Raw genomic sequence first — 72,089 nt, forward strand, 5'->3', positions numbered from 1 at the left:
ATTTTGGCTAGAAAGATGGCAACATCAAGATATGTGCAAGGATTACTTAGGAAAATTGTTTTGCTTTGTTTAAATATTAACCTTTCTTTTTTAGCTCAACATATTCCTGGCCATTAGAATGTTTTAGCTGGTAGACTGTCCTGCTTTCAGTTTTCCAGGTTTTGTCAGCTAGCACCTGGAGTACAGGTAAGCTGCCCTAGTCTGCCTGAGATGGTGTGGATGATGTTTTAAGCATTCAGCTGGTTTGGCAGACATGGTCTTAGGCTATTAGGAAGGCATGCAGTAGCCTAAGCATTTAGACAGTTTTTTTAGCAGTTTGTCATTAAATATTTGCAAATGGTTAATTGATTTAGTGCTGCTATTTTCAGTGGAGAGGTGGAGGGTTGGTGAGGCAGTCAGGGTGGCCACGGTGTACCTTGCAGTGTTGAGTGCTATGGTAAAATTGTTTGCAGGATATTACTAAGGACTAAAAGGTAGTAAGGTTGTTGAAGGGTGGGAGCATGCATCCAAGTAAAGGACATAGAAGGTTACCATTAGGCAAGTATATGTAGCTCATTTGTTTTCCGGATTGCGCAAGGTAACTTGTTTTCATTATGATAATGTGCAGTGGGCCATTTAGACAGTTTTTGAGTATGTTGGGGCAGTTCAAGTTAGTGGATTGCTGTTATTTGTAGTGTGAAGCCATTGGGATTTCTGTGACAGTGGTAATGATTTGCCTTTGATGATCAAAAACTGATTAGAAGTGCTAGGGCAACTAAGTGGTATAGCCAAAGAGTGGATTGTATTTATTATGTTCAGTGGCCTGGGCTCAAGTATAGCAACAGGCATGTAGAAAGTGGCCAAAAGGTTTAATTTTTAGGGTTAGAGACTCCAAGAGGAAATGGGTGGACACTAGGAAGTTTATGTCTTGGGTGAGGATGGCTCTGAGAGTTCAAGTAGTGTCAGCTGATAATTATGTCACTTATTCATTCAGAGTAGGAAGGATGTCTGATTTGACTGAAGATGGTAAATCTGTCGAAGTGATAGACCAAGCAGGGAGATTGCAATCTAGGGCATTTATAAGTTACATTTCTGAAAATATAAAATATTAACTTATTTATTAATATAATAGTAAGCAGATGGATTACTGGGTATTTATTTTATATGTTTCTTTTGCAGGAAGGAAGCTTTTATTCATGTTTGGTCAATCTTTTATTCACTGGGTGGCTAGGATAGTCACAATTCAACCTGGCGCTGACAATTTTGACTGGTTCCACTGCAATCCTAAGTTCAGTGGCATGGTCACCTGGATAAACAGTTATGTCAATGGTTACCAGTACTGGAAGAGGTAAGACAGCAGTTTGGTGACCCCATTAGGTTAGTTTTTCATCTGGGAAATAACAATGTCGGAAGTATACCTAAAAGGACATTGCTTCCTTGTTTGATAAAGAATCTGTCATTAGTTTTGCAGAAAATGCCAGCGTTGAGGTAATTTGTTCAGCAATTGTTCTTAGTTTTGTTTGGAGAGGTGCTCATAAGGCAATAGTGGTGACTAGGATATTTCTTACCTATAAGGTCGCTAGGGCAAGTGGTGTTTTAGGCTTTTTTGAACTGGAGCACTGGGATTTTGTGGATATGGATCATGTCTGATTCCTTAGTGATGGTGTATATCTTATGGGTATTGGGTTAGACATGCTTAATGTGCAGCTGTCATTATTTTTCTGGATTAATTTGGGATATAGTTGCTAGGGTTGGCCTAGTGGGTGGAAGAAGGTCTCTTGTAGTTATTCAAGGCAGAGGGCTTTCTTTTCCCCCTCTTTTGGGTTGCAGTTGCCAACTGCTTCGGTTCTTGTGAGTGGTATTACTCTGCTTGGTGGAGTTAAGTTGTAGTTATGAGCAGTGGGATACTACTAATATGTGTGATGAGAGGTTTAACATGCTTCTAGGTTTGTAACGATGTGGTCTGCAAGTTATTATTAAAGTGTTTAAGAGAATACTGAGTACTTGATCATGCTGTCCCCAGTTGTTTTAAGATGTGGATGGAAGAGCTTTACTTGTTGGTAACAAAGCTGGAGGATATTAATGTAGCTGACATATTGTTAATAAAGCTCGTAGCAAAGTCATAAGATTAGTAATGTTTTATTGTTGGGATGAGGATAGTCCAGTGACAAAAGGAGTTTACCTGAAAGACTAATTTGTTGCTGGGCTGTTAAATAAGGCTGAGAGGGTTGGGGAGTAGAGGATTTGTCTGAAGTTACAAGAAAGGCCAGGGAGGGGAGGGAGGGAGGTTATATAAGATTAGGTTAAGGATAGGGGAGTCCACTTTGGCACTATCACTTGTGTTACCTGACCTCCCTTCCCTAATGATTTACATAATGTAGGGGCAGAAGAAAGTCCCTAGTAGTTGCTCAAGGAGTACTTCAGGTAAGGCTAACCTAGTTAGAAATACCATGCTTCAGAAAGGCAAAAATGAAGTGCATCAGACTATAAATCTTTCACCCATATTAGAGCATTATTGCATTGTACACTAAATGGTTACTCCTCGTTTCTTCACTAAGCCACTTTGCTGCTTGAAATATTCAAATACATCATTGCCTGACACTTAAGAACAAATGTTTAATAAGATCATCCCCATAAGATGTTCACAGAGACATGGAAAACTTACTCGCCATCCCAAAGAACAGTTTTGTAACATCAGCAGAGGCAAAAATTTCTAAAAATGACTGGAAACATTTACCATCTAATATCAATAAAGACATGTTATACCTTCATTTTAGAACCAAGGTACCTTCTCAGCTGAAGGATACCTCTGCCTTTATTTGTTTTATAGGCAATGGATAACAGAGATTTTATCCCACCACCTCTTTACCACATTCAATTTTAGCTTCTCAGCAGGATTCAAGAAACTCCTGTAGGGTTTGTATAGAGCTGACATGGAGTGTTTTCATGTACACAGAGTTGTGCCTGTGGCGGTGCCATGCGATACATATTAATGAAGTGCAGCATGCTTAAACAAGGCTTTGTGATGTGTAGCAGTGTTTCTATGGCTATGAAACCTCTTTGGAAATGTGGATATTATTTCTGTGTAAGATTGCTGTCTGCAGGATGGTAATCAGACCTCTCAACCTCTTACAGCAAGAAATCTGAACAAAGCTACAAATAATGAGGTGACAAAGGCCCAAAATTAGGGGCAATGTTTAAATATTGCTCTTACAAACTTAAAAAACATTGATAGACTAACAGGCTTTGCAGTAGCATGAATGTCCCGAAAGGTATGAAATCTGACTCTCAAATGTCTGTGATTATTTTCTGAATTCACTCCCCAATGATTTGTTAGTGATTTGCCAAAACCCCACAAATTTTATGAGAAACATACCAAAAATATGAAGCAGAAATCTGGGCATGAACATTTGAGAGGCATGACGGCAATTGCTTTCCCTTGTTTGAAATTTGGCAGGGTCCCAAACATATTTAAATAGAGAAAAATCATACAAGAGACCCTGCCATAGATATGTCATTCTGCATTTATTAATTTCATAAATTTTATTATTCTCATTTCTCTCTCTCTTTTTTTTGGCACATGTTTGTGCCATGCTTAGCTCGTTTGCACATTCTGCATTTTTTGTTTTCCCATGTTTGCACAATGCTTAGCTTGTTTGCATGACTGGACCATGTATCATATATGATCCAGGTAGACAAAAATAGAAACCAGATGCATTCATTTAATACTACTGGGCATTGTGCAAACACAGTAAGTGAGGCAGTACTGCACTAACATCATCAGCTTAACAATGAATACTAATATAGGAGACGTCATGTAACTAATCCTGTGGCAATAGTTGGTAAGTTTAGGTTTGGAGTGCAAATGGCTCTGGGTTCTAGTACAGGCCGAGCAAATGTTTCTTTTACTGTGTTGACATTGCAGATTGTACAAATGAGCTGCAACCTAGACAAGTGTTTTCTCAACCTTCTTGTAGCAAGAGCCATAAGTTTAGGACTATTATACACATGGTCCTGGGTTTGAAAACCGCATATGCCATACAGTTTTAATGTTGTTCCACATCACGTTATATTCACTTTCATTCATAGTACCTGACATAGTGTAGCTGATATTAATATTTACATGTATGAGAGCCATACCTTTCAACCTCTAATTGCAAGAAATCTGGACAAAGGCTGTCAAAATGGGGGTACAATGGTCCAAAAATAGGGACATATTTTAAATATTGCTCTTATAAACTTAACAAAGTTTGTTTCAGCATACATTTTCTGAAGCATATGACATCTGAAACTGAAATGTATGTCATTATTTACTGACATAAATCCACAGATCATCACAGTGATTTACCAGAATAATATAAATTTTATGTGGAACAGACCAAAAATATGAGCTAAAAATCTGGACATTCTGTAAATATCTGGGCAGTTGAGAGATATGATGAGAGCTGAGACATTAATATTGTGTCAGTTATTTTTACCTATTCATTTATATGGTTATTGTGCATATATTATGAAAAGAATGACTGTGAGTATAATGTGTACTAGGTTCATGCAAGTATATTTATGCAATCCCATTTGAATAACAGAGTTACATAAGCAGCTGTATATCAAATATACTTAAAACTGCATTGCTTTTTTTTATTGCCCACTGTTGCGCATCACTTACCATTGGGCAAACAGATGCACCCTGGCTTACCATGTTTGTGTAATGGCAAGTGGTTCACAGCTTTTTTAAATGTAACAATAAACAGACAGTGTGTACTCTCAGGAAGCACAATACATGCAATTGGTAGGAAAACATATTTAAAGTGGAATTGGAAGGAAATGCTCATTAGACATTGAGCTTGATCTATAGAGACATGGCTGGTGTTGGAGAGTGTAGAACAGAGTGTATGTGCTGTATCTTTAAGAAGCATTTCAAGGGCTGAACATGCATATTAATAGCAAGCACATGATAGCCTCATAGTGCCATTTTAAGAGTGCAGCCAGAGAGTGAGCCTGTATGAGTGTGATAGCTAGTTTATCTAAGTTAAAGTTAATAAGCCTCAATTCTGATGTGTTTATACATAATAAAGCTGCTTCAACAGAACACACAAAGACTCGTCTATTACATCCTGACTAGATGAGCGACATGGTATCTGAACTGGGATTCCAGAGACTGCTTTCCAGAGCTATGAGGTACAGAGTTAACAGTGAAGGTAAACTAAGAGAATCAATCATGTAAAAGAGCCAGAAAAGAACCAAAGGTAATGAAAACTTGCACAAACAGTTTATTTTACAAAAAAGATAAAATGGAGCATTACAAGGGCACAAAACACATTATTAAACAAGCGAGAGGCACAGAAGGTTTATTGAGTAAATGAAATGTTTAACATTAAGAGATTTGACCAATGAGCATCAGAAAGTTTAAAGCAAAACAGGCAAGTTTAGAGTAATATGAGCACAAGAAAAATATAATGGGCATGAAAAGAGATTAAACATGCAAAACAAATATAACAAGGGCAAATAACTACTACTTCATATTCAAAGTATCTCAAAGGGTGTGAAAGTGCTTACAGTGTGTGCTTATTGATATGCATGCATTCTGAAGAGTTTATTTGTGTTCAAAGTGCAGCTATTTCATGAAGTACAGCCAAATGTACAGCCATTTCAAAAAGTTTCTTGTGCTGGGTCTGTCTATTTGCAAAGTGTCACCATTACAGAGTATTTCTTGCACTGTAAAGAATTATCTAGCAAAGCACCACCATTTTGGAGAAGTTTCAGTGTGCTGTGTATTGTTTATTCACAAAGTGCAGTTACTTCAAAATGTTTCTTACTCTGAGCTTCTTCTGCCCAGTTCATTTGCACAGTGCAGTCATTTTGAAATGTTTCTTACACTGATAAGAGGTAATTTCTGCAGTACAGTAATTTCAGGAGTATTACAGTGCCTGAGAGACTTATTTTGCAAACTTCAGCTATTCAGAGGCTTGTTGTGCTACTGGGCATAGTTACAAATACTGGCATGAAGTTCTGGCATATGTATATGTGTGTGTGTGTTTGTACATATTTCCAAGCCCTTCACTGGTTTGTGTTAATATGGCAGATGGATTTCAAAAGCCCTCATCACTTGTATTTGATCAGAATTTTGCAGAGAATTGGAGAATAGTTGTGCAATAATAAGATATTTTTATGCAAGCATCTTATTCTGACAAATATGCACACACCAGGGCATTCATTTTGTTAAACCTAGCTGGGTCAGAGGCCATTGAAAGAGAGCATTCATTTGTGTCTGCACCAGTAGTATATGAGGGAGAAGGTGAAAACTGCCATATTGTTGTACAGGCTGAATCAAGGGAGGACCCCCAGTGTTTGAAGCACACATTCAGAGAAATGTGTAACCCCCAGACAAATATTAGATTAGAAAGGCATTTGTTTTATACAAGAGATCATAAACCAGGGGAAACGTTTGCAGCTTATATTACTGACCTAAGGAACAAAGCAAAAAATGTGTTGGTTTGGTGACTTAAGAGAAGAGTTGATAAAGGACAGGCTTGTGTGCAGTATTAACAGTGCTGCTGTGAGAAAAATGTTGCTTTGTGACAGTGATTTAATGCTAAGCAAAGCTAATAAGATTTGTCAAATCCATGAAGTTACAGAAGGGCACACAAGTATGCTTGCAAGTGACAAGAGCATGGTTTTGGCAGGCTCCAGAGCAAATGTAGACAGCATGCAACATATGACAAATGGAATCAGGCCTAAGCACATTGCAACCACAGCCCCTGAAAGTTCTCTGGAGAAACCACATAGCTTTCCAGCAAGTTCTAAGAAAGGAGCATGTTCAGTGCAGTATAAGCATGAATCAGCAAAACCCATATCTAGCTTTATAGTTAATTGGTGCCAATCATGAGTTTAAAAGAAAGAAATGCTTGGCATTTGGTCAGCAATGCCACAAGTGTAAAAAACTGAATCATTTTCAAAAGTTATGCAAATCAAATAAACCTCACACAGTTACAGAGAAGGGTCACTCAAAAAAGCAAGTTGATTATATAGAGAACTGCACTTCTACTTTCTATGTAGATGGTGCATCAGTAATTGGTGAAAAGGTTGATACAGTGAGTTTGTTGGCAAAGAGCGAAATAGTTTGTACTGTCCAAATCAATGGTAAATACACCAAGCTCAAAGTAGACACTGGTTCAAAGTGTAATGTTATGTCAACAGACACATTTGCTAAAGTAAGTGCTGGTGAAGTAGTGCAAAACATGTTGCTTACGGAGGTGAAGACATTCAAATTGGAAGCTCAGTTGTACTTTCATGTTATTTGGCTAGCAACTGTTACAGCTTGTTATTCTATACAGTCTGAAGACTTGTGCAGTCATTATTCAGTTTCAGAGAGTTTAAGAATTAATCTGTTTTTTTTTATTTTGTTTTGTTTTTTTATCAAAGAAGTTCGTCATATAAGCACAAATCCTAGTTCCAATTTTTCTGAAGCCATTTTCTCAGAGTATGCTGATGTTTTCGATAACTAGTTGGGCAAACTTCCAATTGTATATTCTATGAAGTTAGACCCAGAGGTCAGTCCAGTGGTCAGACCAGCAAGAAAAGTTTAAATAGCTGTGCAGGATAAAGTCAAAGCTCATTTGGATAAAATGGTGCAGCAAGATGTAATTTGTCCAGTTACAGAACCAACTGAATGGGTGTCGCCCATGGTAGCACCCCACAAGAAAGGCTCAGATGAAATCAGAATATGTAATGACTCAAGAGATTTGAACAAAGCATTAAAGAGACTACATCTTCCAATGCATACAGTTGAAGAAGTTGTATCCCTAATACTGAATGCCACTGTTTTTTCTGTCTTGGATGCAAAAAGTTCATTTTGGCAAGTGATGCTTGATCATAAATCCTCATTACCGACTACTTTCAGTACCCTGTTTGGCAGATACAGATTCCTAAGGATGCCATTTGGAATAAACTCTGCAAGCGAAGTATTTCAGTGTGTAATGGAGCAATTTTTTTCAGGTTATACTTGTGCCATAATAGATGATTTATTGGTTGGAGGCAATGGTGAAGCAGAGCATGAGAGAAACCTTAAGAGAGTTCTAGGAAAAAGCACATGAAGTGAACTTAAAACTCAGTCCTCTAAAGTGCAAATTCAGACTACCAGAAGTTACATATGTAGGTCATTTATTTACCAGTACTGACTTGAGACCAGACCCATCCAAGCAAGCAGGTATTCTTGAGATGCCAGCACTTGATAATGTTCAAGCTCTACAGCATTTTCTTGGCATGGTCAGCTATTTAGGAAAGTTTATACCAGATTTCAGTGAGCTGACAACACCTTTGAGAGAAGTGACGTGCAAAAATGTTACATGGTCTTTGTTGGAACAGCACCAGAGAGCATTTGAAGACTTTAAGCGGAAAATTGCCACCCCACCTACATTAAGATACTATGATGTCAACAAACCAGTAACTCTTTCCTGTGATGCTTCAAAATTTGATCTTGGTGCAGTTATTCTTCAAGAAGGCAGACCAATAGTCTATGCATCTAGAACTATTACCCAAATTGAATTGCAATATGCTCAGATTGAGAAAGAACTTTTGGCAATAGTATTTATATGTTCAAAGTTTCATGATTATATCTATCGTTGAGCTATTCAGATTGAAACTGATCATCAGCCTCTAGTTACTATTCCAAAGAATCATATGCATTCAGCTCCAGCAAGATTACAAAGAATAATGCTGAAATTGCAAAAGTACAACTTCAAAACAGTCTATACAAAAGGCAAACTTCTTTTTCTGTCTGATACCTTATCCAGATCACCCAGAAATACAACGGAACAGCTTGGCACAGAGAATTTTGACTTTGATGTAATGGAAGTGCATAATTTTTCTACCACGAGACTTCATGAGCTGAGAGATCATACAAAGACTGATCCAATTTTGCAAAAGCTGAACCACTACATTAATGTTCCATGGCTGTCCAAGCAATCTAGTGTACCACCTGAAGAACAAACACATTTTCCTTACAGAGATGAGATGTTGATGGAAGGTGGCATTATTTTCAAAGGTCCTAGAATTTTTGTTCCTGCTTCCTTACAACATGAATATATCTGGATTTTGCATTGTGATCATCCAGCTTCCAAATCAACCAAAAGAAGGGCAAGAGAACTAGTATTTTGGCTTTCTCTAGTAAAATACATCAGTAAAGTATTTTCTTCTTGCTCAGTATGCAATAGTACTAAACAGCATTTGCAAAGAGAACCACTTCAGCTAAGTCAAGTCCCTGAACTACCTTGGTCAACAGTAGCCACTGATATATTTGAGTGGAACAATCATTACTTAGTACTGGTAGACCCTTATGCAAACTGGTTTGAGACTGATTTACTAACTAACCTAACATCCACTGCTGTTATCACTAAGTTGAAACGTCACTTCAGTCCATAGTAGTCCACACAAAGTTGTTTCTGATAATGGTATTCAATTTACTAGTCAGCTGTTTCAGAAATTTGCAAGAGAATGGGACTTTATACATGTTACTAGCAGTCCTGAATATCCACAATCAAATGTACTAGCTGAAAATGCAGTACAGAGTGCAAAGCAATTACTAGAAAGGCCAAATCATGATAATACCAATATCTTTTTGAATTTACTTAATCTCAGAAACATACCCCATGATGATATACTTGGCTCACCTGCTCAGAGACTTCGATCCAGGCAAAACAGAACAGCATTGACTATTAGTTCTAGTTTGTTGAGGCCTAAAGCTAAGAACAACAGAACCATTAGAGTCCAATTATTCAGGAAGTGTTCTTTGCAGAAGTCCAACTATGATAAATAAAGCAGATTTCTTTGTCCATTGAAAGAAGGAGATACAGTGAGTATACAAATGGGAAAAGATTTCAACCAGATTGGTCAAGTAACAGGTATATGTACAAAGTCAAGATCCTGCTACATAGAATCTGAGGGTGTGGATTACAGGAGAAATTGCAGACATCTTCTTCATGTACCAGAATCGATATCACAGCATTGGTCCTGTGATACAGACTCTCGATCTCAAAGCAATCCAGACAATGTTCTTATTGCAGAACATGTCTTAACTTCTACTTCCATTCCTGGCAGTCCCAGTTGCTAAATCTGATTCTAAATTTTATGTCACACGTTTTGGTGGTATTTCCAGACCTAGGTGTGAAATACATAGTGACATGGACTTGATTGTATATATGTCTATCTAACTCTGCATAATTGCATGACAAAGAATTATTTGTATTGACTGCATGTCAACTGATATTGTTAATATTGCATAACCTATTTCTCAAAGAGGGAGGATGTAGAACAAAGGGTGTGTTCTGTATCTTTAACAAGGACTGAAAGTGCATATAAATAGCAAGCACGTGCTAGCTTCAGTGCCATTTTAAGAGTACAGCCAGAGAGTAAACATGTATGAGTGTAATAGCTAGTTTGCATATAAGTTTATGTACGTTAAAGTTATTAAGCCTCAATTCTGTTGTGTTTATATGTAATAAAGCTGCATGAACAGAATCCACAAAAAATCATCTATTACATCTTGACTAGACAAGTGACAGAGAGGGTGTGCTCTTTTGAGTGCAGCGTTAGAGTGTTCAGAAGTTCAAAGTCTTTGTTGGGTTCCTAGTTAAAGAGCATGGCCCACACCTATTGCAAAGGAACTACTCAGGTTCTCAGTATAAGTCTGAGGTCTGGACTAGTTTGGCTAGGACTTTGACCAGTGCGGCAATTATCCCACTGACAGGTGAGCAGTGTCGTCCTCATTATGACAATCTCCATAGGATGAAGAAGGATACCCTCGATCAGTGGTTCAGGGAATGTAGAGCAGGGAACACTCCACAGATGTGTAAGTATAAAATACATTGACCAACAGGGAATGTAGAGCAGGGAACGCTCAACAGATGTGTAAGTATAAAACGCATTGACCAATAGTAAAAGGTATAGCTGAATATAGTCATGATTGGTATTCATAATGACATTCTGTTTTGTTTTTCTTTTCCAAAGCTGCTAAAGAAAGGGCCTCAAATGTGAGGTCTCATGGAGTGCGCTTGGCAAGGATGAAGGAAGCATGTGATATGTATGCATACAAAAAGTACTGGTATGTATGTATTCATACAAAAGGTACTGTTATTGTAGCTTTAACTGTTAAAGATGGACTACTTGTTATTTCAGACAGTTGTATAAAATTGAGCATGCATATATCAACTGTAAAATAAATTATGCAGGGCTTACTCTCTAGCACAAAGCAACCATTTCACCTTCTCAAATAACAGTGAGCAGGCATGCATAAAGGGTAAAAGGAGATTTTGCATGCATTAGTCTGTAGTCAAAAAGAAAAGTAAAGTATTACAGTAGTCAGTGGTTTAGGTTGTAGGTTCAAAGACCACACTTCCCAAATATATAATAGTTTTATGTTGTCAGCATCATCATTATAGCAAGTTACTTTCAGATCTCAATACATCTGATATGACTGGCCTGCTGTCAAGTGTAAGCATGTGTATGTGCAATATATGCACACATGAATGATTGCTGGTTGCAATCTCATCAGTACTACAGTGTCCATCTCTTTTAGTTACTGGTTAGTCTTCAAAGTAATCAGAAATGTCTTAGGAGTCGATAGTGTTAAAAGTAAAAAATAACAGAATAGAGTGAAATAATTGTGGAAAGCTTTTGTATATTAACTACAAAGTTAATAATGTTTCCTTTTTTTTTCCTCTCACCTCACCCCATTTCTTTTTTTATTGTTTAATTTGTTTTCATTTTGTTGTTATTATGTATAATTTTGTATTTCTTTGTTTTAATTATTTGTGATTTTGTTTGTATTTGTTATATATATAATTTGGTTTTATTTTTGTTATTAATATGTTTAATTTTTATTTTTCTTTGTTCACCTATTTATTATTTATTTGTCTATTTTTTCATTGTTTTTTTTTATAATTGTATGTTCATGTTTTTGTTTTTTTTACTACAGCACAGCAGGGTATGAAGATCCCCCATTATCCTCCTACTCTTACTCCACCAGTTCTAGCACTGAAGCCCAGCATATCTGGGTTGTAGCCTGGCAACACTCTCTCTGCTCCTTCTGCACTACCTAGGCCCTCAGGTAGTTCTCCCTCAGTGGATAGTCCTGTGGTCCCCTCTAGAAGCAATGGTGGAGGGGGTGTATTTATCAGTTGGAATGAGTTGCCAGGTATGGTGCATAGGATTGTGCACTACACAGTGGACGCATGCCTATGCTAGATGTAAATCCTGCTCTCCATTCTGGTACAGAGTATCCACTGAAGATACACACACACTGGGCATTGATGCCACTATCAAAGTGAGGGGACAGTGCTGACAGTCCATTGGGTGAGGACATGACTCCTATTGTCAGCCATCTTGACGTCTATGAGACCTTGATTTCCCCACCCTCACTCCAATCATGGTGTTCATCCCCTTGTGTCTGTCATCATCTCTGCATCTTGTCTTGTATGTCCTGCCTGCCAGCAATTGCTTCCTTACCTTGCCAACTTATCTGCCCTAGACATGCTTATGCATCTTCCCCAACATTCCTCTCTTACCAAAAAAAAAAATCTTCCCATACATAACTCTCCATTTCACACACATCTACTTGACACATTTGATTTAGTCCAATTGGCTATATAACGCGATTATGTTGTTGTCACCTCAGTCTTTGGAGGTAAAAGTCCAGATTCCCCTAATATCGTATACATCTGATCAGTTTTTACTGTTAAAGAAATGGATAGCAATGGCTCTTTTCTAAACCCATCCTGCCCTCCTTTTATTTAGTTTTTTCCCCCTGCTTGCTCCCCATTTCACCACTTTCCTGTCTTCTCCATTTATTTTCTTTAAATAATCATTGCAGGTGTGCACCACCGCTAAGCAATGGTAAAAGGCAGTAGTATCAGTAGATGTATGTAAAATTAGCATACACACTTTCAGTTCAGGCCTACACCTCATTTTGAATCCAGTACCATCTGCCCTGACAACAATGCATTAACAGATATGGACACAGAGTCTGGTGTTTAGTAAGTATATTTTATACAATCAGTATTAACTGTCACATGTTATGTTCATATTTACCCTTTGTAATCCCCAGTGCTTGCTCCTTATATCACCAATGTCATATTTTCAACATTAACTGTGTATGAAGCATCACTGTACAACTGTACAATAGACATTAATGTTTTATAAAGCCTAAGTCCACAATCTCCATTTGTTTTTATAAAACATGTGTGCACCGTCCTGCACTTCACACAGCCTCACTAAGCAAGGCAGATAAAAATGTTAATAAATAAAAGGAATGAGAACAGTAGGGAATAGTATTAGCTATAACTTTATTTGGAATCAATTCTATGTGGCCAAAGAAAGGAACTTATCAATGGCTGAAGTCAAGTATTACTTGCAACCAAAGATTCAGTTAAGTAGCAGGCGTATGCAACAGCAGTGAAGTCTACAATTTTCTATTCAGTGTGTAAAACACACCAGCTACTAAACTGACTCGGTAGCATCATCTGTTAATGCATTGATCCAGCCTAGATTTAGTTCAGGTGGTACTGGGTTCAAATACAGGTGTATGTAATGGTTTCACATACTTTTAAGTGTAAAGAAATATTATAAATCGAGATTCTTATGAACCTCTGTCAACATTTTTGTGGAACATGGCAGTGGTTTTAAATACAGGTTTATATAATAGTTGGAATTGCTTTTCTCACAGGCATGCGTCATTTGGTGATGTGTACCATCACACACCATCGTGCACAGATTCTCTAAAGAAAAGAAATGTGGAGTACGGAAAAGTAGTCAAACGGGGAGCAAGAGGGGGAAAAACAAGTATCACAGGAACATCTGTTATTAGGGGTATACATTACTCATTTTAATAATAAACACAACCCTCATTATATATCAGCATCATTTACATGTTTTACATCTGTAGGTGCCCACTGTTCATTGGTCATCTACTGACCTGGACATGATAGGATAGCCAGATTCTTCTAATATATCTTTTTTGTCCTATCCCTATTTACCAATAAAGCAAGGGCATCTCACATTTTTATTTCCCATCACAGTATCCATAAAACAAACAAACAAAAAAAAAATTGTTATTTTTTTATGAACATGGTATGCTTACTATATGTTACAGCAAAAGATCTGTCAAAATCCTTACTGTTTTTATTACTTCCACCACAGCTAGTTGTACTGTGGACTTGTGCCTAATAATATAACTCTTTACGCTCAGTCTTAACTTCTTTAAATATATTACCTCACTACATCAGAGTGAGGCCTCCAGGTGCATCTGCAGTTAACTCCTACTGACACCTCTTGGTGTCAAATATTGCTTGTTCATATTTGCATCAATAATTCCTACACAATACTATGTACAAAATTTTAAAAGATTTCATCTTAAAGCTCACAAAATGGGAAACTCAACTGCATTAATATTTGGCTTCTGTCTAGTGCAGTTAAATAGATATCAACTGTTGTTTTTTATGATATTAATTTATATAGACATAATCTTCACATTTTTCTAAATATCTCAAAAACCAAGACAGACAAAACTACTTTGCCTCATATGAAAGCTCTCAACTAGATGAATAAAATGCTGCTTTTAGTATGTGTGTAACTTGAGTGGTTGCTGAGATATTGTGAGTTGTTTACAAAATATTACAAATGTAATAGCTACTATGTTTACTGTGACTTAAAAATGTCAGTTTGAGACCAAGAACCTAAAGAATACTACCAATATAAAACTAGCCTGCGCTGAAGAGTTTGTCATTTATACTTTTTTCATAACCCCTATGGTTCTAGAGGTATGAACATTTGTTTGAAATGTGAGGACATAATTTGATTCTGTGAAAAGACTTAGGCTTCGCCCATTGGAAGTTACAGTGCAAACTTTCTGAGCTCTATTGGACAGAATGAGATAATTATTTTAAAAAAATCTAAATGGTAACCTCATGTTACAAACAGAAATTAAATACTCAAGTTAGAGTATATAGTATTTTGGGTTTCCTATTAACATCATTCTTTGCCTGTTTTTTTTGCCTCCACTCAATTTGGAACTGGGAAAAAAACGCTCCGCCGCCCCGCCCTCGCGCTGGGGGGGCTCGCGCCCCGCCCTGCCCCCCCAATCCCCCACCCCCAGTTGTCCACCACCAACCCAGGCCCCACAAAAAAATCAACTCTAAAGATAACCAAGATATATAAGATACCTCTCCTCCATATCTAAAACTTAAATATTAGAAAACATCAACAAAAACATAACCTCCTCCCTCTAGCTACTAACCTCCCAGACCTTATATGTGTTTAACAGAAAAGAGAAAAACCAAAGGGACCAGGACCAATGACAATGAGATTATACCCATATAATAATACATGAGAACGAAAAAAAAAAAAAAAAGGGGCGGCATTGCAGTGCTCTACAAAAATAATCAATAGAAAATTAAATGTAATTGTAAATCCCCATCCCGGGAAAAAAACATTGAAATTGGAAAGCATTCTTAACTGGCTAACCACTATAACTACCCACGAAACTATAATCCCTTATTATTAACATTGACTGGCACTATGCTCCCTCTCGAGACTAACCCTACCCATATAAATCTTCATGTAGCTCCTCTCTTCAATGATATAATAAACAAAACCGGAATAAAAAAATATAAAAAACAGGCTTCTTTCTAGACTTATCAAATAACTTTTCCATAGAAACCAACGGCCTTCTCATGATATACCTAAGAACCCTCCACCTGGATAACACAACCCTATACTGGCAAACCTCTTCTGGCTCTCAGGTATCTCTCAATTTGTGTTTTGGCAAGGTTTACTCTCCAACCTCCTTCCAAATCCCTCCTCCCCATTGTTCCATTTCATAATTCTTGGGTCCACTTTCAGTCTTTATCTTCATTAATGACCTACTGACATTAATATGTTCTGGCCAATTGTATTCAACGTTCACTATATTCTTTAACATGTTCTGACAAAAATATCCAACAAGCAACCTCTCTCTAACACTAGCAGAGAGAAACAATGCTACCTGGGCAGCTAATCCTGAATCCACCAAAAACCAATCCAAAGACTTCCAAAAAACTTCCATCCCAATAAACTCCCAAAACCATACAATCAATAAATACACAAACCATAATTATCTCCCAAACTATAAGGATAAACTATTAATCTGACCATAAATAATAAACTCAAATTAAGTAACAACATTAAAACCATTATCAATATTATCAAAAAGTTTCTAAGAAATGAATCAAATAATACAATAAACAACTCTTAAAATGCAACCAAAATTTAGCCTCTTTTCCTCTGCTCCTCTCTACCACTCTACAGACCTAAATTTACTACAACCTTAACAAATAAAAACTAGACAGATTCAACAAATATATAACCTATTTGCAAACATATCAACATATTAACTCTTCAATATCTATAAACTTAACTAAATATCTTGGCTGGTTAGAACTCCCAAACCTTCTTCACCTTCTTCAACAAAATTAACTCATTCAAACATTCAAAATACTCAAAAAAAATCAAAGTCTACACCAATCTAAATAGTCTATACTCCAATAAATATAAACACCAATTCAAATAGAACCTCATTTCAACAACTCAAACAGTCATTCTTTCAGGACTGGATTTATTTGCTAACTCCATCACTAAGTTAGTTAACTCCCTCCTCCCACCTATTATTACCACCATTACCTCCCCTACCCCAAAAAGTCTTACCCACCCCAGTCAGTCTACTGGCTTTTGCCATGCTCATGCTCCAGATTAACATTTTTTTACTTTTGCTACTTTTTTTCTCATCTATCAACTAATCTCCTTCTGTTGTACTCTCCGGATCTTCTCTCTACCCTATAATCTAAATCTTGCAACCTTCTCTTCTTGCAACCTTAACTCCTTTCCCCCTCATTATCAAGTTAGACTATCTAGTAATAAGTAAATTCCTCTTTGCCTGTGTCCATCTTCCTAATCTTAATCTAATCTATGGATGCTATCTTATTGCTGCAACTATATTGGTTTATACATATAATATGTTATCTTACCCACCTACCCTGTGTATGTCTATTACTATAGTTTTTTTTCCCCCGGGGCCTCATGAAAATGGGACATATATCCAGTCGGATTCTCCCGGTCAACAAATGTAAAATAAAATAAATAAATAAATAAAGTTTTTGAAAAATTCATCATCCTCAATGGTTAATCTAGAAATCCTGATGGCTTGTGTTTAAACACATTTTACTTAATGTATAGTCGATGTCCACTGTATGTATAAAGCTCTTTACATAAGTTGGCTTCTGTATACAGTCGAGTTAAACCTCAATTCATTAACATCAAATGTGATATCTGCATCTAAAATTGAAGCATTGTGCTTATCTATCCAAGAAGTAAAATGCAGATCAAGACTGCTGATCAACACCTCCTCACATTTCATGATAAAATTATCAGGGATGTCTTGAAAAAGAAAATATTGTTGTTAAAGCAGACGTATCATTTAACAAACTTAAACAATTCAGATGTAAATAACCAGGTTGTCTCCCACTCATAAATCATCACATTTAATAAAGTGGATGTCTCATTTCTGCCCATCATGACTAGTTTCAACTGTTTAAGCACCTGCCCATTAAACATAAAAAAAGTATTTGCCAACACCACTTCCAATCAAATGCAATATGTATAAATCTCCAAGGTAGAACTCAGATATGCAGTGGGGTTAGAACAGAACTGATACACTAAGGCAAGAAAAAATAGAGGTGTCATGTTACGGAGAAGTCCTACCTATGTATGTTCAGTTTAAGATTGAAGCTACAGAAGGGTGTGTGACCAATGTGACTGGCATTATCACTAAGGCATACTAGCTAAAGCGAGTTCATGTGGACTCATGAATCAATGATGCACCAAGTAGCTGCTACTCATGGTCATCCAGAGAGGCCAGCGATGGTCAGCATAATAAGCACCTACCCCCTCATTGTATAAATGGAGAGAAAAGGAGGAGATAGGAAAGCAAGGGATGTATAGTATATACAGGGAAGTAATTGGGGTAACCATATAGTATGATAGGCTGGGAACTGAGGGTGTTTTTTTCAGTATAAATAAACAAAATTGTAGATGGAGAAGATAGCAAGGAACACTCGCAGAAGGGACAGAATGGGAAGAGAAGGTAGTAGAGGCAGACAAGCAAGCATAAAATACAGATATAGTCAGACAGAGGTTAAATACAGGCAAAGGGTGGGGATGACAGTGGATGGAAATAGAAATGCAGAAAGTGGGCAGCTGGTGATGGGGAAGGTTGAATAATGAAAAAGATATAGCTAATCACATGTTAGCAAGGGGAAACAACTAGATGGTAAGAGGGTAGGGGCCATGGACAGATGACAGGCCAGGTCAAAGGGCAACACCCAAAAATCAGTCACCTCTGGTGCAGATATCCTGACCCAACAGCACATGTGATGAACTGATTATTGAGATCTGATTTTTGAACAATCCATAGTAAGAAATATTCCCCAGTGCTATGGCACATATCTAGCTGTTGGCAGCTCTTGCAACTGATTCCTGTAGAAAACTGGAAAGTTTTCCAGGCCACTGTCTGAATATGAGTCTCCAAGTCCATGGTAGGGTCTGGATGGATGCACAGTAGCCACTGACATGCCAAAAAACACAGATTGCACAGACAGTGACTCACCTAATATTTTGGGTTTGTTTCCTCAGAAAACTGTGGTTTTCTGGCAAATCAATGACAAATAATTGCGGATTGAAGTCAGAAAATAATGGCAGACATTTGAGTTTCAAACATCATACCCTTCAGAAAACATATGCAAATGCAAAACCTGTCATTCTATCAACTTTCTGAGTTTGTAAGAGCAACATTTAAAATGTCCCCCTACTTTTGTCCTGTGTTCCCTCATTATTTAGGGCTTTGTCCAGATTTCTTGCTCTAAGAGGTTGAGAGGTATGAGCATCCCAGTTGATTTTGCAAGGCTGTGGATGCATCTTTTTGTTGTCCAAACATATTTGATGACACTCTGTGCTTTCAGTCAGTGTTGCTCACCATCTCTGCCACTGTCTGAAGGGTTGTGAATAGGAGTCGTTATCCATGGTTTCATGGTAAAAATTAAATGCCAAAAGTGCAGCATTGTCACATTCGGCAGGGTAAAAAAAAAAAAAAACATCCCACTGCCAAATAGCATTGACAATATTTATTTATTTATTTATTTGCTTTTTGTTTACTAGGAAAGTCCACCAGGCTAACAGAACCCATTTTCAGTGGAGGCACAGGGAGAAAAGCTCCACACTACAATAAATTAACAGTTTGAAATGACAAAGTTGAAGTGACAAATAAATTACAAAGCAATTACAAGGAATATGTATATGTAATGTGTTGATTAAAACCTGAAACAGAACTCTATTTTTAGCAATAGTACAATCTTAAACAATCAGCATGAAGTATCTACATAGCTTGCTGTGTCTATATTCTCTCTCTACAGTAGTATCTCAAACAAAAAACAGTGATGACAAGAAATAGGGTGTCATACATATTCTAGGGGGGCTTGGTGCAAGTACTCTTCTAGCATGAGGAAAGGTGGTTATGAAGGGAAGTTTTAAAATGGGGGAGACTTTGAGTTGTTCTAATGGATAGATTCAAATCAGTCAAGTTCTTTGCTATTGAGAATGAGTAAAGAAGTTGGCTGGGTGGGAGGTTAGGTTTGTGAACCTGTAAAAGCTTCTGATCCCCTGATCTAAGGACTCTGTTTGAGTGGTAGCAGTTAAATGTTGAGCTCAGGGCAGGACAGTCTTGGGGTTTGAAGAGTATTTTGTAGGCTGTGGTTAGTTGCAAGTAGGAGGGGTAGGTTAGTAGTTCTAACCATTTCATTAATTTAAGTGTAGTGCAATGATGGGTGGAGTATTTGGAGTTGGTTGCAAATCTGGTGATTTTATTGTAGCATGTCTCAAGTTTGAATTTAGAGGAGCTTTGCTAGTAAGTAGAGTGGCACCATAGATGAGAGTGGGTAGTAGGTATCTTGTGGCTAGGGTTATTCTTGTGGAGGGGCTTAGCAAGTGATTATGTTTATAACAAGTTCCAAGTTTAAAATGTGTTTGCAAATGTTGTGTTGTATATGAAGGTCGAATTTCATGTCTTTGTCAATAGTGACTCCTAGGAGTTTTGTGTCACTAGCGACTTCAGTTAATGACTTATTAAGAGAAAAGATGGTGAACTCAGTCTTATTTAAGGTGGTGAAAAGTATGGTTTTGGATCTTTTTGGGTTCAGAGCTAGGTGGTTGTTGTGCATCCAGGATTCAGTGGAGGAAAAGACCTTTTGAGTTAATATAAGTAAGTCAGAGATACAGTTAGCAGAGTAGAGAATAGTAGAGTCATCTGAATATTGAATGACAGATCCTTGAGATAGTGATGACTGGAAGTTGCTTATGAATATATTAAATAGGATTGTTCTAAATATGGAACCTTGGGGAATGCTGGTAGTGGTGTTGAGGAAAGGAGAGATGGAGTTTTGCCATCTAACAGCCTGTTGTCTTTCAGTTAAATAACTAGAGAACCAGTTTAGAGTAGGAGAGCAGACTGATCTTAGAAAGATGAGTGATGAGTAAAGGGTGGGAAACAGTGTTGAAGGCTTTGGATAGGTCAAGGAAGAGAGTGAAGACAATTTTGTCAGAATCATGGACTATGTTTACTGTATCCGTAGAGGAGAGAAGGGCAGTTGGAGTACTATGGCCAAGTCTGAAGCCATGTTGTGAGGGTGAGAGCATTTGGTTATACAGAAGATATCAGAGAAGTTGAGTACTGATGCATTTTTCTAGGATTTTGCAGATTAGAGACAGAATTGCAATGGGTTGGAAGTTAGTGATATCAGTATTATTGCCACCTTTATGGAGAAGGAGAATGAACTTCTTTTTCCAGGAATTGGGAACATAAAACTCCAGGATGGATCTGTTTATGAGTATGTTTATGAGTATGAGATACTGCCAGCAGTAAGTTTTAGGTATTCTGAAGGTAGATTATCTGGGGCATTGGAGCAAGGTTTTAGTTTTAGTAGTAATCATTTTATAGTTGAGGTTCAGGTGGGTTTTAGGGTAAAGGTACAAGAGGGGTGGGTATTGGGTTCTTGTGAAAGTGTGGATGTGTAGCAAGTGAAGTAATTTGTCTGAGAAAGTTTTGCTGTGATGTCAGCTATGGAGTTGATGAAGTAGGTATTTAAAAGTGAGGCTATTTCTTCAGGGCATTTGTCAGGATGAGGGCAGGGGTAATTTTTTCCCCCTGGTCTAAGTAATGAGGTAACAGAACTACAGAATTTCTTTGGGTTCTGCTGGTGGTTAAACTGAAGGTTTAGGTAATGTTCTTTTTTATTTCTTTTGACTAGTTTTTTTTTTTTACATTGTTGTGAAGTTCTTTGAATTTTAGTAGGTTTGGGGTGCTTCTGTGTGCCTGCCATAACTTCCATATTTTGTCTCTGACATGCATGAGAAGTCGGGTGGATTTGGATAGCCTAGGAGCATGGTTATTTTTGATCCTCTGTACATGTAGAGGTGCAAGGCTATTTAGAGTATTCACAAAGTTGGTGTTGAAGTAATCAACAGCTTTTTCCAGTGAGAGGGGTTTTAGTAAATGCAAATATGTTGATTTTGGAATATTGTTGAAGGATATAGGGTTGAATGAGGTTAAATTCCTTGTTTGTGTATATAGATGCTGCCTTTGACTGGAGGGAGAAGCTTGGTTAATAAAGACAGGGAGATGATTGCTGCGGGTATTTGGGAGTGTTCCAGCTGAGGATATTTTGTTGGGGTTTGTGACCAGAATCCAGTCTAAAACAGATCCGTTATCAGTCCCTTTGTTAGGTCTGGTGGGGGATTCATTGAGCTGGGTGAAGTTGAAGAGATTAATATTTGAGGATGGGTGGTTGGAGTTGAGTTCTAGCTAGTTGATATTTAAGCCACCTAGTATCATAGTCTCATTTTTAATACTGGCAGAAATCCAAGCTAGGATATCTTCTAATATGGGAATGTTGTTTCCATGGTGTATATAAAGGGTTACTGTACAAAGTTTTTCGCTGTTGTTCATATTTAAAAATAATATGAGAATTTCTGCATTAAAGAAGTATGGTATGGGGTTAGTAAATGGAAGAAGATTGTGGGAATTGGAAAATAGAAGGGTAACACCGCCTCCTTTTTTATGGATCCTGTCTAACTGTATTGTTTGAAAGCCTGGAGGAAGAAATTCAGTATCTTTAATAAGGGTTTTTAGCCAGGTATTGGTGGTTGCAATAATGTCTGGTTGTTGGTGAGTGACCCATGCATGAAAGTCAGAGATTGTATTCTGAAGACTTTTGAGATTTAGGTTTACTATATTATAACGACTTGTGGGAGTTTCTGTTGATGGGTGTGGTGGGAAGGTTGAGTGTAGTGGGTCCTGGACTGAGGTGTATATCACTGCAGAATCTATGATGGAGAGCATAGAGATATGATATGATTGTCTTAGGTTAGGGGGAGATTTGGAGAAACTTATTTGAAAATATAAATTAGGTTCAACTGTTTTTTAAAAGTTGAGGAGATAGTCTTCACTTTGTGATGAAGGAAGGGATTTAGTTATTAGAGACTTGGGTAGATATCTGTATAGCAGTTGGGTAGAATAGGTAAGGAGGTGGGAGGTAGAAGAGGTAGGAGAGAAGTTAGTAGAGAAGAATATGGGGTTTTGAACAGAGAATACTAATAGGGATATAAAGAGTGTGAAAAGAAATACTGTAGAGAATGACAGTGTAGTGGAAGAGGACATGTTAGTTGGCTTTGGAGAATTGTGATGTGAACAGTAGTAGGATTGAGAAGAGACATTATAGAGTTGTGGTTGGGTATTTAGAGAGAGTATAATTTATTGTAGTAGATCTGAGGAGCTGAGAGAGATGTTTAAGCTGAGTAGAGGGAGTATATATTGATTGAGAAGAGGAAAGGCTGTGAACAGGATCAGTACCTGAAAAAGAGGAGTTAATGTAGTAGTCTGGTGGGGTTAGGTAAGAGAGACAGTAGTATGAGGAGGAGTAAGTTTATATATAATAATTGACAATCATATACAGGTGGAGAAGGAAGAAGTAACAGGTAGGAGTGGTGAGGGGATGGACTATATGGGGGAGTGGCTGGGATTAACTTGAGTGACAGGAGGGATTACAGATGGTGATTGTTTGGAGTTAACAAGAGGAGGAGTTAGGTAGGTATAATTGTAAGGAAAGTAGGGGTGTGTGGGAATCAGGGTAGGGTAGGGGACCAGAGTGAGCCCAAGTGTAGTGAGGGTGAATGGAGCAAGATAAACGCCATGCAATATTGGCCAAGCAGACAAAAAACTATCTGTAAGAGATGTTCCCTGACATAGGTCAGTGCCTGGAATCATAGTTCTAGATTAAAATAATGAGGAGTCACAGGCCAGATCGAGTGGCAAGGTGTCCGTGCTTCAGTTTATAAATCATATATATCTTGTATATTATTGTTGACCTGCCCTAATTTCTAAAAAAATAAACTGCTAAAATATCCCACTTCAAACTGAAAATGAAACCTGGGTTGATAATTCCCTCTCCTTTTACTACCATATAGCAATAGGTGTCAGGAAATCCTTTCACCCGGAGATAGCTGATTGCCAAGGAATATCATCCAGATCAAAATAAGTTACTGATCCATTGTATTCAGCACTAAACAGACCAGTTATACAATTCAGTGCCCCCTTTGACATGAACTTCACTAGACATATCTAGTAATTGGAAACTAAACAACACCATTCTGCAGAGACTCTGACTGTGCACAGTTTAAACAGTAAATGGATACCACTTAAAAAGCTAAGTAACTCTGTATTAGAAGCAATCACATAGAGGCTTTCCGAAAAATAGGATTAGTGCTTTTGTTTTAATCATTTAAAACTTCATCCGATAAAATACATTACAAAAATCCGGTTTAAATAGTTACATCACATCACATGACCAACGCGCCCGATAGAATGATGCAAATTAAAAGCAACAACACCTTTTAAAAATGCTTTAAATAAATTTAAAAAGACAAACAGGAATGAAGTATTGTTAAAACAATATTAGAAACAGCCATAAAAATGGTATATCCTAGAAATCATGGCTCACATTTTTTAAGAAAAAAAACAAAAACAATACAAAGGTAAAATAAGTTACAAAATTATCTTTACAGTACTTTTAATTTAAGCAGGCAACTAATAGAGGTCTGCTTAGTAAGACCTGGCTAGGAAATAGTATTCAGTAATTGTTGCCAATATAATTCATGTTTTTCTAATATTATTGTCCAAAGGTCACTACGTTGACTGATATTAACTTTTTCAATTATTATAAATTGCCCTGTATATCCATTTACATGTTTGGCTAACGCGTTATTCTCTTTATTCTTTTTGATATCATAGGTGTACTCATATACATGATTCCTGAGTTTTCACTCAGTTTTGCCAATATACAGTGTGGGGCATAGTTGACACATGGAGGAATACACTGCAACAGATGTCTGGCAATTAAATGCACTTTGTACTTTAAACGTGATTTCCCTAATTTTAAAATGATTACGTATTAGAATACAGTTACAAGAAGAGCATTGAACACATTTATTCATTCTAGCTGTCCTAAGACTTTTATTTACATTGGATCCAAACCTTTCAACAGTATTCTTAAGGTTCTGACCTTTTATTGTACGCACTACGTGACCTTTTTCCAACTTTTATTGCAATGCTCTCATCAGTCAAGGTCACCCAGTTCTTTTCCACAATATCTTTTTTTACATGGCTATCAATGGCAATTCTTGTTATAAATGAGCTGCTGAAGTTGTTGTGTGAGCTGAATGACTACTGGTCAGCACAGATGAATTGATGTTGGTTAGTCCCAGAATTAACTCCCACTGATAAATCAAAATTGTTTAAATTTAAGGGAACAATAATAGTCCCAAAGTTGACTTCAGCCCTTTCTGAATATTTGTTCCCATTGTCTATGTTTATAGAATGGCATATAAAACATTCCTTTCTCTCTTATTAATAACCTTGTACATTTGTCTATCAACAAATTTATTAGGGTAGTTTCTAAATAGGAACATGGTTTTGATAATCTCATATTTATCTAGGAAGTGTTCAAAATTGGAAACCATGCAGGCACCTCTAACAAACTATCCTTTAACTACAGCCCACTTTTGTCCTAAGGGGTATAAACTAGTGAAGTGTAAAAAGGTGTTACTGTGTGTTGACTTTCTATATATTCTCAAAATTAACCATCTATTTATAGTATCATTTGTCAAACGGACATCCAAAAAAGGATATATCAGAAGAATTGTGTTTGTAAGTGAACTTAAAGGAGATGGTAATGTTATTAATATACTCAATGAAATCTATAATTTTATCTTAATTATCATCCCAGATGAAAAAAATGTTTAGGTATTGGGTATAAAGATTACAAAATTTCATATGTTCTAAATTAAGTACAATTTTTTTCTCCCATTGTAACATAATGATATCCATGAAATGTCCCCCACAAGGCGAGCTCATTGCCACCCCTGTGCACTGTAGGTAGCGTCTCCCTTCAAATATTAAAAAGTTGTTTTTCAACAGTCTCCAAAAGGGTTTCATATGTATTGATTTTATCTTGTGAAACACCTTTCATGAGGATATTCAGTAAACCTTTGAATACCTATATCAAGTGGGATAGATATATATAGATCTTTGACATCTATAGTTAAAAATATATAATTGTCATTATATTCCAAAGTATTTATTTTTTCAAGAAAATCTCATGAATCCTTACATATAGACACATCCTGTGCAACTAGACTTTTAAGTTTTTTTATCCAAAAAGTTGGCACAGGGGTGGGTGATGGAACCACAAGCATCTACAATAGTCTCATAGGTGGGTGGGATAAGATATTAAGGAAATTAAACTCTTCCAAGTCAGTTTGATGCTGTATAAACGGGTCTACTTTAAAAGCCCGAAACGCTACTTCGCCGACACAAAAATCACCGACGCCAGATAACAGACAACGCACAAAACCGACAACGCAAAACACCGAACACCATAACACCGACACACCGAACGTAAACAACACACCACACTACATAACATACCCACTAGCCCTAACCCAAACCCTAACCCTAAGGTCTGACACTATTGCACACTCACCCTACCTGCACCCTAACCCTAACTCACTTAACCCACCCCTAACCCCAAGGTCCGACACTATCGCACACTTCACCTACCTGCACCCTAACCCTAACTCACTTAACCCACCCCTAGCCCAAGGTCCGACACTATCGCACACTTCACCTACCTGCACCCTAACTCTAACTCACGTAACCCGTCCCTAAACTACAGTCCCTCACTATCACACACTTACCTTACACGAACCCTAACTCCGACACTTACACACACTCACCTTTCCCACAGCCTAACCCGAAATCCCACAATATCGCACACTTACCTCACCGCTCCTAACGCCGTCACTGTCGCACACTTACCGAGTCGCGATCGCACATTACCCTTGTCGGTCTTTCCACTGTCGGCAAATCACCCTGTCGGTAAACTTACCTGTCGGTCGTTTGGTCTTCGTTTTCCGCATGTCGGGGAATCGTCGGTTCGGTCTTTAGAAGTAGACCCGTATAAACATATCATTCAATATATGCTTAATTTTCCTATAAGCTACATTCAGTTCATTTAAAAAAACACATTGATTGGCATCATCAGGTAATAATTCAAATGTCTTATTAACATAATATGTTCTTGGAAAGAGCCCTGAGGTTCCAAACAAAGAAAATCACAGACTTAAAATACCTAAGCTACCACAAGAGACTAGAAGTACTGTTTCCTCTTTCCTGTGTCGTATAGGCTTCTCTGAGGAGTCCTATGCATTGCTTTTTGAATAATGATGGGACAGTAGTCCAGAACCTCTTGTAACTTAATAAATCAAACAGTCGTATAAATGCCAGTAAAAGATGTCTAAACACTATTCAGCAGATCAATAAACAGGGTGGAGAGAAGCAGATTCATTAAGTTAACTTTTTCACTACAACTTCATGGTACAGTGGGGATTGTGGAATTTGCCCTTTCCCTACTGTAGTGTGATCTCAGTAGTTGGAATATATAACTAACAAGGGTATGGAGCGTGCAGAGAGGCTTCCCCTTGGTAAAAAAATAAATGTTGTGTTCTTTTGATTCTTTGTGATTTTAACTGTTTTAGTAGTATGACAGACATTCAAAGTTTTGATACTTCAAACATCTGTCATGCACTTATATAGATGTATATAGATATAGATCTATAGCTATCTGTTTGTCTATCTGCATACACTATAACCTATATGAGACCACAAGAATGTTCCACAATATATTGTGTGCTCTGCACATGCCCTTTGAACACCAGAGCTGCATGTGAGGTTCATTTATGCATAATATGCATCAAGCTTCTGAAGCACATCAGAGATAGGTGTGGGTATGAAGTAAAGAGAAAATCCCATTTGAGGCACTGCACAGTCTTTATGAATATGGCAGGACAGTACATACATGGTAAATAATAGTTTGGCATAAAATATTCACACAGCAATTTTAAACATGTTGGTCTAAATCCATATTCCCATGTTTAGATGTATGCTGTGCTTTTTCCTTTCTTACATAAACTATTTCTAGTCTCTGTCTAGTCACGCATGCATGAATCTACTAGTCCTTATATGTTACAACTTCTTATTGACAAGTTTATATAAAAAAGACACTCAAAAAGTGTAATGCATTCTGTTTCGAATGTATAATTCTCCAGAAAACTGAATGGGGTCAGAATGGTGAGTCCAATGCTTAGTCTGTAGTTTTCTCTAAATCTGCAACTCACTCACTCATTCACTCAGTCACTCATAACTGTCAAATACTGCAAAGGCCACTATAACAGATACAAACCAATTACCAATCACCTACCACAGAACCTGCTATAGTCCCATCCAACTGAACCACACGCCACTGCTCTATGTTCACAAAATCCCTCCACTAGCACAGTGCGTATTTACCATACACTCACACTCCATGTATTAATGTTTCTCAGACACATAACATACTATCACACTCCTCTTTATGCCATCTATTCAGCACCCATCAACCCCAATGATGTCAAACATAACATTTCATCTTATGTTTTTATGCTATCACCCAGTCAATATTTAACTGCCTACAGCAGTTTCTTTAACTATAGATCTCTGTCTCAAAACCCCATATTATAGAACTATAGCTTAAAATAGAGGTATAAATATAAATGGATGTAATCCTATAAACATAATTTTATATCTGCGTAGGTATCTATCCCAGCACAGGATCACCTTAAAGAAAATGCTTTCTGCACATCCCAATTTTATAAAAAGGAAATAGCTTACTCAATATAAATCTTAGAAGGATTTATAATAAGATACCTGACATCCATATCATGTCTTATACTCCCCAAATGTACTGGTCACAACTGAGACTTGGCTAAAATCAGACATAGGTTCATTGTTAATTACTAGGTTAGTGACCCTAAAAGGTCTTTTTAATCCTAGCCATGTTCCCCAAATACATTTGTCAGGTTTTGATATTGCTCATTTTATTACAAGTATAGCTTAGGTATGGGTGATCTTGCATTTACAAGGTTCGCCTTTCTAAAAGAAATGTAGGTTGCAGACCAGGGGTACATTTATGATTCCCCATCTACTATTCCAAGTTGAGTTTGAATAAGTGCAGGGAGCAACACTGCTTGATATAGATGCTAAGCCTATTTCATAGAAGGGGTAGTCTCTGAGGCACATACCTGTCCCTCCAACATGTCTTATTTATGTTGCAGATGAGATTTAGGTCCCGAGATCAGCTGCTAATAATGACATTTGTTTTGTGGAAGTGAAACAGGTCCATAAAGGCTGGATAAGAGGATGTTTTGAAGACCAGGCATAGATTTCCTCTCAACATTCTGTAGGCGACCAGATACAAGATAAGGCGTTGAGGCAGTCCATCTAGGATATACTATCTACACCATGTATTCTTTTTGTGAGGATCCTTGGTGTTGCATATGCCTGGTTTGGTACGTACCAAAAGGGGCATTGTACTCAATGATCAGGTTAACGAGGTCTGAGTATGGCAAAACAATGACAGTTTTAGACCTAAATGTCATACCCTTGCTTATAAGTTGCACAACATATAATGATTTCCTTACTAGAGTAGACACATGATGGTCAAAGACCAAGTCACTTTCTACATGTATTCCCAAATCCCTAACCACGGGGTCAGTTCTTAGGGGTATATTATCAATGCAGTAATTTTCAGAGATGGTGTTTGTGGAAGATACTATGATGCTTTTTTGGCACAGAGTTTTAGACCACTTAGTATTCTATGTCAGGCCTTCTTGGAAGATGTTTGTGTCTGTGAGATTCTATGACTGCACTTAGTTTGCAATCTTCTGTGAACTCAGCAAGTCAGAGGCCTTTGACATTGGCCTTGACTTCAGAGAAGTAGATGCCAAAAAGAAGCAACCCCAGCACTGAGCCCTGGGGGACTCCAATAGTGACTGGCCTTTTAGTGGAGGTAAACTCACCTATCCTGACTTCGTGTGCCTATCTGTGAGCCTGTTGTTTATCTGGTGAATGACAAGGCTTTATACCTAACTTCTAGAGCTTGTCTGCAATGCCCAAAGTGAGGTATTGTGTCAAGTGCTTTGGCCAAGTCAAGACTGGCAATATTTGCCATTTTACCATTTTACCTTTGTCCGTTGCTTTTCAAAGAAATCCACTAGTCTGAGTAGGCATTGCATCGTATGTCTGAATGTTTCCTGTATAATTCTTCATGATGTCCATAATTATTATTTCTATGGCCTTACATATGACAGTAGTTAGACTTTTGGGCTGGTAGATTCCCAGTTCTATGGATGACCTGCCTTTGTGCAAAGGGATAACAGTTACAGCCCTCCATTTGCTTGCAGAAAAGTCTCTTCAGAAGCTATGATTGAATAGTGCTTCTAGTGGCCCTGATAGGTCATGTTCTATGCTATTAAGGAGACATCCTTGAATATTATCAGGTTTCATCAATGCAGCATTTTTGGCCTTGACAGTGCATTGAGGACCTGTTCCCTAGTGATGTTTTGGGGGAGTTATATTTCCTCTTGTCTGGAGGAGAATATAGATTAAATCTGGAGATGAATTTATAGGCCAGTAGATTTGATATATCCTCTGGCTCTGTATTGGTGTCTCCATTTACAATTAATTCAGCACATTGTTGTGAACTGCCTTTAAGGTTTCAGACATAGCTGAATAATGCCTTGTGGATGTCCTTAGCCTGGGGAAGCTATAACTCAAATTTGGCTTTGGTAGACTAATTTAGTCCCCTGGGTTGTATATTTAGTTTGAGGAAGTTCTTACCTTGCTAGCCATTGCATTACATTTCTTAGTCATTACTTTTTTTCCTCTTGTAATATAAACTACTGATGTTGAGATTTCACCAGGATAGCTTGTTTTTTGAGTTTGTTTTGTGCTTATTTCAGGTAAGTACTGTTGTCTCTATGCAGCTGTATACATGACTGTAAAGGGCTTTTGTGAATGACAATACAGAGACAGTGTTCCTTGGGTTTGGAGGAGGGGGCTTGAAATTTTGCCAGGGTGTCACTTAAAAGTAGGAAGTTTGCCTTGGAATAATTCTTAAAAGTTCCAGGATTACTTCATGTCCCAGGCTGAATTTTTACTTCAAGACAGCTTTATGTTCCAAACTGACCAGTGAAATCATTACACTATTAGGGGAAGAAGCAACATCCCCCCTTATTGCTGAGAAATAGGTCAAGGATAGAGGCACCTGTAGTGAGTACATGAACTAGCTGGTTCAGGGCATTTGTGTTAAGAAAGTCCAGGAATCGTTGTGCCTGCAAGTTTAAGGGTGTGAATGATTCCTAGTGCATAGTGGGGTAGTTGAAGTCACCCATGAGTATGGTGTTGGATTGAATAGAAAGTGTCTCAAGTTCATTTAAGGAAGTGGTATGGGTTTCCTGGGTCATTAAAGGGTCCTATAACTCATAAATACATGATATAGGGCATAATAAAGAAATCTTTCTTCAGGATATCACTTCTACAGAAAGAACAAAAAAAGACAGGTGGAGACATTCTCTACAAAAACATTATGGAACTGACCCTCTTTCCTCACACTGACAATATTCATTAATGCTAACATTTTTATCTCACTTCTGAAAATAAACTCTCATAAAACCATTTGTGTTACAGCCAAAAGCATGCCACCAGTTGACATCATCAATACAGCAGAAGACATCATTACTGGATAACTGACAGCATTCTCCAAGAAACTCTCATTCTGGGAGACTTCAACATTGATTGCCAAATAAGAAATTCTACTATCCCCTATAAATATAAATATAAAATATTATATGGATTTACCCAGCTAATCACTTTCCCCACAAGGGTCAACAAAAGTAGTGACAGACAATCCACACTAGACTGGATACTCACTTCAATGCCAAATAACGTAAACATCTCTAGATACTTACCTGACACATCAATCACCTTCCAACCCTTCATGGTCAGACAGCAATGCAGTTTTAACAAAAATGCTATATAACCAGGTATATAATCTTGTCACATTTAACCAGGAAACTTTTATCACTAACCTTTCAAACTGTGAATTGAATTGGTTAACAAACATGCTCCTAATGACGCCATTTCTCAGTTTATTTCTATATGTCTCAACATACTAAATGAGCCAACACCTGTAAGAACCAAAAGAATAAAACCAAATCTAGCAACATGGCTGACAAAAGGAAGCAAATGGACTTATTTATACACAGAGATGAAGCCTGGAAGCCTGGGCTAATTACTAAATCCTAAATATGCAAAGCTTTAGACACTTCTGTAACATGGCTAAGCATCAAATTACAGCTAAGAAGCTTTGGCCTTGATATATAAAAGCCCTAAAGATTTCTGGATCTCAATGAACAATCTCATTCATCCTAGACATACCACCAAATCATCTTCAGCCACAAGTAACCATATGTTTGCCGCACAATTTATCACCCATTTCGCACAAAGGCTTCTTTTCTTACTGAAAGTCATCTCACCACCACTTAAATCTATCACTGCAACACAAGACAATAACTCAAATATCTTAACTTTTAACTCTTAACCAACCTCCAGCAGCAAAAATTTATTCTCAAGGTAAAATCAATCACCCTAGCCACAGTTAAATGTATTAAAATGGATGTAGATGCACTAGCCTACCCAGTCTCTATCCTGATTAACCACTCCATCACAAAAATTCATGTCTCCATTCTCTGGAAAAAAATCTTTCATAATATCCCTACTTAAAGGAGGACCTGTACAGATTTCTCCAACTACAGACCCATAGCTGTTTTTACAGTTTCATAGGTGCTTACAAGACTACTGATCTGTGAGGATCTTAAGAAGCCTTGCCTTACATTCCTATGGTAGTTTTTTGGCCCTTGTGTTTTGTGTAGGATTAACTTAAAATCCGGCAGAACAAGGATATTTTGGAGCATTTACTTATTACCCCTATCCATAAGGGACATGGGTGCTAAACTGGGGGTATATTTGCATTTTCACATCTATTCATCCAAATTACATTTTAATAGAGTAAGAGAAGTACGTTGGTTAATGTGGACTAAAAGACAGTTCGTAGAAGAGGTATTTATTTGATACCTATACCTATTCCTCCAGCATGTCCTATTTATGACACAAAAGAGATTGAGATCCCTTGAGTAGATATTAATGCTACCAATGGACATGTAAATGTGCAACAGGTTAGAAAGGATAGAGTCTGTTAAGGCTCTACACCGAGGCAGAGATCATCTCTTAGCAGGCTGTATGATAACAAGATGAGGGACAAGACTTTGAGACAGTCTGGATAGCTTTTATGATTTAGGGCCTTAATTTATTTAGTGAGAAAGCATTGCCATCTTTCCAGTTGTGACAACTGTTTGGACAGTTATATACCAAAAGGGGCATTGCACTCAGTGGCTGGCCTAATGAGAGTCAAGTACAGTGGAAGGATTCTGTCCTTGGACCTGGACCTCATACCTTTAGATATAAGCTATGTGAAGTAAAAGGACTTTTTTAGAATAGTGGATACATGGTGATCAAAGGACAGGTCATTATCTACATTGCATCCTAGATCCTTGACTACAGGATCAGCTTTCAGGGAGGTGTTTTTAATGTATTGGCTTCAAGGGAAGTTATACTTGCCAACGGGTACTATTTGACATTTGTTGACATTTAGTTTTAGTCCATGTTTTTAACACCAGAAATTTGTTTAGGAAAGGTCTTCTAGAAGGATATTGGTGTCCTCTGGAGAGTTAATGATGACACCATGTTTAGTCATCTGCCAATTTGGTCAGCCATAAACTCTTAACATTTGCTTTGACCTCTGAGAAGTACAAGTCAAAGAGTGACCAAAGATATGAACCCTAAGGTACACCACTAGAGACAGGTCTTTTGGAGGATATAGAACCGACGACCCTTATTTCCTGAATTCTATTTGTGAGCCAATTAGCTATCCAGTATAGGGATATACATTAGGATGGAAGAGTTTATCTGACATCTGAGTGTAAGATGATGTTGAGTGCATTTGCAAGGTCTAGACATATAGCATGTTCTGATTTCCCCACATCCATTTCTTCAGTAACCTTCTCAAAAAGTCAACCAGGTTATGTAGGCAAGATCAGTCCTTAATGAAGCCAAACTGGTTTGGGTAGAGAGTGTATAGGTTCATAGGTTCATAGGTAGGTACTAGGCTATCTGTCCGAAGGCATTTATAAGCCTAGCCAGAATGTGCTGGCTTTTGCCGCCCTCTTAGATTATTTCCCTGTGCCTCTGTCCAGCAGAGCCACTGAAGTGATCCCTGGGGTAAACTTTCTGTTTCCCATCCACTCGTCAAGGTTTATTTTGAAGAGTGTTAGCGAGGAGCTCTGCCTAATGCAGATTGGAATCTTGTTCCAAAGCATGGGAAGTCTCTGGGACAGGAATCTATCCCTCCAGCATGTCCTATTTATTGTTGTGGTGAGGTTTAGATCCCTAGAGCTTGTGGCTAGAGGGGATAAGGTTTTCTTTAGGTGGAGCATGTCCATCAATTCTGGGTTGGACATGGCCTTGTATGTCAGGCAGAGATCACCTCTGAGTAGGTGGTATGCAACCGAGTACAGCTGGAGTTTCTTCAGTCGAGCTGCAAAGGGCATCTGTCTGAGGCCAGTGATCCTCTTGGTGAGGTACTTCTGTGGTCTTTCCAGCTGTTGCAGGTGTCTTGTAAGATACATCCCAAATGGGGCATTGTACTGTATGATGGGTCTGATGAGTGATGAGTAGAGGTGCACAATGACCTCTTTTGATCTGGATGCGAACCCTTTTGTGATTAGGTGGGACATGTAGAAGGATTTTCTAACCACTTTGGCAATGTGATTATCAAAGGTGAGATTACTATCTACTTGGGTCCCCAGATCCCTTATTACGTCTTCCGTATTTAGGGGACTACCACCTATGTGGTAGTTTGCGGATACTTTGGTTTTTCCAAAGGGGATGACTATGCACTTTTTGGCATTTAGCTTGATGCCATGATTTTGACACCAGGTATCTGTCTCAGTGAGACCCTTTTGGAGGGTGTCTGTGTCAGCCGGAGAGTCAATTATAGCCCCTAGTTTGCAGTCGTCTGTGAACTTGGTCAGCCATAGTCCTCCTGTGCTTGCCTGTACCTCTGAGAAGTATATGCCGAACAAGAGGGGTCCCAGGACTGAGCCCTGGGGAATGCCACTTGTAACCAGTTTAGAGATGGTCCTAGCTCCCGCAGCTCTCACCATGTGGGTTCAGTCCATGAGCCAGTTGACAACCCATCTTGTGATGTAGGGGTTTATGTTCAGGCTGGTGAGCTTTTCTATAATACCAGAATGGGGAATGGTGTCAAAGGCCTTTGCAAGGTCTAGGTAGGCTGTGTGTACCACCTTTCCCTTGTCTATAGCCTTGGTAACTGTCTCAAAGAAGCCCACCAGGTTTAGGAGGCATGCTCTACCCTTAACAAAACCAAACTGGGTAGGGTCCAGTGTTTGGAGGTTCCCAATGTCTCTGTTAATGAGTTCCATGATGATACACTCCATAGCCTTGCAGACCAAGCTAGTCAGGCTTATAGGGTGATAGTTCCCAGGGTCTGTTGTGGCTCCACCTTTGTGGAGCGGAATAACCGTTGCTGTGTGCCACTCTATGGGTATGTAGCCTGTGGAGAGGCTGAGTTTGAGTGTGTTTAGGTGAGGGGTTAGTTCGTCTTTGAGCTTGTGTAGGATGCATTGATGCTGTGTTTTTGGCTTTGGAGACGGCTGTTTTACCCTGAGTGTCTGTGATTTCAGGGACTCTACATTCTTCAGGTATGGTTATGGGCCCTTTTGGGGGTGAGGGGGTGAAGTTTGTGCTGAACCTGTCTACCATGATGTTGGCAATATTGGTTGGTTCAGTGTATTTTGTGCCATTCTGCACTAACTTCGAGCAGATCTGAGCATTGCAACTTAGATTCTTGACATAGCTAAAGAATGCCTTGTGGTTATCTTTGGACTCCTCAGCAATTTTTCTTTCGAAGCTAGCCTTGGATGATTTTATGAGGGAACATAGTTTCTTGCTGAAACTGATCAGAGATGTCTTCCCTTCTTGGGATTTTACTCTTTTCTGTACTAGTTTCCTCCTTCTGTTGTATAGCTTGTTTATGGCAGGATTCCACCAGACTGGTTTCGTTTTCTTGGAGGAGTGAGTCTTGGTTTTGCTTGGGATGACATGATCCATGCATTCTTGTAGGTGCTTGTATAATGCATTAGTAAAGGATTTTGCAGCTTCGACAGCGTTATCCTTCAGCATGGGGTCTTTGAAACTTTCCACCTCATTCTTAAGTAACATGAAGTTTGCTTTTGAAAGGTTTTTCACAGTGGTTTCCTTGTCCAGGGGTGGGGGCGGAATGTGGATATCCAAAGTGATTTGTTTATGGTCAGATCTAACCAGCGAGGGGTTGACCTCCAGTGTGGAACAATGGTCGCCCATGTTAGTGATAAGCAGGTCCAATATGTTGTCACCTCTGGTGGGAGTGCTGACCAGTTGAACCAGGGTGTTTGAGTTTATAAATTCTAAGAAATGTTGGGCAAGGGAGTTAGTACTTGAGTAGTTCTCCCAGTTAATGTTTGGGTAATTAAAATCACCCAATATTAGGGTGTTCGGTAGGACCTTTATGTTTCCCAATGTTTCCAGAAACACAGAATGGGGGTCCTGGGACATGGTGGGTGATCTGTAGCAAGCTACAATTTGAATTGCAGTTTTGCCCATTGTTAGTTGCACGTGGATGATCTCTGAAGCATCGTGCTGTGCCACTAACCTGGAGGTGTGGGTATCCTTTATGAATATGGATACGTCCCTGCCTTTTGTATTTCGTTTCGGGTACTGTGGCAGAAATGTATGGTATGAGTTGTAGCCTGGCAGTGCTGGGGTGCTCTCTGGAGCCTTAAACCAGGTTTCTGTTACTGCACATATATCAATTGTCTCCATACTGAGGAGTGTCTCGAGTGTGTGCATTTTGAGGTTTAGACTTCTGGCATTGAGTAGCATTACCCTCAGTTTTTTGTTACTTGCGCTATTTACAGCAGTGAGTTTTGTCTTTTGAGCCTTGCCTAAAAAAGGCACTATGGGGGTGGCAAGAGCCTTGGCCAGTATTCGAAAGCCTAAGGGTGAGAGGTGCAAGCCATCTCTAGCGAAGCAGCGTGGCTTGTCGAGCATGTTATCCCAGGTGGACAGACATTGGATCCCCTTTGAATGACACCAGAAACTTAGCCAATTGTTGAAATCAAGAATTTTTTCTTTATACCGTGGTATCATTCTTGGTGAGGGCAAAATGCTACTCAGGGTCAGGGTCATACCGGCTTGGGCTACATGATCAGAGAGCTCTTCAATGTCTCTTTTCATGTAGTGCAGGGAGGTACAGCTCAGGTCATTCACACCAACAAGGACAATGACAGAGTCATATTTGTACTTTTTCTGGAGTGACCTGAGTGCTTGTGGTATGTGGCGGATCCTGGCACCTGACAGACAGATAACAGTAACCTTCTCCTTATTCAGCCTAGTGAGTGGGATGTCAGTGTGCCTGACTATAGAGTCACCTATTACTTGTAAGTTGGTATGTTATTTTTACTTAAGGACTGTGATTGCATGGCACACTGGTTTTGTGAAGCATGTATTTCATGGTTTGTGTTGGGGGGGTGGAGGTTGCTTGGATGTTTGCTTTGGAGGTCTCTGTTGCTTTTGGAGATTTTTATTTAGATCCTCCGAGTATGTTTTTATGTATTTATGTGTGTATTTTGCTGGTGCTGGTTTAATGGGTCTATGTTAGACTGGTGGTGTGATGCAAGTATTTCCCTTCTCCTCTTGACTGTCTGATTCAGTCTTGGGTTGAGAGAGCTTAGCCTCCAGTTTGGCTGTATAATTGCATCTCTCGCATGTATTAGTGTTTGGTGGTAGGAGGAGAGGGTTGTCTGTGTACATGAGGCAGTTGTAACATTGCCTCAAAATGTCCAGATTCACCAGTTGGACTGGAGAGTACACCTGAAACTGCCCTTTGGACATGCCTGGATAGGTACAGTGAACTGTTTTACTTTATGGCTGGTATGGTCGAATAGAGAGCCTTGTCCTTCTGTACGGTACAGGAGGGTCTAGTGCTAGGGTTTATAAGTGCTTGCTATGAGTTTTGAGTAAGTGCTGGGCTGAGAAATGAATGGCTTGCATGCTTAAGTTGAGAGTTTGCCTAGTTCCAAGGGAAAAATTGAAGATGAGACTTTGTGGAGCTGGGAATAGTTTTACCCTAGCTAACCGGCACTTCTCTGCATGCAAAACTGGGAAAATGTGGTATTTATAGCAGGGAAATGAAAGAGATAGAAATTAGCCCAAAATGGCCAATAAACTACTCATTTCTGGGCTGAAACCATTCCGCCAGGGACAGATAGGCTGCTCAAAGCTCCCCTCTCTCACAGGTGAACAGAGAAACTTCCTTCTATCCAAGTAAGGTATGGACAAACACAGAAATTTGTAATACAGCCGTGAATTCAGCACTAACCTGAAAACTGGACTATACTAGCTTAGAAAGGCGGGAAACACGTATATATATTTTTATCAGAAAATAAAGCAAAACACTTTAAATGCACAGAAAAGGATACTTATTGTTATATATCGCAGATCAGAGTTGTAGACAATGCCCCTAGTAATAAAGTAGGAAGAAACACAAATACAGTAAAAGCAGATGAATAAAGTGCAATGTATATATTTTATATATATATATATATATATATATATATATATATATATATATATATATATATATATATATAAAACAATCATCATCATCTTCTTTCGGCTGTTCCCGTTAGGGGTCACCACAGCGGATCACCTGTTTCCATTTTTTCCTGTCCTCTGCATCTTGCTCTGTCACACCAACCACCTGCATGTCCTCTCTCACCACATCCATAAACCTTATCTTAAGCCTTCCTCTTTTCCTGTTACCTAGTAGCTTCATCCTTAGCATCGTTTTCCCAATATACTCAGCATCCCTCCTCAGCACATGTCCAAACCAACATAATCTTGCCTCTCTGGCTGTGTCTCCAAACCTTCCAACCTGGGCTGACCCTCTAATATACTTATTCCTAATCCTGTCCACCCTCGTCACACCCAGTGCAAATCTTAACATCTTTAACTCTGCTACATCCAGCTCAAACTCCTGCCTTTTTGTCAATGCCACTGTCTCCAACCCATACAACATAACTGGTCTCACTACCCTATTGTAGACCTTCCCTTTCAGTCTTACTGGTACTCGTCTGTCACAAATCACTCCTGACACTCTTCTCCACCCACTCCATCCTTCCTGCACTCTCTTCTTCACCTCTCTTCCACACTCACCGTTACTCTGAACTATTGACCCCAAGTATTTAAACTCATCCACCTTCACCTCTACTCCTTGCATGCTCACCATTCCTCTATCCTCCCTCTCATTCTCACACATATATTCTGTTTTAGTCCTGCTGACCTTCATTCCTCTTCTCTCTAGAGCATATCTCCATCCCTCCAGGGTCTCCTCCACCTGTTCCCTACTCTCACTACAGATCACAATGTCATCTGCAAACATCTTAGTCCACGGGGACTCCTGTCTGATCTCGTCTGTCAACCTGTCCATCACCATTGCAAATAAGAAAGGACTCAGAGCTGATCCTTGATGTAACCCCACCTCCACCTTAAACGCATCCATCACTCCCACCGCAGACCTCGCCGCTGTCACACTACCCTCATACATATCCTGTACCACTCTTACATACTTCTCTGACACTCCTGACTTCCTCATACAATACCACAACTCCTGTCTAGGCACCCTGTCATATGCTTTCTCTAAGTCTACAAAAACACAATGCAACTCCTTCTGACATTCTCTGTACTTCTCCATCAACACTCTCAGAGCAAACATCACATCTGTAGTGCTCTTTCCTAGCATGAAACCATACTGCTGATCACCCTTCTTAACCTAGCTTCCACTACTCTTTCCCATAACTTCATGCTGTGACTGATCAATTTAATCCCTCTGCAGTTACTATAGCTCTGCACATCACCCTTATATATAAAACAATGGAAAAAGAAAAAAACTGATTTAAACAAGTTACCCAATTAACCAGAAAAAAAAGCTCAAAACTGACCCCTGTTACAGCAGTCTTCAGTCAGACAAGTTCCAACTACACACTCAAGCTACTAGGGTGCAGGGGAACCTTCTCCAAAAAAGATGGCCTGGATCAGTGCTCAAGTTATACAAACAAAGCTAGATTCAGCAGGCCTGAATCTTGTCTATGCTACAGCAACAAGGCACACCAATTTTAGAAAGAAACAGTTCAAATAAGCAGGCACAATAAGCCTGTGACCAGAAATTCCCAGCTCAGAAGGGCGGAATCCAGCCTCTCCTCCCACAAGAGTGTACACCACAAACCCTCTTAATGTAGAATAACTGGCCTGAAGCCCAAATGCTTAAGCCAGAACTAATACACTTTTAGAATAGCAGACACTGGGCCTTCAATCAGCAATTCCTAGCTTAGAAGGATGTAAGCTACCTGCCCTGCCAGTGCAGACCACAAGCCTTCTTAATGTAAAACAACCTGTATGAAGCCCAAATGCTTAAACCAAAAGACTTAGAATAACAGTTTACAATTTAATCAGGCTAGTACCAATCAGTAATAAATGCAGCAGAATAAATAAAATTGAGTACTTTTAAGAAAAGCAAAATAAAGTAGGAGGAAACACAAATACAGTAAAAGCAGATGAATAAAGTGCATTTTTTAAGTGCAAGGAGAGAGGAAGGAAGAACCTAAGTGGGTTGGCCTTCTCAAATCCTTTCTCTGTATTAAGTAGAGTGAACACTAGACTCAGAATATGATCTCACTGTACTCGGTTAAGTGAGCAAATGAGATGGACTCAGGAGGAGTGTTCTAATACAGACTTACAGGAGGGGCAGGCAATTCCAGAGCCACCAACACTAATGCCAACACAAGAACAGGGAGGGTAGCTGGGGAACTAACTGCAGAAAGACACACAGCACAGTAGGTTACCTATCTCCTTATTTATTAATTCATTAAAGATCTTTTCCATATTCTTATAGATGAGACTGGTCAGGCTTATGAGACTGTAATCACCCAGTTCCATTGACCCCCCAGCTTTTTGTAAGAGGATAGCTTTTTCTGTCTCATTTGACACAAAGCCTGTTTGGAGGTCGATAATGAGTATCTTCTGAAGGGGGTCTGAGAAGTCCTGTTTCATTATGGCCAGTAGACAGCCAGGCATGTTTTCAGTTCCTATAGAAGTAGTGTTCTTGGCCTTGGATACTGCCTTGAGAACTTGTGCTTGGGAGATTTGACGGGGGCATATATATGGGTATGTGATCTGGGAATATAAGAGGGAGTAAAGTCTGAGCTGAACTTGTGTAATGTACTTTAAATATGTCCTCTAGGTCCGAGTATGAGATATGATTTACTATTAGCTCTGCACAGTGCTGGACATTGAGGTTTCTAATGTTAAAGAAAAACAGATGATTATCCTTCAGCTTAGTGGCTAGTTTTACCACATATATAGCTTTGGCTTATTTGATCAGGATTTAGAGCTCTCTCTTAAGTTTAACAAGAACATTTCTGGCATCATGAGAGTTAAGCTTTTTTGCATGTGATGAGTTTTTTTCTTTTATTATAGAGCATGTTTATATTTTGGTTGCAGAATCATGGATTATTTTTTAAATTTGGTGCTGTGCTTTCTTTGAAGGAAGACAGCAGCTTTTTTTCAAGTGCACACAATTACATGAGTGAATGTGTGACGTGGCAGTAAAGTATTCAGCATTAGTAGTGGAGTCAAAATCGGAAGGGCATTTTAAATTTAACCAGGTCATCACTCAGTTTTAGTAGATTAGCCTTAGCATAATTCTGAATACTGAGGTACTGGAAGAAGTTCCTGGCTTCAGTCTTATGGTGAACATGATTGATTTGTGGCTCAATTTAACCAGGGAGAAGGTTATAATTGGTGAGAAGCAAAGCTGTCTGATATTGATGAGGACAAAATTCATCACCTTTTGTTTCTGTATAGACAGACTGGTCTACAGAGTTTGCATTGATGAAGTCAGAAATTTTGGGGCATACGTGTTTGAGGATGTGTAAGTCTTACAGTTCTTGGAGGAGGGGGTAGTTGAATTCACCTATGAGAATGATGTTTTGCTTAATGCATAGGGACTCCATATTATTTAGCTAGAAGGCATGGGTTTAGGAAGACATTGAGGGGGTCCTGTAGTCAACTATGATAGTATAAGGAGTGTTATTGAGAGTAAGTTGGACATGGAGGAGTTCCAGGCCATTATCTTGTCTAACGAGTCTGGAAGTGAATTTTTTTATGAATATGGAGACATTGCCACTTTCAGTGCCTTCATTGAGTGCTGTGAACCTGAACAACTGTAGGTATTCAAGCTTTGTACTAATAGGGTGCTTTCATTGACCTTGAAACAGGAAATCATGTCAATGCATATATTAAAGTTTTCCAGGTGAATGCATACTTGTAGAGTGGAGTTTTTCTGTTAAGGTTCCTAGAAATATCTTTGTTATCTGAATTCCATTATCTTGTGTAGGAACCTTTAGAAGCCTGACACTGCCTAATAATGGCACTATGGGGGTGGACAAGGGTTTAGCCAATATACAATACCTTAAACATCCACTCCCCTCCCTAACCCTGAAGTCCTTCATTGCTCCATAAACCTAAAACTCCAACCCTCCTCCCAAAACCAAAATCACTTCTTAACCATAACACTCTCTCTCTCTCTCTCTCTCTCTGTGCTCCCTATCCTTAAAAATCCCAATCCTGTTCCCAAATCCTAAAACCCTCTTCCTTCTCCTTAATCCTAAACCCCCTACCTTTTGCTCCATCCCCCGCATCTGCTTGCCTGAACGTGTGTTTAAGTTTGATCAGTGCACCCAATCCACGACTGTTTCCCCTGAACTCATATTCGAGTCTGGCAAAAGCAGTACCCTACCCAAGCTACAAGCACCCAAACACCACTGCCTCAAAACAAGGGACTTGGGTAACTAAACCCCTCATTACAATCTTAACCTCATCCATAAACTCCAAAATTGTCCAGCTTTATATAATACCCTACAACATTATTCGTTAACTCCAGAACTACACTCAAGCAAAAAATCTCTTTTAATTAATACCAAATCAAGCAATGGTGGAGCAGACTATCTTTACTCTAATTACCCCACTGTTGTCAAATGTCCTTCCATTCCAGATAAAACACAGACAAAATGAACATCTTTAAAGTAAAACTTAAGCAAAACCTAAACAATACCTGTTTATGATGCATACTCAACACCAGGATACTTTATTCTCATACATCTTTATGACACTATAAAGCAACCTACTAAAATCTGATCCCTTACACTATCTATGCACTCATAATATGTCAAATAATAGCCTGTTACCTCTGCCTCCCCATTTTCTTACTACAGTAAACTTTCAGTAAACTGGAACTCAAACAACCAGAAAAAAATAATCGAAGAAATACAGTACAATTTTCATGTGTTGCACACCCCAGAAACATACCTTACATTTTTAGAGTTTTAGAGTTTTTAAAAGGAAGACAGGAATAAATTCACTCTCTCCCCAACCTAAGAACAAGTCAAACCAAACAAATAGCATAGGGTACAGTATTAGTCGGGCTTATTTTTAAAAGTAACTCTCAAGCAACTAGAAACTACTGTTATTCGACATCTACCAATCCCCATGGGTGCCAGTTAACCAAGAGTTTACTGTACCTTTCACAGTTTTTTTGTTCTCTCTTATACCTCTATAAATTTCATTCTACCTTCCTTTTCGACAAATTGTATAGATGTTAAGCTTGCCCACAATTTATAATAGTTACTATATATATATATATATATATATATATATATATATATATATATATATATATATACACACACACACACACACACACACACACACACACACACACACACACACACACACACACACACACACACACACACACACACACACATGGATACCCTGCATAGGATCAAAATTTCATAACATTAAACCTCTAATTATCGAAGACCAGAGGATAAAAGTTTTGAAATATTGACCCTTGTGAATGGAGATTGTCTTAGAATACAGTGTGGAATGGGAACTTTACTGTTCTGTTCACTGTAGTGCAATCTCAGAGTTGGTATATTTAAGTAGCAGGGGTTGTGGGGGAACAGACACCCCATGTGGGAGGGTGCAGGGTGGCTTGCCCCCTTGCAAAAATATGAAATTAGAAGTTTTCACGTTTTAGAATTTTTTTTCGTAGGTTCGATATTTCAGAACTTTGATCATCTGGTCTTTGATGATCCGAGGTTCGATGTTCTGCAATTTCAAACTTATGAAGTAGACCCATAATATATATATATATATATATATATATATATATATATATATATATATATATATATATATATATATATATATATATACATTATACATTCATAAGTAGTTACTAGACTTGTAGTCCAGGCTACCATTGAGGAGCCTAGCCTAGATTCCCAGTTGCCCCTAAGCACTATCTGGTTAAGTGACTTGCTCAAGGTCATACAGTAGACAAATGTAGCTGAGGAACTCAAACACTGTACTACAGGAACTTAAGCCTTAATCCTCTGCACGGAATTGCCAGTCATTCTCTACACAAACTGCTAGCCATCCCCTGTACCAACTTTCAAACAGTTAGCTGACAGTTATTAGTTATTAAGTATGTACTGAACGTATATGCTTCTGTAGATAATATTTGAATATGAATATTTCCAATGCAGCTGTTGTATTTGTGGCACTTTTATCTCTGGGCCTCCATTGAGTCTGTTGGACTAACCTAGTTTACGAAGTCTAGTAAATACATAAATAAATAAATAAATAAATAAACAAACACATAAATTCAAATGAATAAATACAATTTCATGATTTAGCCATGCCATTAACAACTCACTTCAAACTCAGCCTCCGTACAGGCTTTGTACCAAGCAAATGACAACAGCTATAGTCAATCCCCTTCCACATACCCAGGCAAATACATACCCATAAGTCTGACAAGTCTCATATGCAAAGTCATGGAAAGACTAATCAGTAAGGGCAAAGGAAACCTACAAATACTGGACCTATCTCATTCTGAATTCATCAAGGACAGGTAATGCTTACTCACTCTTGTTTTTTTTAAAAGGTCACCAAACCAATGGATGAAGGAAACATGGTACACTACATACCTCAACATGGACAAAGCTTTTGACACCACTCCAACATAGTAGAAAAGTTAAATAAACTAGAATAAATCCTTATGTCACTCACTGGATTGCCAATTGGCTCACAGTTAGGATGCTTGTTTGGCATTTACTTCTCTGTAGCAAAAGCTAGTACAAAACAGCTCTGACTGACTAAGTTTGCAGATGCCTGGAAGCTAAAATCAGTCACTGAATCCACAAATGACTTAACCATCCTCCAAGATGATTGGTCCCAAATAAATAATGGGTACTGAAATCATGGACTGAAACTAAATGTAAAAAAAAATGCATTCATGTCCTTTGGGAACTAATCTACCACTGGAAACTACCACATTGTCAATACGCTCCTGAGAGTTGACCCAGTTGTTCAGGATTTGAGAACTTATGTGGACAGTGACTTAACTCTCTCCCAGAGTCTGTGCATTGTTCCAAGAAAGTCCTTGCATGTTGCATAGTTTATAAACACAGGGATTGTGTCATGATGTAGGCGTCCCATTCTTCCCTTTACTCAGTCCTCATTAGGCCAGTCATTGAGTATGATGCCCCCTTGGCGTGCATCTGTCTAGACACACATAACAACTTGAATGCCCTCAGAGATGCCTAAGGAATATGTCCTATATGGACTGACTCAAAACCTTGTCATTATACTCTGTGTTTGGGGTACAAGGTATCATTCAACCCAGTACTGATGGATTTACTGCACATCAGCAAGTCAAATAGTATCAGAAATACTTGGTCTAGGATCTAAACCTCTTCTGCAACATCAGCAGAACAGTTTGGAGAAACAGGTATATCTCACAGAGGATACTGCTGCTGTGGAATTTCCCATTCACATAAAACAAAGCTCATCCATGCCCATATTCAATTTGGTTCTCTGGATGGGAAACAGCAAATTTACCCAAGGACTGCCCCCTGTTCTGCTAAACTATCTGCTTTCTGAGTCTTTTCTCCTGTCTCAAGATTCACTGAAGATTGACTCACTTTAGAAACTAGTACATGTATTGTGCATTATACTGTGCTTGATTGTAAATGTCATTGCACTTGTTCATTGGGATGTATATACATATTTTTTCTGTGTAATAATTGTTCTGTTATTGCTTACATTTCTGTATTTTTTTTATTTGGAATATGTTTAGTATTTCATTGGGTCTGAGCTTAAAATGTGTCAGTATTGATCTGTGCACTATCCTGGTAAACAAAAATAAATAAATAAATAATGGACAGAGGCAGCTCCTAAATGCTTTATTCTATGCATGGGTCCCCTCAAAGTATCTTTGATATTATCCAAGTTATTCTCATTAGGGATAACATATAATTATCAACCACTGAGTAGATAAAGCCAATTTAACACCAAATGGGATATGTTAATTTGAATGCCAAAGGAAAATTGGCTAGGATTCAAATGGCCTGCAAGGGAAGCTAGACTAGTACTTACCTATGAACATATGAACCTATAATAAATAAACTTTAATAAAGCACTATGGTCAAAATATAGTTTATTTAGACAGTCTGTGAATATTTTGAATATGCTATTACCCTATTAGTTAATAATGACAGTTCTAAAGTTTTTCTTATCAAAATATCTAATAATTGCTAATTTTGTATATACCTTCTAACAACTTCATTAGCTTGATTCAAAAATGTTAGCTATCATTCACTTCTATTTGTAAATATGTTATAAGGTCCATCCACTTCTTCTGTATATTAATTGTACCATGAATAATTCTCTCATGATAAATCAAAAAAGTCTATTACTTTTGTTTTTATTAAACACATGTATCAATTATATAAATGTGCCCATTTTTCTAACTTATCAAATCAGTCTACAACTGCGGTGGTGGTGCTACAGTAGCATTGTCGCTTCACAGTAAGATGTTGTCTTGTTTGATTCTCAGCTAAAGCGTCTTCTGTGTGGAGACATGCGTGAATGGGCATACCTTCGTTGAAGGTTGTGTGTCAGGGCTGGCAACTCGGTACGTAAAAATCTACTGCCAATCATTAGCGGACCGGAGTTCCGCTGTGGCGACCCCTAACTGGGAAAAGCCGAAAGATACAACAACATCAAATCAGTCTACAAAGCTACCACTGTATCATTTTTGCTAATTCTGCTATACAGCTAGACTATGTATTTTATTTTCTGGTTGAGGTTTATCAACTTGCAATGCTCTCACAATTACTACAAAAATGTCCACTAAAATAGATTATCATCATGTGTCCTTTTTTGCACTACCTGTCAATATTATTTGCTAGCTCTTCTCAAACTATTTTCTCTTATGAAGTATGATTTAATTCATTTATGGCCTCTGGCTGCACATTTATTTTCATTGTATTCAAATGACCCATTGTGTCCAGTGCACATGCTAAAGAAATAAACAATAAAACACAAACTGTTATAGGCCTGGTAAACTTACTTTGCCAAAGAACATAACTATCCTTCTGTATTACATATACTTCAGGACTGATTGAGATAATTTAAACAAAGACATTTCTAAATGCTGTCTAAATAGATTACTTTTCAACTTCTATGTGCTCACAGAGTTGTTAAAAGTGCTACAGGGCAATTACTTGTCACATTAGTCCATTCACTTTTTATAAATTGAAACCAAAGTGGCTACTTTTCACTTCTCAGACCTGCTGTTAGCTAACATGACTTAAGCTCAAAAATGTTATTAGTCTTGGACGTATTTTATCATAGATCCTAACAAGTCATGCTCTTTCTTTTACCTTATGATTTTTGCAAAGGAAAGGAAAATAAAACAATTTGCAAGGAATTCAGATATTTTTGACAGTGTTATTGAAATAGTTATTTAATTCAGCAGCAGTCTCCTACAGATCTTCAGTTTCTCCTCATTGCCTTTAGTATAATATTAGGGGATAAGACACATATTTTCCTTTTACTTGATACGAGTATGTGCCTTTGTTCAAACCTTAACAGTGTTACCCTGATATTGCTGGAATTCATTTAACTAGTATGCATTTTGCTCTGACAAACAGTTGCCTTTCAAATGTTCTTAGATTTTTTTAAATTCCACCCAATCATTACTTGCTTTGAATCTAACAAATTTCATAAATGTATGCCTTTTTATTTTTAGCTTTGAGAATTGCTTTTAGCTTTTCTTTACTTTCATTTTGTAAGCACAGCATATTTTTTTTCCATATTTATTTTTGTTTTCTAAAAGTATATTACGGTAGATAACAATATAAACAATCATGAAAATTGTCAGATACAAAGTAATATTTGTTTCAACATGCAATCAGGTCATATTTCTACTAAGTCACATAGAATAAAACAATTTACCATTTATTTTCAACTTTTAACAGGAAAATGCATAGAACCATAGCATATTTTTAATTAACCAGCCTGGTTACTTTAAAACAATTTTCCTATCTCATAATTTTGCATAAACGTCCTACTACCACTTCCAGTTTCACAACTATATACTTGCTGCGTAACATATAAACCAATCAGGTGAGCTAACATCACATACCTACACTGTTTGTGTATTTATATGATTGAAAATGCAATGTGTCATCTAGATATTTGAAATTACATATTAATTATATTACTTATTGGCAGATGGCCACTTATATTATGTCTCACCTCTGTTTTGTATCATTTGCTCCATTTTCAAAAGCAGTAAATTAAAAAGACATGTCCAGATGGAGGAAATTTTGTTGGTTTATCAAGTTGCTGACAGAAGCCTACATATGCTATAAATGAGTTCTGCATCAATAGTTACTGAGTTAGTTACTGTACCCTGCAAAAAAACATTTATTATTGATTTTAAACATCCTTCTCTGATTGCATACAATCAATTTCCAAATTCAGAGTGCCTGCATTTATGTATAAAGTTACAAGTGCAATATATTTATTAACAGAATAGTCACACAGTTGTTTCTTTAAAATCTAACCTTTAAGATCTAATACTTTGCTTACTTTGTCTCAGCAGTAAGGTAGAGCCCTTCCACCATTATATTCCCTTTTGAATAATAATTTAAATCAATATATTCACCCTTAGAAGTTGTAATAGTTTACATCAGCTTTAATGACCACCATCTGGTCTCTCTTTGCAATAATCATTTAAAACAATGCATCCATATGTTTCATTTGCATTTTAAACCCTTTAACTTTTCTAGCAAACCTGCTTCAGAATGATGATTGGTGCAGGTACTCTGGCAAGCCCATTCCTATTAGAACAGCCCCCCCCCCCCAAGCTCCTCTGCCCTATTAATCAAGTATCTGAAAAGAACAGTGTGCACAGTAACATGGTTAATTCAACAAACTGAAAAACACTGAATTCATCAGGAAGAAGAACTGAAAGAGGGAAAACATACAGAAGGCTCTCACCCTTTATTGTACAAGCAGAAACAGTTTTCTTAGCCTCTCTGCTAAGTTTAGTCTTGTTAGGGAAGTCCTTGCAAGCTCCTCTTGCCTACCGGTCAGGTAGTAGGATATAACAGCATGCAGAGTAGCAGTGAATCATTTAATAAGTTAGGTCCTTTAGCATACAACAATAAAGCCAGGACTAAAACCCAAAGGAGTTGAAGTTAAGTAATGGCACAGGCCCCTGCTGGAGCTGGGGATGGGGAGGGGAATGAGGATGGCACAGGCCCCTGCTGGAGCTGGGGATGGGGAGGGGAATGATGATGGTACAGGCCCCTGCTGGAGCTGGGGATGGGGAGGGGAATGAGGATGGCACAGGCCCCTGCTGGAGCTGGGGATGGGGAGGGGAATGAGGATTGCACAGGCCCCTGCTGGAGCTGGGGATGGGGAGGGGAATGAGGATGGCACAGGCCCCTGCTGGAGCTGGGGATGGGGAGGGGAATGATGATGGTACAGGCCCCTGCTGGAGCTGGGGATGGGGAGGGGAATGATGATGAGGCAGTTCTACTCAGTGTACTTGTTTTAATGCTACATAGTGGAGAGATGTGTATGTCATCCTGACTGACCTTGCATAAAACACCTGTATACAGAAGAGAACATGGGCTCATTCATAAATCAAGTGGGAAGCCATCACTGAATTACCAATTTGTGTGTGTGGAACTGATGGCTAATTCTGTAACTTTTGCCATCATTTCCTGGCAGTATGCATGACACTGTCATAGGGAGACAACCTGAAACTCACATGCTGAACACCAAGTGATTTACTGAGTACTCATAGTGAGTCAAGTAATTAAGTAGAAAACACTAATACCCACTGAGGAAGACGACACCACTCCCAGGTGGCTTGACCCAATCCTCAATGGAGCCTTGTCCCTGAAGGAACTAATGTGCTTACTCAGTAGTAGTTGGTTTGGTTGGAGTCAAAAGAAAACAGCAAGACGAAAAATGTTCAGCTTCGCAGACAGAAGAACTTCACTAGTGGAATTATGCTAAAAGGCTTTAAGGTTCTCATGCTTTACAACACAAGCCAAATGCTCCTATCCCCCTGCATTTTTACATGCAATCTGCAGTGGCTCACTAAATCAATGGCTCTGCTGAAGTTAAAGCAGATCGAGCTCACAATGCTGCCTCTGTCTATTTACTGAGTTACCCAGACATATAATTTGTTTTTGTATTGTGTAATTAACTTATGTTGGCTCAGCTGGTCTCACTAGGCCTATGACCGGTTTTAATGGGGCACCCAAGAAGATACTTGTGCAAACCGAAACAAAGTTGTCCAAGACCCCATGAAATTCTCATTCTCCTGCTTCTGGGAGTGTGCTGTGAGGTGTACTTCTAAATGATGACAGTTTAAGCTATTACTTGAATTTGTGGAAGGTACTGTTAGAAACCTAAAAACTGAAACTGATTTAGGGTTACTTGGTAAACTTCTGGTGGATTAGAAAGTTATGTCTGACTCTGAAGCAGCAGTGTTGGAGGATAACTGGAGTGATGCGATAGATTGCTTAGCAACAGAGATTTATGGGAAGGAAAAAAAATGTCATATTTAGAGAAAAATGTAACAATACATATTGCTGTAGTACCACAGTGCAAATCAGGTAGGGAAACTGTAGTAATTGTATGAAGAAAGGTGTAGAGCTTTTAAAATGAAGGGCTGACAGGGGAAAGGATTCAGGGCAACAGTCATACTCCCTGCAGTGTCTCAAGGCCAACCAAAGGGATTTTTTGCACTAAAAAAACATTTCACCAGATTGTTATATGAGGACAAGCTGACCTGAGCGAGGCATGGACTAAATTTGGGAAAACTTTCCGAAAGTATTAGGTCACATTAAGGAGGATGGTCAGGTTAAGATGCAGGTAGGTCTGAGCCACTTTACAAAATTAGCATTCAGTGACAGAGCAGGTGAAAAAAATGGATTCATAGCTCTGAGGAAAAATAAGGGCAGTGAGTGGTGGCAAGACATCTCCTATAATATGACTCTGAGTAGGTAAAGAAAGGTACTTTTTTCAGAATGATGCAGTGACAGTACCTGCTAGTGTAGACACACTGCAAGAATCCTGCAAGGCAGCAAGTTCATGTAACAAAGTAAGAGGCGCTGCTGGTATTTGGGCAAGGGATTCCAACATGAATATTATGCTCATTGCACAGAAGACTGCGTTTGACTATCAAATGTATCTTGCACAGTGGAACAGGTGAATGATAAAATATGCAGCCAACCAAAATCCTGCCATACCTTTAGAAGACTAAGACAGTTATATACAAAAGTACAAATTGTGGCAATGTAGGCCTCTTTTTATCAGATTATCAAATAATTAGAAGTTATGAGATAGAAGAACAACTTAGAAAAAAAACAGGGACGTAATGAAAGAAGTAGGAGAATGAATGAATGAATGAATGAATGAAAGATGAGGTAAATCAGAAAGAAAAGAGATGGGAATTAACTGTAAGAAAAGTGCAGGAGTTGGAGCACTGAGCAAGTTACATTGATGAAACCTTGCAAAACATGTTATAAAACATCTGAGGAGACAGAAAGGGCGAGGGATATTGATAGTGACAATAAAAAAGTAAAGAAGGTGAAAAGGAAAATAATGCAGAACACTCTTCGAAATTCATAACATTAAAATATGCAGAATGTTGACAAAGGACCAGATTTCAAAACTGTTTGTTCAATGTCTACGACTCAACATGAAACTTTAGAATGCATTCAAAATGGCTGCATTCACAAAATTCATCTTGCCGACTCCATATGCAAGTGATGAAATGCACAGATGCCGATAGATGGGGTATAACATAACACAAATAATTCCAGAACAATGTATACATACTCTAAGATCTTTAAAACTTTGAGTAAACAGTGACTATGCATGCCAGAACCTTCTGGTGTTCTCAAGTCTCTAGTAGCTGAACTCATGGTATCATTTCTCTCTTGGTGAGTGAAGGAGCAGAGGGACAGATTCCTTGCTGTTTTGAGTGTGTATTATATGTGGGATTTCCCCAGTTTGTCAAGTTACCATTTCAGTGCAAACCTCTTCAATTTAAATTGCATGTCATTCACCATGAGAAGCCTAATGACCCCCAACAACATCTGGGACAAAACTACTTATTGCTGCAGACCCTGCAACTCACTTCCTGGGAACCAGCTTGGAATCAGTGTTTCTGCTTTGCTCCTGGTGAGAAAAGGCACACAGTGACACTGATTCTTAGTAGCATATAGCTACAGTGAGACTGGCACCATTTCACGAAAGATGACATAGGGTGTTGTCAGGGATAAGCAATAAGTGAACTGACAGTTTATATGGGGAACTGATGGCTAATTCTGCAACTGTCAGTATCATTTCCTGGTGGTGTGGTTTTCCTTGTCAATTGAGAGCATGTCTGTAAAATGGAATAGCCCTACAGAGACATCTTGCAGATATATAGGTACATTTACATAAAAAAATCACTTGAGGCGATGAGAAGGAAACAACATTAGATATCCATTCATATCATACAGATTGACATGAACTGGTGTTTTTAATTTTGCAAAAACTAGGATGTCTAGTGCCCAGCAGGACAAAACTAAACAACTCAGAGGACAAATAAAGTCTACCAAAGCCAAATTTGAAGTAAATCTAGCCTCCCAGGACAAGGACAACCACAAGGCATTCTTTAGCTATGTTCGCAATTTCAAAGATAATCCACAATTGAGTGCATAATACATTGTTAATGGAGCCACCTATACTGAGCCAAAAGATATAGCAAACCTACTGGCAGACAAACTCAGCTCTACCTTTACCGTTTTCTCCCCTCTGCCTCTGCCCCGGACATGCCATCAAATATAACTTCCACAACTATCACTATGAAACAGGTCATACGTTTTCTCTCTAAGGGCAAGAAAACTACACTGATGGACCCTGCAAATATTCCAGGCTGCTATTCTAAATAACATGAAACATGACCTATCAGGCCATCTGGAATCACTATTTAACTGTACTTTCCAAACAGGCTTCACTCCTCATGAATGGAGAACTACACCCATCATTTCTCTGCACAAAGGCAGACCATCTACGAACCCTGGAAACTACTGACCCATTAGTCTCACTAGTCTCATATGTAAAGCCATGGGATAAATTATCATTGAAATGATCAATAATAACATAGGAAAACTCCAAACACCAGATTTAACCCAATTTGGTTTCATCAAGGGCACGTCATACCTACTCAACCTGATGGACTTCTTTGAGAATGTCACCAAAGCAATGCGCAAGGGCAACATGGTTCACACTGCCTACCTTGACCTGGCCAAGCCTTTTGACTAAATACTCCACTCAGACATTGCTGACAAACTGAAGAGATTAGGTATAAACCCTTAAGTAACCTAGGGAATAGCCAGCTGGCTCACAGGGAGGATGCAGAAAGTTAGAAATGGGGAGTCCACCTTTACAAAATGGTCAGTCAGCAGTGGAGCCTCGCATGGAATGGACCTTGTACTGCTCCTTTTTGGTATCTATTTCTCTGAAATCAGGGCCTAAGTCAGAGTCCTCTGGCTGACCAAGTATGCAGACAACTGCAAATTAGGAACAGTCATAGAATGCCCCACCAACACTAATGTTCTCCAAGAAGGGCTTACACGGATGTGGACTAAAAACTAAATGCCAAGAAACTCCTTTGGGAAGTCAGGCACCCCTGATAACTACCAGGGCCACAAGTAGAGAGAAATCTAGACTTTGACTGTCATGTGCCTATGGTAGTGAGGAAGTCCTTCTATGTTGTGCAACCTATAAACAAGGGTATGGCATCTAGGTCCTAGTAGGTCATTGAAGCACTGTGTTTGACATTCATCAGACCTATCATTGAGTACAATGTCCCCTTTGGTATGAGACTAGTCAGCCACATCCAACAATTGGAATGTCCACAGAGGTTCCTCAATAAAGTAATACAGGATGTAAACAACATGTCTCAAAGCCCTATCCCTATATTCTGTCTCCTACAAGCTGACAGGGGGAGATTTATGCCTGGCATGGAAGGCATCTTTGGGACCCACTCTGATGGACTTCCTGCATATCTGCAAACCAAACAGCACCAGAATTACCCATTCTAAAGACTTAGACCTTGCATGTCATATAAATATTATCTGCTGGAGAGACCGGTATGAATCCCAGTGTCTTCCCCTTGTCTGGAACAGGCTCCCTATCTATGTGAAGCAGAGTTCTTCCTTAGTCCAATTCAATTATAACTTGGACAACTGGAAGGAGAACCAGAAATGCACCCCTTGTTTGGCACCAGTGTCTCTAATGGACACAGGCAGCCTATAAATGGTTCACTTTTGAGGCCCCTGCTTTTACTACCATGGGTATCAGAACTTGACAGAAATTCTTGATGCATGGTTTATCTTAAAAAAGGTTCCAATAACATAGCTACTCACCTATGAACCTATGCCTAAAGGAGTTGGTTCAAAGTCAATACAGGAAGCAATGCATAAAGAGGAATGAGGCAGACTAATGGGAGGTTGGGTTGGGTGAAGTTTAAGAGAATTTGTCCACAAGAATATTAGGAAAGTTCTTGTGGTAGCAAAAGGAAGTTTCACTGGAAATAAGCTCAGTACAGAACTGTTTAGTTTTATGCAATGGTCTAATGTTACTGAAGAAGGCATCATTGTTGTCTTTTGAATCAGTTGCAACCAAAACTTCATAGCTGGACTTGAATTTCCAAAAAGTTTGAGGGACTTGCCTACTGGTTTTAAATCCCTTTTATACTGATTAAGAGGACATCTTTTAGAAATGCCAAAGAGCTTTTTTCTTTTAATTACAGTTTCCTGTTATGGTGGTTAATTTTAAGCTTGCCACAAAACTTATATCTGACAGCTACTTTCATGCAACTCTACTGGAGGGAGTAAAATTTAGAACAGAAAGTAGCAACTTCAGTTACAAGGTTTTCTGAATAGCTATAACATTTGTTAATATTAGTATTGTCAGTAAAAAGTGAATCATTGATTTTGGTAATCTCTGAATGTTGAGGAGTTATAGCTACAAAGTAGGTTTTCTGGGAGAAAGTCACAGCGAGATGATCAGATTTGATTCGATAAGCAGTAAGAAGTGGAGCGGTGTCATTAGGGGCACATCTGTGATGACAAGATCAAGAAACTTAACCCCTCTGTCATTTAGAGACACATTTTGATCCATCTGAGAAGAAATTAGCTGGTGGGTCAGGCAGTTATGGGATTACATAGTATGCATCTATCCACTGGCAGCACATACATACCACTGCAGTCTGGTCATCATGCATCCCAAGTACACTCTTAGGCTCTTTCCATAACATCCACAACTACAAGATTGCCCATAGCAGAAGAACTACAGCCCATGCTTATATAGTAATTACTGAAGTATCCAACTTAACTTACATAATAAGTAGTTAAGTATGTTTCCATGCAGCAACACATAACTACCAGTGCAGCCTGGTCCTCATGTGTCCCTTGTGAATTCAGAGGTGTTTTCTGTAACATGCACAACTACAACATTGTCCATTGCAGATGTAGCACATAGATCAGAAGAACTATGGTCCCTGATTATACAGTAATTACTTAAAGTATCCAACATACATTGCATAATAAGTAGCAAAGCATGCTTCCATGTGTGTGTGTGCACGTGTGTATCCATGTGCGTGCACACGTGTGTTTGTGTGTGCGCTTGTGGGTGTGTGCTTATGACAGAGCACTGTTATGTTCATAATTTTACATTAATAAAGCTACACTATATAATGACTGCTGCAGATGCTCACAACAGTAGGCAATTATGTACAGCTTAAGTAAATGGTTACATCACCTAAGAAGTTTAGCTTTCTTCAATCAGTAATGAAGTTATGAGTTTTGGGAAAATGCTCTTGAAAGTAATTGGGTCTATATTACAAAACCGAAATAGCAGAACCGCGAACACTTAAAGAGCGAAAAAAACTGAACATCGAAGTGCTGTTTCTCAGATTGCTGTACAGTAAAGATTGGAATATTTGCCCTTTCCTCACTGTAGTGCGATCTCAGAGTTGGAATATATATTTAGTGGGGTGTGTGCGGGACACAGCCCCCCACAATAGCAAGTTCGTGATTCCATTTCTTTCACTCTTTAGGTGTTCGCAGTTTTAATTTTTTGGTCTTTTAATATAGACCCATTAAGATTTACTAACTTAAGCAATGAAAAGGTCATTGCCAATCCCTCGTTTGGCATAATATGATCAAAATTAGTGTATGGAAAGACATTCTGGCATCCTAAAAATAAAGCTTACAGCGAAAAATTAGATCAGCTTCAGCATATATCTATGAACAACATTGATAATATTGAAGGGCTACCATACAAAAAAGACTGACAATTCGGGGTATTTACTTATCATCATATAAAAAACTTAGAGGAGATCTCATTATGCAGTTCAAAGCACTACAACACTGGAATAACCTCACCTAAAAAATCCATCTCTCAGAAGCTACTTAATCTATGGGGATTTAAAATATGTGTTTTCAAGACAGTCAATCGATTTCTGACCTTAACCTGTGACACTGATGATTGATGAAGATGTTATAATGGAGGTAATTTGAAACAAATGTTTTGGAATTGCATTAAAACTGAACTGTGTACTGTTAAACACTGAAGCAGTGAAGACATTAGATTTTGAAAACGTATCACACATTTGGGGGGACACAAACCACATAGTTGTAATGGATCTCATTTGCAGTAAAGTGAACCATGTACTGTGAGACACTAGTGCAGTGGCCATATTTTATATAAAATGCAAGGAAGTGGTATTCAAAATGGATGGCATTAATATTCACAATGGATGGCATTAATATTCAGTATGGATGGCATTAATATTCACAGTAGACTGAACTAATAGTCACAATGGATGGTGCTAATATTCTCAAATTTTTTTCAGAGAAATAGTGGCAGGCTTGTGTTAACATCCATTTGAATAACTCAGCAAAAATACACACATGCCACTGATTTCAAGTAAAATGTAAGTGTGTTGCATTATCTGCATTACTTCAGTTTTCTTCTCAGCATTTCCTAATACTTAGCAATGGCTTCCCAATGTGCAAATGGTTGAAGAGTATTTGGGATCATGCTTCTCTTTGACCACAAAGAGATTTGCTGACAATTCTCTCCCTATATATTTAGTTTTATGACCATTTATTTAGAGGTAGGACAGGGCATTTTCAAATATCATTCATATCAGTTTGGTGTTCATATCTGTTGCTGAAGCAATGAACTGCAGCAAAAGAAAACCTACCACCTGATAAAATGGAGGAAGTAATTAAATCTTCACTCACCTGGTACATTCTGCAGTGGGAATCAGCTAAAACAGAATGAGCCAAAAAAGAAGTAGTAAGTAGCGTCACCAAAGGCAGAGCGCATCAAAATATAAAACTCCAAAAACAAATGGTTCTGCCTCCAATTCCACTTAAAAACACTTGAAACTTGAAAACTTTAATAAAATATACGATGATAAGATAAAATAAAATAAACACACTGGCTCATAAACCGCATAAGCGCTTTCGGTATAATACCTTTATTAAATCCTAAATGTTTGCCAGTGAAACTTCCTCTTAAATACCATCATTTCCTAGTGTTCACTCACTTTGATGCAGTTAGTAACCATAGCAGCATACACACCCTTTTAATTATGTCATTTTGAGTGCTGAAGAGCTTTCCCTTTTAGTGCAGATTTTAAATGGACAAATGCATTCAGACCTGGTGACTGATCTGATTGCAAATTCATTATCCACTTCATCTCTTCAATTTCTGTTCGATTTACTAAATCCCCACCTCTTGGTGTTTCATGAAGCCTAGTTGGTGCCATGAACTTGAAAGAATGACTGTCATTTATACTAATATGCATATAAAGTGCATTGCTGGTGACTTTTTTCTTATGTCAGATAAATGTTTTAGGATAAATTCCTTGAGCATTTGATTAGTTTTCCCTATGTAGTATGCCTTGCAATGACTGCAGGTTGCCACATAGATAATGTTCTTACTCCGACAGTTTGCAAATCCTTCAAACTTATAGTTTCTTAGTCAGGGGATGTGTAAAAATATTTGAGATGTTTATATGAGAGCATGCCTTGCAACTTCCACATCTGAATGTACCAACCCTCCCGTTTATCTGAAAACTCCTGTCTTCAGAAATAGCTTCAGTTTCTGTTTTATAACATAATAGTTTTTTAAGGTTTTCCTGTTCTTAAAAGAAAAGCTGGGTTGATCTCCAACAATTTCCCTAATTTTGTTGTCAGATGTTAGCACTGGCCAAAATTTTCTGATGGTATTACGAATAGCAAAATTGTCAGTACTATATGTCAACTGGCATCTCAGATTGGACTTTACCTTCTTTTGCGTGATCTTAACTGTTTCACCTTGGTCCAAAAAATAGGGTCTTCCCCTCTGAGAGCGTAGGTCCAAGGTAGTTGCTTCATTGGTCTGTGTCTCTTTGACTTTGTATCCTCTCTTATTAAAGTCATTGATAAGTTTAATTTGCTCCTCCCTACAATCCTCATCCCTCGTGCAAAGCTTGGACACTCAGGTTAGTTGGTTAGTCACTATGTTGTGAAGAACATGCCTGGGATGCATGCTAGTATTGTGTAGTAAATGGTTGCGCCATACAGATTTCCTATACATTCTAGTATTGATGCATCCTGTTTCATCTAACATTAACTTAACATCCAAGAATTCTATCTCTGTACTAGAAGATGTAACTTCAAACTTCAAAAATGAAGTTGTGTTGGTCGAAAATTGTACAAAATATTCTAAGGAGGTTAAATTGCCATCCAATAAAAGAAAGACATCATCCACAAATCGATTATAGAAAACTATGTTTCTATTCCATTTGTTGTTAATATCCACTTTCCATAGCTCTTCCCATCTTGCCAGGACCAGATTGGCATAACTATCTGCGCATGGAGTTCCCATCGCTACCCTGACTTCTGCCAGTAGAAACACATTGTTATACAAGACCAATTCTAAGAGACTACATAGTAAATCGATATCATTGGTTGCTTTATGCTTCACACCAAAGTCTCTGATCACTTTGATCCCCAAATCATTGGGTATGGACGTGAACAAACTGATCACGTCCATAGTTACCAATAATAAATTCTTACAAGTATTCATCTGTTGCAGTTTCTTGTAAAGTCTACTTAAGAACTCAACCAAGTCCTTGATCACTTTAGGTATGTGAGGTAGCAATTTCTTTAACTCCCCTTCTATAAAAATAGAAAGAGGTTCAGTTATCCATCTTTTTCCTGAAACAACTGATCGCATCATGTTTCAAGTGTTTTTAAGTGGAATTGGTGGCAGAACCATTTGGTTTTGGAGTTTTATATTTTGATGTGCTCTGCCTTTGGTGACGCTACTTACTTCTTTTTTTGCCTGTTCATTTTTTGATGGGAGCGTCACACATCCACTGCATAATGGAATCAGCATTACCACAGCAGCCAGCATTGGAAATGGCAAGTAGGAGGATCCATGCCAATAATTTAATGGGTTTATCTAACCCACTTCTTAACTTTGACTTTGAAAGTGGTACTTTGGAGCTACCAACAAACAAGGGAGACACCTTATTTGAGAGCATCTATAAGGAAGTAGAGAATGCAGCTTTTAAACTAAAGTGTCTACAATGGCAATGCTTTCATATGGAGGCTTGCCTTCACCATCACATTACCCCACGAGGTTTAAGAGTAAGATGTTTAAACGTAGGGTTTTAACAAACAACCCATGGCAATGACTACACTCTTAAGTTAAAACAGCTAACTGAAGAGAAAGATATTAAAGGAGATAAAAAAGCTATAATACAATTACAATTACATAATCACAGTAGAAATTATAACAACAAGGCTTAACAGACCATCTGAGAAAAAAAAACAGCAGAAAAGGAAAGTTTTTTTTCAGTACTGACTGCATAAAGTGGGAGGATAAAAGGAATGTTGTAAACAGTAAAAGGATGATCATAAAGAAATCAGCTTAACATGTGAAATGTGAATGGAGTGGGGGATAGAAATGAATGTTAAAATAATGACAGACTAAGGATAGTGTGTCATGAGTATAAAATAAGAGAGAGTTGTTCTGTTTTGTTATGAGAAATTTGAATGAAGTAAAAGGAATTTTTTCAGGAAAATGGAGGAGATAGGCAGAGGGCAGAGTGCTTAAAAGGAATAAAGTTAGCTAACTAGTAGAGAAGAAAAACATTCAAATTAAAGGCAGGATGAAAAAGTGTGTCCAGTTATGACAGAAGAATAAAAAACATAGATTTGAGATGGCTGTAAATGTTAAGAAAGGAGAAGGAAAGTTAGTAGAATATGCTAATGAAATATTAAGAGAAATTTAATAGATATATCAGAAGGATGTTCTGGACACAAAAGGAAAGAAGAATCATACAGGAGGAGAAAGTGGAAATGATGGAAAGGCAGGTAAATAGAAATAGATGAAGAGAGCAAATACATATGGAATAACCTAAAAGAGTACCAAAGTACTGCATAAGTGTGCTGTACCTTGAATAGATTAATTAGTGAAACATTTTTTTTTAATCCTAGACAAATCGAAACTGCATTTAATCAAGAAGAGAAATGAGAAAAGTAAGGAGTATTTGTATTAGGTGGTAGTTAACTGCATATGAAAAAAACTTACAGGAAGAAATTAATATATGGAGTTCTGTTTTTTTTTTTTTTTTTTGTATAAGGCATTAAATTAATTCTTTCACCCTTTATCCTATTCAGAGGAGGTGAAGTCTAGACTAGTAAGGTTAGGAAAAGGCATAAGGCAGAAAACTGGTCCCAGATCGGATATCAGCGCACAGCAAAATATACCCCCCCCCACACACACACACACACACACACAAAACACATGGGGCAAAACCAATTTTCTTCTCATCTAGGCTCAGCTTTATACTAATCCACAGCAGCTGATATTACAAAATAATCTCTTATTTTGACCTGACCACTCAAATTCAGCATGTAAGCAAAACACTGTTAAAATCATATTTTCTCAGTCTTATGGATTTTTAAATACAAGCATTTAACATCAATCATGGTGAAAATATGTTTTGCCCTACTTTGATAGATTATTCTGGAATATTTTATTTCGTTTGTTTTAATCTGTTTACCAAGAATTTCCCCAGTTCAGTTCTCAGCTGGGATGGGATGGTTGGCTGTGAAGGAGTTGGCATGTCCTCTCTGTGTTCATGCTGGTTTCCTCCAGATGCTCTGTTTTTCTCACACATTCTAAAGACATGCAGTAGATGGACCGGACACTCTAAGTTGGCCTTAGGTGTGAGTTTGCATGCTAGTGTCTGGTATGAAAGAACCGTCATGGCAGGGTTAGCCACATCAGTGTAAATCTTGTCTCTAGATGATTGTCATGTTGAACTGACATCCCAATCCCATGTAAAAATGAGGAAAAGGGTTATGGGTGGATTCACGTGCTATCTGTGCTGCAAAGTGTTAAGCTGTATTTTATTTTAAATCCTTACATTATAGATAAGTAAACACTTTGCATGATAGGCTGGTAAACATCTGTAGTCTCACAGCTATTGACTACAATTACATTTGCTAATGTTTAATTTTTTTTCCTGTAAATTTAATTTAATGGAAAACAGAATGCCCTATTAATAATAAGCATATGATACAGCATATGAATATCAAATGAAATAGAATTAGTGGGGAAAGCTTGTTTGGTATCCTTTCTCTGATGAAATTCTGCAGCCAGACTGTGTAAAGTGTAATATTATACAAAGTTACAGAAAGTCATAGACTTTAAATATTTTATATCAGAAAAGTTTTCAGAATCAGCCATTAGTCACTGTAGTATCTATATACAGTCTAGCCTAATTCAGCAAATTTATTTAAGCTTCTTTAAGTGTTAGGATTCTTATATTTGGCGCTGTCTTCACATTTATCACCATAATATTATAAACTATGGGTGGTATGAATAAAAATAGAGAATTTAAGAAAGGTCACATATTGTCATTTGAAACAAATGCATGCTTAGCATTGAATTAAGTTGGTCAGCTACAATGCTTCTCTAGAAAGAAAATTGAAACCCTGATTTTTATTCTGTTAAAATAAATTGATACATATTTATGTTCCTATGCAAAACCTTCTATAATTTAGGAGCTCATGAAATATTATTTTACTTTCTTGTTATAATATTTATATAATTTTTAGATCATATCACCTAGACAGCAGTATGAATTACATATTTTGTACAAGATATTTTGAACACATTATACTGAAGGATAATTATGAGACAAGAGTTAAGAAACTACAAATATATTTACATACTTCTGATGACACATATGCACGTTGTTGACATCTAAGAAGTTGATGTTTGAAATCCTGTAACTTTCACTTCAGGTTGAAAATAAATGGAAATTACTCAATAGAAGAAATAAAGCTCAATTATATAAATTCATTTAGAAAGTATAATTAAAATATTTTGCTGCATAGCACCTCTTAACGTAATCAATATATAATTTCATGTGATATATATATATATATATATATATATATATATATATATATATATATATATATATATATATACTGGTTAACATACTTTTATACTGTATGTTTCTAGTGTGACTGTAACCTAATGTGCTCTCTGCATCCAATATGGATTGTTGCCAACAGCTTAATTGTATCATATTACAGATAATTGTAATTTTTGCTTGATATATATCCCAGTCATGTTTCATTCAACAACCATATGAGAACATAACTGGTAGAAAGAAATGCAAAATGTCATTGATGGTGACATATCTGGAATCAGAGAACAGCACAGTACAGTACGGTACAGGATACTACTGGATTAGATACACAGTCTCTGACTTCGGCATCTCTGCATTTATATTTCACTCTGTTTATTTTATTTTCATTTAATTGAGTAGAGTATTGATCCAAGTGGATCATTTGAGGTTTTGATGCTCTGCTTGGGATGTACAAAACAAAAGAAAAAAGCAATGATACAATAAGTACAAATTAGGTTCAAGAATCAAATGAAGGAGAAACTGAATGATATTTTGAGTGTAAAATTTGACAGATTAGGATGCAATAGCTTGTACACAGGTAATATAAAACAGTAAAGGTATACATTATTTACAAAACTAACATTAAGAAGTTAAAAAGAGGGGTTGTTATGGATGAAAAGAGGTGAGGGGATGTATGAAAATTAGAAGAAGGAGAAGAGAGAGATGGGTTTCAGAAGTGGAGAGATAGGAGTTGTAAGTGGCTTGCTGGAGAACTAAACAATTTGAGGAATGTTATGAGGAGTTTATTGTATGAAATCCATGTCATTCCTTGTGCTTGAAAGCACCTGCACTGGGCATGCATGTACAGGAATTCTTTTCTTATCGCCACCTTAATTTCTTACAGGGTGAGAGTTCTTTTAGTTGAGCTGGCAAAGCTTCCCCTGATGCATTAAAACAGTGATTAGTGGTATGGAGTCTGTTGCAGGGGGTGTTTATAGAGAGGATAGATTGTGATCAAAGTAAACCAATTCTTTCTTGCCTTTATAAAATGGTCCCTGGTGTGATTCATGCAGGAGTTACGAGATGGATACTGGTGGTCATGATTAAACCAAAGATATCTGGTTTGCACATAGCTGTATGGTGAAACATCAGGGATCCAGGAAGGCATGCAGTCAGGGGTGCTGTTATGCCATGACATAGATGTAGGCTTATGACAGTAACTACTCAATCCATTTATGCCTTCAGTACTGCAGTACTTACTGTTTCTGATGGAGTAAAACATGGTTATACAACAGTTATGTTGTACAGCACTCCCAGCATCAACCCTGTGCCATGGAAATGGCATGCATATGTAGTTTTACTTATAGTACATATTTCTGCCTTTTACCTTTTTAAATGTACCTGAGCATCATATTTATTATTGGACTTAAGTATTGATCACATTTCAAAATGAAACAAAGTGAAAAAGTAGCCTAACATTACATTAAAGAAACAAATAGTCTATAATAAAAACAAAGAGTGGTTAGATACGTCACCCTATAACCCAGGTAGTCTGTAAGAATCATTTGAAGCATGTTGAACTGCAACAATTCCATGCCAGGGAATTCCAGAAGTGTGGAGCTTCATTAGGAAAATAGCAAATGTTAAATTTCACACATTATGTCCGACAAACCAAAGGGCACATCATCAGCAGTAAGAAAGAATAAACTATTTCAGGTAAGACAGGCCCAGTCATGAAGGGCCAAGAATGCCATAAAGAAGACTTTAAGTACAGTATTGAACTCATTAAGCAACCAGTGCAGACCCCAAATGTTACATGTGTTTATAATGATGAATTTCAGAATGTAACCATGTTGTACAGTTGTGTGTGAGCTCTAACCAGTCAATTTTGGGATCTGTGTAACCTACTAAAAGGGTATTCTAATACTGAAGACAAGAATATATCAGTACATGTCATATGCATATCCTCAGGAGGCATCACACGGATAATCTAACTAACATTCCTCAGATATGGACAATATGACAAAATAATATCAAATGCCTACTTCCCTCATGTCAACTGATCATCAAGGACAGCGCCAACATCCACCCCTTAGATGTCAATTCCATATTTTGCCACTATAGATGATAAATGGTGATAATAACAAAACAGAAGACTTTCACAAAGTGGCATGCACTGTCAAATCCTAAATCTTGCAAAACTTGATTTTTTTTTGTATTTTTGCTACTATCCAATGTGCTCATCTGTGCATTTTCAACTGTTTTCACTGTTGTTATAACCTGCCTAAATTTGCCCATTGGGGATACAATGTACATTTCATAGCCAGAAGCATCCATATCTGTCTTCATACTGCATACCTCTCCCAAATCATATTAGTTAGTGTGACAAGTGATAAGTATTGTGCGCTGAGTCTCACTGTGGACCACGTGTCCTACCAGCAGCTTCTAGCTGCCTGCAGCTGCTCTGCCTTATCTAATGCAGCCTGCAATTGCTCTATGTTTCCATAAGCAACCTGTATCTGTTCTGCATTCCTCATCTTTACAGCTGCTTAGCGACTCTGGGCTGTCTATTGTCTTAGTTGCAAACTTAACTGCTGTTACTTCATTTAGTCACATATAGTTACTGTGTTAGGCAATGTTCCCCTGCCAACTAAACCTGAATTACCTCACTTAGTTACTAATAGTAATTTATAGTAATGTTGTGTTAGGCAGTCTACACCTGAATAGAAATTCCACATTGTCATGTTCCTCCACAATATATTCCAATAAATATCTCATTTAACTGCATTTAGTACTCTGCAATTCTAAGTAATTCTCCAAACCTCTGTACTAAAATGGATGCTTAGCCCACTTGTTTCCTTTCTGTTGCCAGCTTCATAGCACTTCATATCCTAAGGAAGTATAGTAACCACCTTTTGCTCACAAATAATGACATCTTATGCAATACTAATAATTATGTTTGCTAGAGATACAAATATTTAACAAATATGTCAGCCTCACTCTCTAAATAAAATATGGACTGTGAGCAACATGTACCTCCACCAAACTCTTCACCAACCCACACTAAATTCTGTTACACTGAGACTGTAAAAAAAAATCCTTGACAAAGCCTCCTGGACCAATGAAGGTTAAGTTTCAGCAAAAAATCAATACAGCATTACTTTCAGACACACTATGAACAAAGAGTAATGAAAGTTAAATCATCTCAAATCCAGTAAACCAGAGGAAAATTTCTCTGGAGTCTTCTTGGGGTATAAAAATACCTATGTAAACATTTTCAAGCAAAAATCCTAACTCTGCTAGATTTTGTTGCATATTTGGGAGACATGCATATATCCTCCCATTGTTTCTTTGTGAATTGCTTATCCAGTCTCTCTTCCCAATCCTTTCTTATCTCCTCTGATTGATTTTTATAGTTATCATGCAACATTTTATAAGCTCTTCTAATTATTCCTTTTTTAATGGCAGCTTCTGTTATAGAGTCTCCTAAAAACTCTACCAGTGCTGGTCTTTCATTTAGGACCCCCTATCTCTTTCTCTTTGCCTATACTCTGATATCAATCCTTGACAGGGAATGCAATCTCTAATATGTGAAGTATAATGTTTATTAATATTAACTTTTTAATACAGTTTGATTACTTTTACATACATATAAAATTGCCTGTGTCACAAGTGATAATTCAATAAAGCTGTGTTTAAAAAATCCAGTAAAACAAACCATTCTACAAATAAAAATGTTTTAGTGATAGACATCTCTATAGACAGGCACCCTGATAATCCAGTCACTAAGCTGTCAAAGACAGGGTAAGCTATCTTTCAGGTACAACAATATGTGAGATCTCAAGGGCTCTCAAGACACTTTTACCTAATAAATGACTATGACATAGCAGTGGTGGTGGTCTATCTGGGGGGTAACAACCTGGAATGTAAAACTCTTAGGGGTATGCAGAGAGTCATGTTAAAACTCTCTATGCCCATTACAAATACAGCTAAGATGCTTGTCCTGAATGAAATCCTTCCTTCCATCCTCAACAACGACCCTTAGGTACAAAGAAAAGATAACTGGATTTAACAGCTTAATAAATAGGTGACGTCATTGCAGGAGGATTGAGTATGTGTCAACATGGGATGAGAAGCTTAACGGTACACATTGCTTTGTAAATGTATACAGCTAAAGTATGCAACTTAGGTTTGCAATAGATGGATTGCACTACTCCTTCCAAGGATTCAGCCTACTGATTAATGTTAATGGACATCTCAACATAACTATCATATCAAATCCATTAAGCTGTCCATTCTTAATGCCAGAAGTCTCTGCAACAAATTTCTCAGGCTTAAGTCTCTTCTGCATATGGAATGCATCCAGACCATTGCAATTACTGAAACCTGGTTTAAATGTATAAAAAGCACTCCCTCATACCTTGCTTTTGCACTTACCATGCCTTTACACCTAATAGCAGCTATGGTAGTGTCTCAATATTTCTATATCACATGCAAAGATTCCCTGAGACCCACAAATTGGGCTCACTGAACTCCAAATCCCATTAAACAGGACCAAATGCCAGATTATAGCTTGTTACAGGATACTGAATATGTCCACTGAAAATCATATCACGTTCCTAAATGTACTTGATGAATTTCCCATGAACAAGAGCTGTATTAATTTGGAAGACTTTAACTACCCCTCAATAAACTGGGATACCTATACCATCAGTGTAGAATATGCCCAAAAGTTCTTAGATTTAATTAACAAAAACTGCCTGGATCAGATTTTTAAACTTACAGAGGACATGATACTCTTGCCCTGTTTCTTACGAATACAGCTTCTTTATGTACTTCTGGCATCGCTTCCCTGGTTAGGTTAGATTACAAGCCAGTGTCTTTCCTCACCACAAATCTCTAAATGCCCTGAAACAAATATCTTGGAACTTAAAGCTACTAACCTAATCAATATCTGAAACACAAACATGATTAAATACTTGAAAATGCTACTAGGTCTACTACAGCAGTCATGATAATTACAAATCCTTCTTTAGGTACATTAAGAAGCTAAGAAATAACACCCAATATTATTCTGACCAAGTAGACATTGACAAAATACTAACAAACATGTTCAGTGCAAATTTTACCCTAGAGATGGCTATCCAATGTCCACTTGTCCCCATAATGCTCAAAACCCCCATCTTCAATGAACATGAGCTTAAGATGCTTTCCAAGACCAAAAATACTTCCTCTGTAGGACCTGATGATATACCTGTCTATCTAATAAACAGCACTAAACAAGCCTAGGCAGATCAACCCGTTAAGTTTTTTTTTCACCTGAGTTGACCTGAAGGCTTTGTCTGAGGTTTGGTACACAGCAGCAGTGAAGCAAATTCATAAAAGAAGCCCTACCACTAACCCCAGGAATTACATGTCCATTATACTGATACGTCTCATTTGCAAAGTTATGGATTAGCTTATAACTGAACATATAAACTATGATATCAAAAAGCTCATCAGACTAGAGCCACAGCTATCTGGTTTTGTCAAGGGTAAATCTTAGCTACTGAATTTGGTTAATTTTTTTCAAAATGGTAACTCTGGCTGTCAAAAGCAGTCGTGCTGTCCACATAATATACCTTGACCTGGACAAGCCATTTGTCACCACCACCATCCCATGCTAGCATATTTAGTAAGCTTAATGGATTAAAAATAGATTCCTATGTGTTAGGGTGGATAAAAAATTGGCTAGAAGATTGTACCCGCTATCCTAGGCAAAAGTTGCTCCAGAGTATGAAAGTGACCAGCAGTGTCCCATAGGACTCGGTGCTGGAACCTCTTTTATTTAGCATTTACTTATCTGATCTCCAGACCATAAACCAAGACATCTAGCTGAGCTGACAAAGTTTGCTGCTGACTGCAAACTGGGGGTCATTGTCAACTCCTCCACTGATGCCCAAACATTTCAGCAAGAACTTACATTCATAAAAACATGATATACTAAAATGTGCAATATTGTCAAAACTGGTAGACGACCCCCCAACATGCAGCACAGACAATTTCTCACTTTAAAATTAGTATGTTTTAAGTGACCTTGGAAACTGAGCTGATAATGCCATTTAATTATCAGGGGAATATCATCCATATCTAAAGAGGTCATCCCTTTGTATGCAGTTTTAATTAGGCCTGTTAGATAGTACAACAACTCTTTAGAATGTACCTCATTATACATATCAATAAACTAGAAAGACCCCAGACATTCCTAACTACGAAGATCAATAGCCTAAAAAACATTAGGCACCAGGAAAGATTCAAAGTCCTGATTCTTTAGTCAATATTTTACAGAAAATTGATGAAAGCTCCATGCCTTGTCTTTCATGTTATTAGGGAACCTGTGGTCCTAGATCTCTTGTAAATCCACATGTCAAATAGTTACACTAAGAAAAGGACCAGGTGTCTAAGTCATTACTAGCAGATAAATAAATCATGATGCAGAGAGAGGGATCTAAGTCATTACTAGCAGATAAATAAATCATGATGCAGAGAAAGAGAGAGAGAGAGAGAGAAGTTCACCACGCAACACTTCCTCACCACTGGAACAAACTGCCTTTACAAATTAGACAGTATGATACATTATGTTCCTTCACATGGCACATGAATGATTGGATGGACATTCAAAAATTCACTCCAGGTTTGACTGGCCTAGACTTGCTTGAAAGAGGCAGTATGGTATAAGAGCAGGTAATGGCAGGATTTAAATGTCAGGTTGCCTTGAATTTCCGATGATCCCATGGTCTTGAGGGAAGGAGGATTACTATTTTGTGTCAGTGTATAGTAATAACTTAACCCACTTTTAATTATACTTCTGAGAGTGGCATAAAAAGCATAAAAGCAGTGAATAAAAGCAGATCCAAGATTAACCCTTTGGCTCTCCACACTCCAGAGGATATGAGCACATGTTAACACAAGTTCTCAATTATAACACTGTGATCACTGCTGACAAAAACTGTGAAGAGATTATGTAGGGTCAGATGTGAGCAGCAATATTGCTCTCACTTCAATACAAGAATGTTAACGACTATTAGAGTCCTGTCATACTATGTTCATTATGAAAATTAGCTTTATACGGGTCTGTCACTTTTTAAGATGCTATGATTTTAGCTGTCCATAAACAACCTTATTTATACATTTTACAAGGTTGGCATGTTTGGAACAAAGTTTATCAAGATGACTGAAGTCCAAACAAGATTTCTTATGGACAAGTATGATCAGGGTCTTCCATTAAAAGAGAATGAAATGCCCTGAATGTTAGGGAACACACTGTAAGATCAGGTTTCACTTAAATGTAGTTTGTTACAGTATTCTCTTTACATAGGCCTAGAAATGCAGCCATATTAAACCAGGCTTACAACTTCATTTTATATTTTACATAGGTTAGTACTAGGCTAACTGCCCTTATGGGCCATTTTAAGCCTAGCCAATTACCCTATGTTAGAATCAAACCTTGCACTTTGTGTTTCTAAGGTAAGCACCTTAACCATTACGCCAACTTCCCACCCCCTCATTGCACCAACCTCCCACCCCACTTTCAGTGAATGCACTTTCAATAGAAAGGAATGTTTCAGTGAAAGATACAAATGAATAACCTTCAGTCAAAAATCTACACTACATTGACTACAGACAGATCTTGTTTAGATAGTATGAGGCTTGGGAACCAAGGTTAAAGAGCCATATAGAACTTGTGGAACATTTGCAGGGTTTTGGTATTAGGCATGTACAGGGGTACATTTTTTGCAACAAACGCAAACAGTGTAGTTTCATTGCTAATCCCCCCCCCTTTTTTTTGTTATGTAGCAACACTGATAAAGCATAGGAAGTTTCTGGTTACTTTAACTGATTCCACTGGCATTGAGATGGAGCATTGCTGCTGGACGTACCACCTGTGAGGGTTTGTATATACTGGAAAAACAAAAAGGAAAATCGAAAAAAGGATATATGAACATATTCATTCGATTTTAATTCACAATGATAAATATGCCTTATACAAATATTCATTAAAATGTGAGACTTTTAAAAGTTTTTTATTTTATGTCCTTGATGTTATAGAAATAAATCTAAGGGGAGGAGATCTAATTAATGATTTAAATTGTAAAGAGTATTATTGGCAGATTAATTCGAACTCTACTGTTTTTTTTCCCTTGCATTCTTAATTGTATTCATTTTAAGTCAGTTTTGAAAAAACATGCAACAAAATCTAAAAGAACCAATATAGAACCATGCAGAGGTAAACTTTAATGAAAAATGAGCGCTTTCATGTTTAAAATGCTTTCTGAAGTTGTATAAAACACATTCACAAAATTTAGTTTAAAAGGTCATAGAACAATCACATGATTTTGCATACTTAAATAGTCAATGAGCTAATTTCCTTCTAAGCAATCTCAGTTTAAGGCTACAGCTTTTGTTCAAACCATATGAACACTTGCATTCAATTTAGTAATCCAAGCAAGCTCACTGCTTTTATTTATTTTATTTATTTATTTATATTTGTTTACCTGGAAAGTCCGACTGGACACAAAGTCCTTTTTCAGCGGCGGCCCGGGGAGAAAAGCTCCACAGAGAAATTTCATACAGATACACAGGGTAGACACTGGACAAGATATTTTACAGCAGTGATGATGAGTAACATGACTAGCTCCACAGAGAAATTACATACAGAATACATGGTGTAGACACTGGACAAGATATTTTTCAGCAGTGATGATGATTAACTTGACTAAGTACAGGAAATTATTTGTTGATATGGCTAAGTATAGAGAAACATTTGCTAAAAATCTAAGTAATAGCATAAGCAGTCAACAGAATAAGAACACAAAACATATAAGGCAATTGTTTAGAATTACCAATTAACAAATTATGCAACAGCTACTGTTGTGAACTAGAGAAAGGAGATAGTTAGTGAAACCTTAGATTAGTCGGGTTTTAGGCACAGACAGAGCATTGAGAATTTAGATGTGATTTAAGAGCAGGCTTGAAGAGATGGCTAGGGAGGGTAGTAAGGGTGGTAGGAAGGTTATTCCAGAGCTTGGATATGGCACAGAACAGTGATTCCCCTGCAGAGTTTTTGGTTTTGGTGACTTGGAGCAGGTTTTTATTGGAGGAGCATAAGGGTCTGGAAGAGTGGTGGGGTTGGAGTAGAGTTTGAAGTGCTGGGGTTCTGAGAAGGTGGTTAACAAGTTTATGAGCAAAGGTGAGTTGGGTTAGGTGTAAGAGTTGAGGGAGTTCCAGCCAGTCTAGGTCTCTGAGGGAGCCACAGTGGCGGCTGCTATAAGTGGTGCCGGTGGCAAATTTTGCAATTTTATTGTAGCAGGTTCGAGTTTGTTTAGGTCAGACTGTTTTAGTGTTGTA

The sequence above is a fragment of the Protopterus annectens genome, chromosome 3.part1, assembly GCF_019279795.1.
Source record: "Protopterus annectens isolate FY-2018-M chromosome 3.part1, PAN1.0, whole genome shotgun sequence".
Classification (NCBI taxonomy): Eukaryota; Metazoa; Chordata; order Ceratodontiformes; family Protopteridae; genus Protopterus; species Protopterus annectens.